The sequence below is a fragment of the Giraffa tippelskirchi genome, chromosome 14 (genome assembly GCF_054371585.1).
Source record: "Giraffa tippelskirchi isolate mGirTip1 chromosome 14, T2T-mGirTip1v1.2.pri, whole genome shotgun sequence".
Taxonomy (NCBI): Eukaryota; Metazoa; Chordata; class Mammalia; order Artiodactyla; family Giraffidae; genus Giraffa; species Giraffa tippelskirchi.
This window is the reverse complement of record NC_137288.1, coordinates 14320197-14389287: the sequence shown is the minus strand read 5'-3', so window position 1 is coordinate 14389287 and position 69091 is coordinate 14320197.

Below are 69091 nucleotides of genomic sequence, written 5' to 3'. Positions count from 1 at the left end.
GGGCGCTGTTTGCTCTCAATGATTTCACGTGCCTTTGGGGCATGGCTCACGGAGATGGACGTGAAGCAGCAGGGCAGCCACATCTGGCGTCTCGGCCTAGCTAGGGCGGCTCCACGAGTGACCTCTCGGAACCGGGGCTGAGACCGCCATCCCTCCCCGGGCCCCCCTCGGTGGCTGGGTATGGGGGGGAGGAGGGGGAGGTTTCGGAGGGGAGACGGGAGATCTGGGCTTGTGGTTGGGGGCGCGCGGGGCCACACGTGTCCTGTCATGATATTCCTGTAACGCTCCAACGAGATACGTATTATTCTCTATTCTGCAGATTGCTATCTGTATCTGAATGGAAATGTATTAGACTCTTGAAATCTGAGCCTTGACGAGGGGTGCGCCCTGTACGTCTCGGGCTACAGGCAGCATACGGAAACTGAAGATATCAGGAATCACGTATAAAGGTTCAAGTCAAAGAAACGGACCTAGTTCAGGGGCAGACTTAGTCTTCCTCGCTGCAGCCTCAAGGTAAATGCTGGGGGTACCCAGTCTATTCTTGGGAAGATACAGTGTTTATCTTAACTGTTGCCAGCAGCGCAGCTTCTCCTCTACCGGAGTTGAAATTGAGATTTAGTTCTTGCAGCTAGTAGTTCTTTTTCAGAACATCTATCGGGAAGGATCTGAATAGCTTGTCATGTCCCTGAAAATATACTAGACAACATTTGGTTCAGCTCTCGTACCCAGAGACTGGGGAAATTAAGGTGGCACTAGAAATCGCACCTTTGCGTTATATAGTATCTTTCCTGGAAAACAGGGTGCTCTTAAACTCTAATTGTATCAAACAGTAGCAGGGATAAGAAGTGCACGATCCACAAGTTTCAGTAAAGCCGGCTCTCCCGCGCCTTAACATTGTATACATTGTTAACAAAAGTTTAGAACTGGACACTCGATGGCAACAAAGAGGCATCCTGTTTGGCGTTTCTTTGGACTGCAGCCGGGAGAGGAGCAGAGCCGACTTGTTCAGTCCCCGGTCCCGCTACTCCTAGGCCTTTCCTCACACTTGACCTTGGATGCTCTGGGGCAGGTTGTGTCTGCCACAAGCACTCGATGTGTCCGGAAGCACTGAATCCTCTGTTCGTTGACTTTGTTCCCAGGACTGTCTCAGGAGGTGACGATGTTTTCCCATGGGGGAATCTGTGTCAGAGGCTTGCCAACCATACTTTCCACGTGGTTCATGAAAAGCTCACCCGTCACCGGTCACCTGTCGACTCACCATCCGTACGAGAGTCAGCACCAACACGCCCGGCAGAGCTGAGCGTCAAGAAGGGGTTGCGTGGAAAGAGATTTGTGTGCTTGGTCCTGGTCCTGGTTATAGACAGAAAGTATCAAGGGGGAATAACTCCCAGAATAAGTAGGCTTGCCTGGAATGCGAAATAGTGAGAAGAGGCCTCGCGCTTGGAGGATGGGTCAGAGCTCTAGCCACGGGAGAGTGAAAAGGAAAGGCCCGGGAAAGGGCCGTGGGGCAGGGGACGGTCTGAGCCCAGCACCAGCGGTGAAGGACGAGGAGGCACCTTGAAAGAACGTGCTGTTCGGAGGTTTGTGGTAAGAGCACACCGGTGCTGCTAAAGATGAGGCTTGTGGAACCCAGATGGTGAAGAGGAGCCAGAAACAGGCCAGGAAGGATGAGAATCCTGTGTACTGAGGACCTGCACTTCACCAAGCCCACAGCAAAGGGTGCTGTCTAGATTCAAACCCAGTCACTTGCGCAAACGCCCCTCAGCCACCTCCTCATCTACAAGGCCGACAGATACTCGGTGCGTGAGGTGCGTGTACAGTCTAGGTGGACGGCACTCACATTATCGGGCAACCACACAGCTACTACGTGCTTTGAAAGAACCAACAGTGAGCTGATAGCTTTTTCTGGATCTGCCTATAAGCAAAGATACCGCTCGCTGCATACTGTGGATCTCGACTCCTGTCTCACGTCTCCATGAAGCCGTCAGAAAAGTCCTGTTCGTGCTCCCTCTCAGGCCAGGAATGACACTTAAAGTGTAACGTGCTCACGAAGTCCTCAGAGATTCATGGATTTGAATCGAGAAATTCCACCTGGTCCTTTCGCTCCCGATCCACTCCTGCTCTCACCACTACTACCACACGGGTCAGACACGAGCGAGTTCCCCTGAATTAGCTTGCACACGTGGGGACGGAGTTAGCTTTCGGCACACGGATATTTAGAAATTCCATGGCAGTAGGCCAGGTATTCACATTATGTATCGGATATTCGCCTAATTTGATAATAAGAGAGCTCAGGCCTCAGGCGTAACTTCAGGCAGATTTCCCCTCCAACAGAAACAGCTCAGATGGGCTGGCAGCCCGAGAAAACGAGCAACTGCCACTGACAGACTGAGACACCCATGGGCTCCCTCCGCGGGGAGACCTTCTGCCAAGGCTTCTCCCTCAAGGGCCGTGACCCAGCCTGCGGGCATCAGCTGAGGAGAAGGGGAGGTGGGTGCCCCGGAAACCAGCCGCGCTCGAGTCAGTCTCCCAGGAGCTCTCATTCCAGCTCTGGACGCTCACTCCCGGGCCTGGGTTCCCACTCCCGCTTTCAGATGGATCCCAGGCCCTTCTTCAGAGAAGTTCCTCCAGATGAGTCCCCAGCCACCAGTGGGCCTCATTCGACCTTGCGGGACCTCCCTCCCCTTCTGAAGCTAGGTTCCGTCTCTCTCTTCACAAAACTTTACGTCCAAAATAGATTGTTAACAGTGACTTGCCGTTTCCTTTTGTTCTCACCATTATTCTGACTACTTGCATTTAATTCCGCTCACCTTCGGATTGCTTATGACACTCCAGGCCACCGAAAAAAAGAGAGTTTCCGTTCTGAGCTCAAAGATCCTCAGGCGGCATTTGGGCCTCACTTTACCTCTGCTGGAGACAGGAAGGTGGCAGGTGACCGGGACCTGCCAAGAGCAGAGCAGAAGCTGTGCCCCTGAGCAGTGGTGCCTGGCTCTCTCTCATCGGTCGCAGAGGGTCTGCAAGATTCGAGGGGGTTCTTGACGGCCCCACCATGCTGGCGAGCCGTGTCGTCTCATCTCATCGGGAATCTGACCCCTCATCAGCAAGCGTAGCCATGTGCCCGCACCCTGAGTCTCTAAACCCTTCCCAGACCATCGCTCGGCCCGCCTTCTCCTCTCGGGCAGAATGAACCTGGGCTTCTCTCCTGGGACAGGTCCTTCTGTGTCATGGGATGTCCTCTTTACTCCTATTGCCGGCAATAGGAGTATTGATGGGCTGCTCATAGGTCAGAGACTCCTCATTCGTATTACCCAGAGGCTTCTCTTCAGTCAGTAAATTTTGTTCCTTTGACCTTAAAGGGATTGCCTTTGAAGACTATCATTTCTGACCTAGTCGCAAACCGTCTCTTTTGAGGAACTTCCTTAGGGTTCCAGGGATTAAGACAGTTTGCTTCCATTGCAAAGGGCACAGATTCATTCCTCGATTGCAGGATCTAGATCTCCTGTGCCTCACACTCTAGCCAAAAAGGTATATTTTAAATATAAAAGGGCCAAGCATAAACCTACTACTTTCCCTTTCCATTATTATGATAATAATCTAATTCTCTTCAAGGCAACACAAATGTTTCTTACTAACTAGAAGGATCATGTCGCGGAAATTATAAAGAGAAAAACAGGGAATTACTTCATGATATCTCACTATATCCGTCTCTGATCCAGCGTACGAAACATCAAGGAAGTCCACGTGAAATATCATCTTTAAATAGAGCTCTCCGCTTTGAGAGAATAGAACTAAACTCATTAAAACTAAGTTTTCCAGCATGTGGCTGCTTTGAAATCTTGCATCCAACCAACAATTCTGGAACCTATGATAATTCGGAATTGAGTAACCGATGACACAAACACTCTATTAGTCAGGGGGACGTTTTGGATCGCCTGAGTTCTAGGTTCTCAATGTTATCAAGCCAGACACAATCCTCACGGTTTTTCATAGATCTTGTAATATCTTTTTTAAAATTTCAACTTTTTTGAGGTATAATTGACATACAACATTGCAAGAAATTGAAATATAACTGTGGTGATTTCATGTGTTTACGATGTGAAAGGATTCCTCATCCAGTTAATTCATATCACCTCACATAGTTCACCTTCTTTTTTTTTTTCTTCCCTCCATCTTTCCTACTTAGATTTTTATCTTCATATAAGATTTCATTTATACAAAACATGTCAAAAAGATTGCCGTGTTTTACGTTAGATCCTCAGACTCTATTCATCTTATAGCTGAATATTTGTTCCCTTTTACCAACCTCTCCCCATAGCCCTAGTAACCACTTTTCCACTCTCTGTATGAGTTTTACTTTTTCCGGGATGCAATATCAGAGCCAGTCCTGAAATGTCCTCCAATTACAATTCTTCTCTCAGAGTCATCAGTCCATTTTGTGTTCTCTTTCATGTTTTACAACATTACTCCTAACCAGCAATGGAGCGGGTGTGGCAGGCAATGAGCCAAGAAGATTTACAGGGTGGCATCCACTTACTGTGGGAATTAACCACGGCATTGATCAGTCTATCAACCTAGAAAGAGATCACTGGACATTGCACAAAAATTTGCTTATTTCTTTGTAGAAGTTTGGCATTAAACTAAACCCTTAGTTTGGGATGGGATGGGATGGGGTGGGATGGGATGGGATGGGATGGGGTGGGGGGTGGGGGGTGGAGGAAACGGGAGCACCCAGAACGAGGAGGAGACTGTCGGCCGTGCCGAGACACGGAAACATCGCACGGCTGGGGACCCGTTCCTATCGTCTTCCCCGGGGTGTGAAAGAGACTTGGCCTCCCGTCTCCTGAGAGTTCATCTCCCCAGCAACAACGGTCAGGCAAGCTGTCGGGTGTGTGTGTGTTGCGGGGGGTTGGGGGGCGGGGTGGGGAGAAAAAAGAAGACACCTTTCAAGTGAAAGGAGGGAGCGTAAAGGTCACTGAACCCTCTGACAGCGGCCTTCCATTTTCCAGACCAGTGACACGTTCCCCCAAGTCGCCCGGTTCCAGAAAACGCTTTTCGGAAACAGAATCCTCGGGGCCCGCGAACTCCTGAGGAATCCTCGGATGAGCTTCCGGGCCAGGCTATACCGTAGGCAGCGTGCTTCCCCTGAAGCCAAAGCCACGGGCTCCAGAGGGCCGCGTCCAAGAAGCTGATCTCGTACGGAACCCGGTGTCTTCTTCTCTAGGACACTCCTAGAAGCAGCAAGAGTGCCAGTTTGTGAGACTCGAAGGTGAAGCCGGCACGACGTAAACCCAGCGATGTGTGCGGTCAGAGGCCCATCTAGATTCGAGCTCCAGTGCTGGAGGGGAGCAGTGGGGACAGGAGGGTGGCCTGCGAGTCCGCCGTCCCGTCCCCACTCCTCCTGTGAACATCCGCCCCGTGGAAGGTGTCGAGGAACCTCATGACCTGACCTGCGGGGTGAACCGTCGCCAAAGACAAAGAATTCCTCCAGCCAGGCGTCGTCCGCAGCCACGAACCCCTTCCCTCCGTCGCCCGGCCTTTCAGAATGCCACGTGGAACCCTCTCGAGACGTGTGGGGCTTGGAGGTATGGGCCCCCGAATTCTCCTCGCCCGGCCCTGCAAGAAACCATTCCGTGCCTGCCCCACATGAAGACTTCTCGGGCTTTTCGGTGGACCGGGCCTCCCAGGGTGCCCCTGCACCCGGCACCCTGCGACACCCCGAGAGATCCCACGGAGAAACGTCTCCGGCCACTCGCGCGGCACCTGCCTCGCTGGCGGGCGCCCCTTCCAACCTCCCCAGAGATACGTGAGCACGGACGCTTCTTCCCCATCTGGGTCCCCTCACAGGCTCTGTGAGTTCCTGCGGTTCCGCACGCCCTCGACTTGGCTGTGGTTCGGGGCTCTGTTCTGTTCTGTGTTTGCTCTCCGGCCCACGTGATCTCTCTGGCTAGGGCACCCAGGAAAAGCGAAAAGAAATCGAGTCCGTGTGAGTACTATTCAGGCATCAAGTGGGGATACCTACCAACGACCTCTAACGTGGATCCACCAAGATGGCGGCCGTGTGGGGTTCAGGAGGATCATTTTGCGTTTTCTGGGGGCGCTGTTTGCTCTCAATGATTTCACGTGCCTTTGGGGCATGGCTCACGGAGATGGACGTGAAGCAGCAGGGCAGCCACATCTGGCGTCTCGGCCTAGCTAGGGCGGCTCCACGAGTGACCTCTCGGAACCGGGGCTGAGACCGCCATCCCTCCCCGGGCCCCCCTCGGTGGCTGGGTATGGGGGGGAGGAGGGGGAGGTTTCGGAGGGGAGACGGGAGATCTGGGCTTGTGGTTGGGGGCGCGCGGGGCCACACGTGTCCTGTCATGATATTCCTGTAACGCTCCAACGAGATACGTATTATTCTCTATTCTGCAGATTGCTATCTGTATCTGAATGGAAATGTATTAGACTCTTGAAATCTGAGCCTTGACGAGGGGTGCGCCCTGTACGTCTCGGGCTACAGGCAGCATACGGAAACTGAAGATATCAGGAATCACGTATAAAGGTTCAAGTCAAAGAAACGGACCTAGTTCAGGGGCAGACTTAGTCTTCCTCGCTGCAGCCTCAAGGTAAATGCTGGGGGTACCCAGTCTATTCTTGGGAAGATACAGTGTTTATCTTAACTGTTGCCAGCAGCGCAGCTTCTCCTCTACCGGAGTTGAAATTGAGATTTAGTTCTTGCAGCTAGTAGTTCTTTTTCAGAACATCTATCGGGAAGGATCTGAATAGCTTGTCATGTCCCTGAAAATATACTAGACAACATTTGGTTCAGCTCTCGTACCCAGAGACTGGGGAAATTAAGGTGGCACTAGAAATCGCACCTTTGCGTTATATAGTATCTTTCCTGGAAAACAGGGTGCTCTTAAACTCTAATTGTATCAAACAGTAGCAGGGATAAGAAGTGCACGATCCACAAGTTTCAGTAAAGCCGGCTCTCCCGCGCCTTAACATTGTATACATTGTTAACAAAAGTTTAGAACTGGACACTCGATGGCAACAAAGAGGCATCCTGTTTGGCGTTTCTTTGGACTGCAGCCGGGAGAGGAGCAGAGCCGACTTGTTCAGTCCCCGGTCCCGCTACTCCTAGGCCTTTCCTCACACTTGACCTTGGATGCTCTGGGGCAGGTTGTGTCTGCCACAAGCACTCGATGTGTCCGGAAGCACTGAATCCTCTGTTCGTTGACTTTGTTCCCAGGACTGTCTCAGGAGGTGACGATGTTTTCCCATGGGGGAATCTGTGTCAGAGGCTTGCCAACCATACTTTCCACGTGGTTCATGAAAAGCTCACCCGTCACCGGTCACCTGTCGACTCACCATCCGTACGAGAGTCAGCACCAACACGCCCGGCAGAGCTGAGCGTCAAGAAGGGGTTGCGTGGAAAGAGATTTGTGTGCTTGGTCCTGGTCCTGGTTATAGACAGAAAGTATCAAGGGGGAATAACTCCCAGAATAAGTAGGCTTGCCTGGAATGCGAAATAGTGAGAAGAGGCCTCGCGCTTGGAGGATGGGTCAGAGCTCTAGCCACGGGAGAGTGAAAAGGAAAGGCCCGGGAAAGGGCCGTGGGGCAGGGGACGGTCTGAGCCCAGCACCAGCGGTGAAGGACGAGGAGGCACCTTGAAAGAACGTGCTGTTCGGAGGTTTGTGGTAAGAGCACACCGGTGCTGCTAAAGATGAGGCTTGTGGAACCCAGATGGTGAAGAGGAGCCAGAAACAGGCCAGGAAGGATGAGAATCCTGTGTACTGAGGACCTGCACTTCACCAAGCCCACAGCAAAGGGTGCTGTCTAGATTCAAACCCAGTCACTTGCGCAAACGCCCCTCAGCCACCTCCTCATCTACAAGGCCGACAGATACTCGGTGCGTGAGGTGCGTGTACAGTCTAGGTGGACGGCACTCACATTATCGGGCAACCACACAGCTACTACGTGCTTTGAAAGAACCAACAGTGAGCTGATAGCTTTTTCTGGATCTGCCTATAAGCAAAGATACCGCTCGCTGCATACTGTGGATCTCGACTCCTGTCTCACGTCTCCATGAAGCCGTCAGAAAAGTCCTGTTCGTGCTCCCTCTCAGGCCAGGAATGACACTTAAAGTGTAACGTGCTCACGAAGTCCTCAGAGATTCATGGATTTGAATCGAGAAATTCCACCTGGTCCTTTCGCTCCCGATCCACTCCTGCTCTCACCACTACTACCACACGGGTCAGACACGAGCGAGTTCCCCTGAATTAGCTTGCACACGTGGGGACGGAGTTAGCTTTCGGCACACGGATATTTAGAAATTCCATGGCAGTAGGCCAGGTATTCACATTATGTATCGGATATTCGCCTAATTTGATAATAAGAGAGCTCAGGCCTCAGGCGTAACTTCAGGCAGATTTCCCCTCCAACAGAAACAGCTCAGATGGGCTGGCAGCCCGAGAAAACGAGCAACTGCCACTGACAGACTGAGACACCCATGGGCTCCCTCCGCGGGGAGACCTTCTGCCAAGGCTTCTCCCTCAAGGGCCGTGACCCAGCCTGCGGGCATCAGCTGAGGAGAAGGGGAGGTGGGTGCCCCGGAAACCAGCCGCGCTCGAGTCAGTCTCCCAGGAGCTCTCATTCCAGCTCTGGACGCTCACTCCCGGGCCTGGGTTCCCACTCCCGCTTTCAGATGGATCCCAGGCCCTTCTTCAGAGAAGTTCCTCCAGATGAGTCCCCAGCCACCAGTGGGCCTCATTCGACCTTGCGGGACCTCCCTCCCCTTCTGAAGCTAGGTTCCGTCTCTCTCTTCACAAAACTTTACGTCCAAAATAGATTGTTAACAGTGACTTGCCGTTTCCTTTTGTTCTCACCATTATTCTGACTACTTGCATTTAATTCCGCTCACCTTCGGATTGCTTATGACACTCCAGGCCACCGAAAAAAAGAGAGTTTCCGTTCTGAGCTCAAAGATCCTCAGGCGGCATTTGGGCCTCACTTTACCTCTGCTGGAGACAGGAAGGTGGCAGGTGACCGGGACCTGCCAAGAGCAGAGCAGAAGCTGTGCCCCTGAGCAGTGGTGCCTGGCTCTCTCTCATCGGTCGCAGAGGGTCTGCAAGATTCGAGGGGGTTCTTGACGGCCCCACCATGCTGGCGAGCCGTGTCGTCTCATCTCATCGGGAATCTGACCCCTCATCAGCAAGCGTAGCCATGTGCCCGCACCCTGAGTCTCTAAACCCTTCCCAGACCATCGCTCGGCCCGCCTTCTCCTCTCGGGCAGAATGAACCTGGGCTTCTCTCCTGGGACAGGTCCTTCTGTGTCATGGGATGTCCTCTTTACTCCTATTGCCGGCAATAGGAGTATTGATGGGCTGCTCATAGGTCAGAGACTCCTCATTCGTATTACCCAGAGGCTTCTCTTCAGTCAGTAAATTTTGTTCCTTTGACCTTAAAGGGATTGCCTTTGAAGACTATCATTTCTGACCTAGTCGCAAACCGTCTCTTTTGAGGAACTTCCTTAGGGTTCCAGGGATTAAGACAGTTTGCTTCCATTGCAAAGGGCACAGATTCATTCCTCGATTGCAGGATCTAGATCTCCTGTGCCTCACACTCTAGCCAAAAAGGTATATTTTAAATATAAAAGGGCCAAGCATAAACCTACTACTTTCCCTTTCCATTATTATGATAATAATCTAATTCTCTTCAAGGCAACACAAATGTTTCTTACTAACTAGAAGGATCATGTCGCGGAAATTATAAAGAGAAAAACAGGGAATTACTTCATGATATCTCACTATATCCGTCTCTGATCCAGCGTACGAAACATCAAGGAAGTCCACGTGAAATATCATCTTTAAATAGAGCTCTCCGCTTTGAGAGAATAGAACTAAACTCATTAAAACTAAGTTTTCCAGCATGTGGCTGCTTTGAAATCTTGCATCCAACCAACAATTCTGGAACCTATGATAATTCGGAATTGAGTAACCGATGACACAAACACTCTATTAGTCAGGGGGACGTTTTGGATCGCCTGAGTTCTAGGTTCTCAATGTTATCAAGCCAGACACAATCCTCACGGTTTTTCATAGATCTTGTAATATCTTTTTTAAAATTTCAACTTTTTTGAGGTATAATTGACATACAACATTGCAAGAAATTGAAATATAACTGTGGTGATTTCATGTGTTTACGATGTGAAAGGATTCCTCATCCAGTTAATTCATATCACCTCACATAGTTCACCTTCTTTTTTTTTTCTTCCCTCCATCTTTCCTACTTAGATTTTTATCTTCATATAAGATTTCATTTATACAAAACATGTCAAAAAGATTGCCGTGTTTTACGTTAGATCCTCAGACTCTATTCATCTTATAGCTGAATATTTGTTCCCTTTTACCAACCTCTCCCCATAGCCCTAGTAACCACTTTTCCACTCTCTGTATGAGTTTTACTTTTTCCGGGATGCAATATCAGAGCCAGTCCTGAAATGTCCTCCAATTACAATTCTTCTCTCAGAGTCATCAGTCCATTTTGTGTTCTCTTTCATGTTTTACAACATTACTCCTAACCAGCAATGGAGCGGGTGTGGCAGGCAATGAGCCAAGAAGATTTACAGGGTGGCATCCACTTACTGTGGGAATTAACCACGGCATTGATCAGTCTATCAACCTAGAAAGAGATCACTGGACATTGCACAAAAATTTGCTTATTTCTTTGTAGAAGTTTGGCATTAAACTAAACCCTTAGTTTGGGATGGGATGGGATGGGGTGGGATGGGATGGGATGGGATGGGGTGGGGGGTGGGGGGTGGAGGAAACGGGAGCACCCAGAACGAGGAGGAGACTGTCGGCCGTGCCGAGACACGGAAACATCGCACGGCTGGGGACCCGTTCCTATCGTCTTCCCCGGGGTGTGAAAGAGACTTGGCCTCCCGTCTCCTGAGAGTTCATCTCCCCAGCAACAACGGTCAGGCAAGCTGTCGGGTGTGTGTGTGTTGCGGGGGGTTGGGGGGCGGGGTGGGGAGAAAAAAGAAGACACCTTTCAAGTGAAAGGAGGGAGCGTAAAGGTCACTGAACCCTCTGACAGCGGCCTTCCATTTTCCAGACCAGTGACACGTTCCCCCAAGTCGCCCGGTTCCAGAAAACGCTTTTCGGAAACAGAATCCTCGGGGCCCGCGAACTCCTGAGGAATCCTCGGATGAGCTTCCGGGCCAGGCTATACCGTAGGCAGCGTGCTTCCCCTGAAGCCAAAGCCACGGGCTCCAGAGGGCCGCGTCCAAGAAGCTGATCTCGTACGGAACCCGGTGTCTTCTTCTCTAGGACACTCCTAGAAGCAGCAAGAGTGCCAGTTTGTGAGACTCGAAGGTGAAGCCGGCACGACGTAAACCCAGCGATGTGTGCGGTCAGAGGCCCATCTAGATTCGAGCTCCAGTGCTGGAGGGGAGCAGTGGGGACAGGAGGGTGGCCTGCGAGTCCGCCGTCCCGTCCCCACTCCTCCTGTGAACATCCGCCCCGTGGAAGGTGTCGAGGAACCTCATGACCTGACCTGCGGGGTGAACCGTCGCCAAAGACAAAGAATTCCTCCAGCCAGGCGTCGTCCGCAGCCACGAACCCCTTCCCTCCGTCGCCCGGCCTTTCAGAATGCCACGTGGAACCCTCTCGAGACGTGTGGGGCTTGGAGGTATGGGCCCCCGAATTCTCCTCGCCCGGCCCTGCAAGAAACCATTCCGTGCCTGCCCCACATGAAGACTTCTCGGGCTTTTCGGTGGACCGGGCCTCCCAGGGTGCCCCTGCACCCGGCACCCTGCGACACCCCGAGAGATCCCACGGAGAAACGTCTCCGGCCACTCGCGCGGCACCTGCCTCGCTGGCGGGCGCCCCTTCCAACCTCCCCAGAGATACGTGAGCACGGACGCTTCTTCCCCATCTGGGTCCCCTCACAGGCTCTGTGAGTTCCTGCGGTTCCGCACGCCCTCGACTTGGCTGTGGTTCGGGGCTCTGTTCTGTTCTGTGTTTGCTCTCCGGCCCACGTGATCTCTCTGGCTAGGGCACCCAGGAAAAGCGAAAAGAAATCGAGTCCGTGTGAGTACTATTCAGGCATCAAGTGGGGATACCTACCAACGACCTCTAACGTGGATCCACCAAGATGGCGGCCGTGTGGGGTTCAGGAGGATCATTTTGCATTTTCTGGGGGCGCTGTTTGCTCTCAATGATTTCACGTGCCTTTGGGGCATGGCTCACGGAGATGGACGTGAAGCAGCAGGGCAGCCACATCTGGCGTCTCGGCCTAGCTAGGGCGGCTCCACGAGTGACCTCTCGGAACCGGGGCTGAGACCGCCATCCCTCCCCGGGCCCCCCTCGGTGGCTGGGTATGGGGGGGAGGAGGGGGAGGTTTCGGAGGGGAGACGGGAGATCTGGGCTTGTGGTTGGGGGCGCGCGGGGCCACACGTGTCCTGTCATGATATTCCTGTAACGCTCCAACGAGATACGTATTATTCTCTATTCTGCAGATTGCTATCTGTATCTGAATGGAAATGTATTAGACTCTTGAAATCTGAGCCTTGACGAGGGGTGCGCCCTGTACGTCTCGGGCTACAGGCAGCATACGGAAACTGAAGATATCAGGAATCACGTATAAAGGTTCAAGTCAAAGAAACGGACCTAGTTCAGGGGCAGACTTAGTCTTCCTCGCTGCAGCCTCAAGGTAAATGCTGGGGGTACCCAGTCTATTCTTGGGAAGATACAGTGTTTATCTTAACTGTTGCCAGCAGCGCAGCTTCTCCTCTACCGGAGTTGAAATTGAGATTTAGTTCTTGCAGCTAGTAGTTCTTTTTCAGAACATCTATCGGGAAGGATCTGAATAGCTTGTCATGTCCCTGAAAATATACTAGACAACATTTGGTTCAGCTCTCGTACCCAGAGACTGGGGAAATTAAGGTGGCACTAGAAATCGCACCTTTGCGTTATATAGTATCTTTCCTGGAAAACAGGGTGCTCTTAAACTCTAATTGTATCAAACAGTAGCAGGGATAAGAAGTGCACGATCCACAAGTTTCAGTAAAGCCGGCTCTCCCGCGCCTTAACATTGTATACATTGTTAACAAAAGTTTAGAACTGGACACTCGATGGCAACAAAGAGGCATCCTGTTTGGCGTTTCTTTGGACTGCAGCCGGGAGAGGAGCAGAGCCGACTTGTTCAGTCCCCGGTCCCGCTACTCCTAGGCCTTTCCTCACACTTGACCTTGGATGCTCTGGGGCAGGTTGTGTCTGCCACAAGCACTCGATGTGTCCGGAAGCACTGAATCCTCTGTTCGTTGACTTTGTTCCCAGGACTGTCTCAGGAGGTGACGATGTTTTCCCATGGGGGAATCTGTGTCAGAGGCTTGCCAACCATACTTTCCACGTGGTTCATGAAAAGCTCACCCGTCACCGGTCACCTGTCGACTCACCATCCGTACGAGAGTCAGCACCAACACGCCCGGCAGAGCTGAGCGTCAAGAAGGGGTTGCGTGGAAAGAGATTTGTGTGCTTGGTCCTGGTCCTGGTTATAGACAGAAAGTATCAAGGGGGAATAACTCCCAGAATAAGTAGGCTTGCCTGGAATGCGAAATAGTGAGAAGAGGCCTCGCGCTTGGAGGATGGGTCAGAGCTCTAGCCACGGGAGAGTGAAAAGGAAAGGCCCGGGAAAGGGCCGTGGGGCAGGGGACGGTCTGAGCCCAGCACCAGCGGTGAAGGACGAGGAGGCACCTTGAAAGAACGTGCTGTTCGGAGGTTTGTGGTAAGAGCACACCGGTGCTGCTAAAGATGAGGCTTGTGGAACCCAGATGGTGAAGAGGAGCCAGAAACAGGCCAGGAAGGATGAGAATCCTGTGTACTGAGGACCTGCACTTCACCAAGCCCACAGCAAAGGGTGCTGTCTAGATTCAAACCCAGTCACTTGCGCAAACGCCCCTCAGCCACCTCCTCATCTACAAGGCCGACAGATACTCGGTGCGTGAGGTGCGTGTACAGTCTAGGTGGACGGCACTCACATTATCGGGCAACCACACAGCTACTACGTGCTTTGAAAGAACCAACAGTGAGCTGATAGCTTTTTCTGGATCTGCCTATAAGCAAAGATACCGCTCGCTGCATACTGTGGATCTCGACTCCTGTCTCACGTCTCCATGAAGCCGTCAGAAAAGTCCTGTTCGTGCTCCCTCTCAGGCCAGGAATGACACTTAAAGTGTAACGTGCTCACGAAGTCCTCAGAGATTCATGGATTTGAATCGAGAAATTCCACCTGGTCCTTTCGCTCCCGATCCACTCCTGCTCTCACCACTACTACCACACGGGTCAGACACGAGCGAGTTCCCCTGAATTAGCTTGCACACGTGGGGACGGAGTTAGCTTTCGGCACACGGATATTTAGAAATTCCATGGCAGTAGGCCAGGTATTCACATTATGTATCGGATATTCGCCTAATTTGATAATAAGAGAGCTCAGGCCTCAGGCGTAACTTCAGGCAGATTTCCCCTCCAACAGAAACAGCTCAGATGGGCTGGCAGCCCGAGAAAACGAGCAACTGCCACTGACAGACTGAGACACCCATGGGCTCCCTCCGCGGGGAGACCTTCTGCCAAGGCTTCTCCCTCAAGGGCCGTGACCCAGCCTGCGGGCATCAGCTGAGGAGAAGGGGAGGTGGGTGCCCCGGAAACCAGCCGCGCTCGAGTCAGTCTCCCAGGAGCTCTCATTCCAGCTCTGGACGCTCACTCCCGGGCCTGGGTTCCCACTCCCGCTTTCAGATGGATCCCAGGCCCTTCTTCAGAGAAGTTCCTCCAGATGAGTCCCCAGCCACCAGTGGGCCTCATTCGACCTTGCGGGACCTCCCTCCCCTTCTGAAGCTAGGTTCCGTCTCTCTCTTCACAAAACTTTACGTCCAAAATAGATTGTTAACAGTGACTTGCCGTTTCCTTTTGTTCTCACCATTATTCTGACTACTTGCATTTAATTCCGCTCACCTTCGGATTGCTTATGACACTCCAGGCCACCGAAAAAAAGAGAGTTTCCGTTCTGAGCTCAAAGATCCTCAGGCGGCATTTGGGCCTCACTTTACCTCTGCTGGAGACAGGAAGGTGGCAGGTGACCGGGACCTGCCAAGAGCAGAGCAGAAGCTGTGCCCCTGAGCAGTGGTGCCTGGCTCTCTCTCATCGGTCGCAGAGGGTCTGCAAGATTCGAGGGGGTTCTTGACGGCCCCACCATGCTGGCGAGCCGTGTCGTCTCATCTCATCGGGAATCTGACCCCTCATCAGCAAGCGTAGCCATGTGCCCGCACCCTGAGTCTCTAAACCCTTCCCAGACCATCGCTCGGCCCGCCTTCTCCTCTCGGGCAGAATGAACCTGGGCTTCTCTCCTGGGACAGGTCCTTCTGTGTCATGGGATGTCCTCTTTACTCCTATTGCCGGCAATAGGAGTATTGATGGGCTGCTCATAGGTCAGAGACTCCTCATTCGTATTACCCAGAGGCTTCTCTTCAGTCAGTAAATTTTGTTCCTTTGACCTTAAAGGGATTGCCTTTGAAGACTATCATTTCTGACCTAGTCGCAAACCGTCTCTTTTGAGGAACTTCCTTAGGGTTCCAGGGATTAAGACAGTTTGCTTCCATTGCAAAGGGCACAGATTCATTCCTCGATTGCAGGATCTAGATCTCCTGTGCCTCACACTCTAGCCAAAAAGGTATATTTTAAATATAAAAGGGCCAAGCATAAACCTACTACTTTCCCTTTCCATTATTATGATAATAATCTAATTCTCTTCAAGGCAACACAAATGTTTCTTACTAACTAGAAGGATCATGTCGCGGAAATTATAAAGAGAAAAACAGGGAATTACTTCATGATATCTCACTATATCCGTCTCTGATCCAGCGTACGAAACATCAAGGAAGTCCACGTGAAATATCATCTTTAAATAGAGCTCTCCGCTTTGAGAGAATAGAACTAAACTCATTAAAACTAAGTTTTCCAGCATGTGGCTGCTTTGAAATCTTGCATCCAACCAACAATTCTGGAACCTATGATAATTCGGAATTGAGTAACCGATGACACAAACACTCTATTAGTCAGGGGGACGTTTTGGATCGCCTGAGTTCTAGGTTCTCAATGTTATCAAGCCAGACACAATCCTCACGGTTTTTCATAGATCTTGTAATATCTTTTTTAAAATTTCAACTTTTTTGAGGTATAATTGACATACAACATTGCAAGAAATTGAAATATAACTGTGGTGATTTCATGTGTTTACGATGTGAAAGGATTCCTCATCCAGTTAATTCATATCACCTCACATAGTTCACCTTCTTTTTTTTTTTCTTCCCTCCATCTTTCCTACTTAGATTTTTATCTTCATATAAGATTTCATTTATACAAAACATGTCAAAAAGATTGCCGTGTTTTACGTTAGATCCTCAGACTCTATTCATCTTATAGCTGAATATTTGTTCCCTTTTACCAACCTCTCCCCATAGCCCTAGTAACCACTTTTCCACTCTCTGTATGAGTTTTACTTTTTCCGGGATGCAATATCAGAGCCAGTCCTGAAATGTCCTCCAATTACAATTCTTCTCTCAGAGTCATCAGTCCATTTTGTGTTCTCTTTCATGTTTTACAACATTACTCCTAACCAGCAATGGAGCGGGTGTGGCAGGCAATGAGCCAAGAAGATTTACAGGGTGGCATCCACTTACTGTGGGAATTAACCACGGCATTGATCAGTCTATCAACCTAGAAAGAGATCACTGGACATTGCACAAAAATTTGCTTATTTCTTTGTAGAAGTTTGGCATTAAACTAAACCCTTAGTTTGGGATGGGATGGGATGGGGTGGGATGGGATGGGATGGGATGGGGTGGGGGGTGGGGGGTGGAGGAAACGGGAGCACCCAGAACGAGGAGGAGACTGTCGGCCGTGCCGAGACACGGAAACATCGCACGGCTGGGGACCCGTTCCTATCGTCTTCCCCGGGGTGTGAAAGAGACTTGGCCTCCCGTCTCCTGAGAGTTCATCTCCCCAGCAACAACGGTCAGGCAAGCTGTCGGGTGTGTGTGTGTTGCGGGGGGTTGGGGGGCGGGGTGGGGAGAAAAAAGAAGACACCTTTCAAGTGAAAGGAGGGAGCGTAAAGGTCACTGAACCCTCTGACAGCGGCCTTCCATTTTCCAGACCAGTGACACGTTCCCCCAAGTCGCCCGGTTCCAGAAAACGCTTTTCGGAAACAGAATCCTCGGGGCCCGCGAACTCCTGAGGAATCCTCGGATGAGCTTCCGGGCCAGGCTATACCGTAGGCAGCGTGCTTCCCCTGAAGCCAAAGCCACGGGCTCCAGAGGGCCGCGTCCAAGAAGCTGATCTCGTACGGAACCCGGTGTCTTCTTCTCTAGGACACTCCTAGAAGCAGCAAGAGTGCCAGTTTGTGAGACTCGAAGGTGAAGCCGGCACGACGTAAACCCAGCGATGTGTGCGGTCAGAGGCCCATCTAGATTCGAGCTCCAGTGCTGGAGGGGAGCAGTGGGGACAGGAGGGTGGCCTGCGAGTCCGCCGTCCCGTCCCCACTCCTCCTGTGAACATCCGCCCCGTGGAAGGTGTCGAGGAACCTCATGACCTGACCTGCGGGGTGAACCGTCGCCAAAGACAAAGAATTCCTCCAGCCAGGCGTCGTCCGCAGCCACGAACCCCTTCCCTCCGTCGCCCGGCCTTTCAGAATGCCACGTGGAACCCTCTCGAGACGTGTGGGGCTTGGAGGTATGGGCCCCCGAATTCTCCTCGCCCGGCCCTGCAAGAAACCATTCCGTGCCTGCCCCACATGAAGACTTCTCGGGCTTTTCGGTGGACCGGGCCTCCCAGGGTGCCCCTGCACCCGGCACCCTGCGACACCCCGAGAGATCCCACGGAGAAACGTCTCCGGCCACTCGCGCGGCACCTGCCTCGCTGGCGGGCGCCCCTTCCAACCTCCCCAGAGATACGTGAGCACGGACGCTTCTTCCCCATCTGGGTCCCCTCACAGGCTCTGTGAGTTCCTGCGGTTCCGCACGCCCTCGACTTGGCTGTGGTTCGGGGCTCTGTTCTGTTCTGTGTTTGCTCTCCGGCCCACGTGATCTCTCTGGCTAGGGCACCCAGGAAAAGCGAAAAGAAATCGAGTCCGTGTGAGTACTATTCAGGCATCAAGTGGGGATACCTACCAACGACCTCTAACGTGGATCCACCAAGATGGCGGCCGTGTGGGGTTCAGGAGGATCATTTTGCGTTTTCTGGGGGCGCTGTTTGCTCTCAATGATTTCACGTGCCTTTGGGGCATGGCTCACGGAGATGGACGTGAAGCAGCAGGGCAGCCACATCTGGCGTCTCGGCCTAGCTAGGGCGGCTCCACGAGTGACCTCTCGGAACCGGGGCTGAGACCGCCATCCCTCCCCGGGCCCCCCTCGGTGGCTGGGTATGGGGGGGAGGAGGGGGAGGTTTCGGAGGGGAGACGGGAGATCTGGGCTTGTGGTTGGGGGCGCGCGGGGCCACACGTGTCCTGTCATGATATTCCTGTAACGCTCCAACGAGATACGTATTATTCTCTATTCTGCAGATTGCTATCTGTATCTGAATGGAAATGTATTAGACTCTTGAAATCTGAGCCTTGACGAGGGGTGCGCCCTGTACGTCTCAGGCTACAGGCAGCATACGGAAACTGAAGATATCAGGAATCACGTATAAAGGTTCAAGTCAAAGAAACGGACCTAGTTCAGGGGCAGACTTAGTCTTCCTCGCTGCAGCCTCAAGGTAAATGCTGGGGGTACCCAGTCTATTCTTGGGAAGATACAGTGTTTATCTTAACTGTTGCCAGCAGCGCAGCTTCTCCTCTACCGGAGTTGAAATTGAGATTTAGTTCTTGCAGCTAGTAGTTCTTTTTCAGAACATCTATCGGGAAGGATCTGAATAGCTTGTCATGTCCCTGAAAATATACTAGACAACATTTGGTTCAGCTCTCGTACCCAGAGACTGGGGAAATTAAGGTGGCACTAGAAATCGCACCTTTGCGTTATATAGTATCTTTCCTGGAAAACAGGGTGCTCTTAAACTCTAATTGTATCAAACAGTAGCAGGGATAAGAAGTGCACGATCCACAAGTTTCAGTAAAGCCGGCTCTCCCGCGCCTTAACATTGTATACATTGTTAACAAAAGTTTAGAACTGGACACTCGATGGCAACAAAGAGGCATCCTGTTTGGCGTTTCTTTGGACTGCAGCCGGGAGAGGAGCAGAGCCGACTTGTTCAGTCCCCGGTCCCGCTACTCCTAGGCCTTTCCTCACACTTGACCTTGGATGCTCTGGGGCAGGTTGTGTCTGCCACAAGCACTCGATGTGTCCGGAAGCACTGAATCCTCTGTTCGTTGACTTTGTTCCCAGGACTGTCTCAGGAGGTGACGATGTTTTCCCATGGGGGAATCTGTGTCAGAGGCTTGCCAACCATACTTTCCACGTGGTTCATGAAAAGCTCACCCGTCACCGGTCACCTGTCGACTCACCATCCGTACGAGAGTCAGCACCAACACGCCCGGCAGAGCTGAGCGTCAAGAAGGGGTTGCGTGGAAAGAGATTTGTGTGCTTGGTCCTGGTCCTGGTTATAGACAGAAAGTATCAAGGGGGAATAACTCCCAGAATAAGTAGGCTTGCCTGGAATGCGAAATAGTGAGAAGAGGCCTCGCGCTTGGAGGATGGGTCAGAGCTCTAGCCACGGGAGAGTGAAAAGGAAAGGCCCGGGAAAGGGCCGTGGGGCAGGGGACGGTCTGAGCCCAGCACCAGCGGTGAAGGACGAGGAGGCACCTTGAAAGAACGTGCTGTTCGGAGGTTTGTGGTAAGAGCACACCGGTGCTGCTAAAGATGAGGCTTGTGGAACCCAGATGGTGAAGAGGAGCCAGAAACAGGCCAGGAAGGATGAGAATCCTGTGTACTGAGGACCTGCACTTCACCAAGCCCACAGCAAAGGGTGCTGTCTAGATTCAAACCCAGTCACTTGCGCAAACGCCCCTCAGCCACCTCCTCATCTACAAGGCCGACAGATACTCGGTGCGTGAGGTGCGTGTACAGTCTAGGTGGACGGCACTCACATTATCGGGCAACCACACAGCTACTACGTGCTTTGAAAGAACCAACAGTGAGCTGATAGCTTTTTCTGGATCTGCCTATAAGCAAAGATACCGCTCGCTGCATACTGTGGATCTCGACTCCTGTCTCACGTCTCCATGAAGCCGTCAGAAAAGTCCTGTTCGTGCTCCCTCTCAGGCCAGGAATGACACTTAAAGTGTAACGTGCTCACGAAGTCCTCAGAGATTCATGGATTTGAATCGAGAAATTCCACCTGGTCCTTTCGCTCCCGATCCACTCCTGCTCTCACCACTACTACCACACGAGCGAGTTCACCTGAATTAGCTCGCACACGTGGGGATGGAGTTAGCTTTCGGCACACGGATATTTAGAAATTCCATGGCAGTATGCCAGGTATTCACATTATGTATCAGATATTCGCCTAATTTGATAATAAGAGAGCTCATGCCTCAGGCATAACTTCAGGCAGATTTCCCCTCCAACAGAAACAGCTCAGATGGGCTGGCAGCCCGAGAAAACGAGCAACTGCCACTGACAGACTGAGACACCTATGGGCTCCCTCCATGGGGAGACCTTCTGCCAAGGCTTCTCCCTCAAGGGCCGTGACCCAGCCTGCGGGCATCAGCTGAGGAGAAGGGGAGGTGGGTGCCCCGGAAACCAGCCGCGCTCGAGTCAGTCTCCCAGGAGCTCTCATTCCAGCTCTGGACACTCACTCCCGGGCCTGGGTTCTCACTCCCGCTTTCAGATGGATCCCAGGCCCTTCTTCAGAGAAGTTCCTCCAGATGAGTCCCCAGCCACCAGTGGGCCTCATTCGACCTTGCTGGACCTCCCTCCCCTTCTGAAGCTAGGTTCCGTCTCTCTCTTCACAAAACTTTAAGTCCAAAATAGATTGTTAACAATGACTTGCCATTTCCTTTTGTTCTCACCACTATTCTGACTACTTGCATTTAATTCTGCTCACCTTTGGATTGCTTATGACACTCCAGGCCACTGAAAAAAGAGAGTGTCCATTCTGAGCTCAAAGATTCTCAGGCGGCATTTGGGCCTCACTTTACCTCTGCTGGAGACCTAGGAAGGTGGCAGGTGACCGGGACCTGCCAAGAGCAGAGCAGAAGCTGTGCCCCTGAGCAGTGGTGCCTGGCTCTCTCTCATCGGTCGCAGAGGGTCTGCAAGATTCGAGGGGGTTCTTGACGCCCCCACCATGCTGGCGAGCCGTGTCGTCTCATCTCATCGGGAATCTGACCCCTCATCAGCAAGCGTAGCCATGTGCCCGCACCCTGAGTCTCTAAACCCTTCCCAGACCATCGCTCGGCCCGCCTTCTCCTCTCGGGCAGAATGAACCTGGGCTTCTCTCCTGGGACAGGTCCTTCTGTGTCATGGGATGTCCTCTTTACTCCTATTGCCGGCAATAGGAGTATTGATGGGCTGCTCATAGGTCAGAGACTCCTCATTCTTATTACCCAGAGGCTTTTCTTCAGTCAGTAAATTTTGTTCCTTTGACCTTAAAGGGATTGCCTTTGAAGACTATCATTTCTGACCTAGTCGCAAACCGTCTCTTTTGAGGAACTTCCTTAGGGTTCCAGGGATTAAGACAGTTTGCTTCCATTGCAAAGGGCACAGATTCATTCCTCGATTGCAGGATCTAGATCTCCTATGCCTCACACTGTAGCCAAAAAGGTATATTTTAAATATAAAAGGGCCAAGCATAAACCTACTACTTTCCCTTTCCATTATTATGATAATAATCTAATTCTCTTCAAGGCAACACAAATGTTTCTTACTAACTAGAAGGATCATGTCGCGGAAATTATAAAGAGAAAAACAGGGAATTACTTCATGATATCTCACTACATCCGTCTCTGATCCGACGTAGGAAAAATCAAGGAAGTCCACGTAAAGTATCATCTTTAAATAGAGCTCTCCGCTTTGAGAGAATAGAACTAAACTCATTAAAACTAAGTTTTCCAGTATGTGGCTGCTTTGAAATCTTGCATCCAACCAACAATTCTGGAACCTATGATAATTCAGAATTGAGTAACCGATGACACAAACACTCTATTAGTCAGGGGGACGTTTTGGATCGCCTGAGTTCTACGTTCTCAATGTTATCAAGCCAGACACAATCTTCACGGTTTTTCATAGATCTTGTAATATCTTTTTTAAAATTTCAACTTTTTTGAGGTATAATTGACATATAAAATTGCAAGAAATTGAAATATAACTGTGGTGATTTCATGTGTTTACGATGTGAAAGGATTCCTCATCCAGTTAATTCATATCACCTCACATATTTCACCTTCTTTTTTTTTTCTTCCCTCCATCTTTCCTACTTAGATTTTATCTTCATAAGATTTCATTTATACAAAACATGTCAAAAAGATTGCCGTGTTTTACATGAGATCCTCAGACTCTATTCATCTTATAGCTGAATATTTGTTCCCTTTTACCAACCTCTCCCCATAGCCCTAGTAACCACTTTTCTACTCTCTGTATGAGTTTTACTTTTTCCGGGATGCAATATCAGAGCCAGTCCTGAAATTTCCTCCAATTACAATTCTTCTCTCAGAGTCATCAGTCCATTTTGTGTTCTCTTTCATGTTTTACAATATTACTCCTAGGCGTCTCGGCCTAGCTAGGGCGGTTTCACAAGTGACCTCTCAGAACCGCGGCTGAGACCTCCATCCCTCCCCGGGCCCCCCTCGGTGGCTGGGCGCTGGGGTGGTGGGGGGTGGGGAGAGGAGTCGGGGGAGCTGGTCTAGGGGTTGGGGGCGGGTGAGGGCCAGGGGACCGTCCCCGGTGGTCCCGCTGAGACGTGAAGGCAGGTTCTGTCCCGCTGAGAACTTCCTGCCTTCGGGCGTGTGAGAGGAGCAGATTTCTCTCCAATCCAAGGCCATGCATCGTTTTTGGCCTGTTCAACAAGGCTAGACAAGCACGTATTTGTGTGTCTATCTTGGCTTGTTTTCTGACGGAGGCCAAAGACCTCTTCAGGCGTGTCCAAAGGATCTGCCAGGGTGGGAGGGTGCAGGTCAATCCATGTGTCAAGAGAGCCAGAGAATCTGTCACAGCTGTGACTCAGGCCTTTTTCAGAAACAGGCCAACTTTGATGATTCCCCTGGACAGGAATCACCGCAGAAGTTTCCTTGAAGGGATCGAGTTGCAGGAGTCGGGGGCGTGGCCCCGCCGCCGCCAGAGGGCTTCCTCAGCCAGGCAAGGCCGGCCGCTGGCCGGGGCTATTGTCTGTGGGCCCCACCCCCACCGCCACCCTCCACCCTCCCCTCCCCCTCCCCCTTCCCCTTCCCCTCCCCCTCCCCTCCCCCTCCCGCTCCCCCTGCAGGGCCCCTCGTGGGATAGCTTCATTCAAATGCAGAACGCTTTCCAGTCAAGGAAGAGCCTTTGGACTTTGCCTCGATTGAATGGTGATCCGCCCCGACCCCACCCCCATTTCTCCACCTTGAGGCTGCCCCTTCAGCACCGCGCGGAGGAATGGGCCTTGGGGGGGGGGGAGGGAGGCTGAGGGACAAACTCGCCTTGGGTCAGGCCAAAGGAGTCTCCTCCTTTTCGTAACCCAGGAAACCCCGCTAATGCATGTGAGGATCACGGACGTGCGTCGAAGCAGCCATCATCTCTTGACATCTTCCTCCGTGGGAGGCGTTTTTCCTTCCTGCCTGCCTTCAGAGAGACAGAAAAGGAGGGAGGGGCAGAGCGTTCCGCTGGCGCTGGCCGGTTCTTAAGTCACTTGAATCCAAAACACTCCATAGGGCACGGAGGGGTGCGTGCGTGGGGTGGGGTGGGGGCGGCGGCCTACTCCGGACCCCAGGCGTTCCCTCCTCTGACACTTGCCTGGAACCCATGAAAAGCTGAGCTGGTGACTGTGTGTGTGTGTGAATGCGTGCATGTGCGCGTGTCCGTGAGAGAAGGCACGTGTGCGTGAGAGAAAAAGAGAAAAAGGAAGGAGAGAAAGAAAGAGAGAGAGAGAAAGAAAGAGAAGGAAAGAAAGAGAGAGAGAGAGACAGAGAGAGAAAGAAAGAAAGGAAGACAGACAGACAGAGAGGGAGGGAGGGAGGGAGGGGGAGAGAGAGAGAGAGAGAGAAAGAAAGAATGAAAGAAAGAAAGAAAAAGAAAAGAAAATCCAGAATGAAAGGAGGAAGGAACGAGGGAAGGAGGGAGGGACCAAATAGGTTAGTTAGTACGGGCCTCCCTGTCATGGAAAAGAGTCTCTGAGCACAGATCCTCCGTTCAGTGAACCAGTTCTCATATCTCCTCTCAGGAGGCTGTGATGTCGATGGACGGGTTTGGGAAAGCAGGCCTGGGGTGCAAGCAATCAGGTATTTCCTCAGAGGCACTTGTAGGGAAACCAAGGAAACACACAGGTTCATCCCTGGAGCGGATTCGAAACCAGTCGGTGCAGGGGGAGTCAGTCAAGGAGATTTCTAGATGTCAGGGTCGGGTCCTGGAGCGGGTTGCCATGCCCTTCTCCAGGAGACCTTCCTGGCCCGGGGATGGAACCCGGGTCTCCTGCATCGCAGGCAGACTCTTGACCGTGTGAGCCACCAAGGAAGCTCTGTCGGAAATGTTCACCGAGTCCTCTTGTTGTAGCCACGCGTTCTGGGAAACAAACTCACTCAGAAGGACCATGCAGGTAGTGGAGTGCAGTTTCTTACACCAGCGGGCCCAAGGCAGAGTCTTCTCTTAGCCAAGGACCCCAACCAGCATTCGTGAAAATCTTTTATACCTCAGGGGTATGTGTCTGAACCCACCACCCCAAATTCCTTGAGACTTACCTAAACAAAGGAAGGGTAAAGACAATCCCGATAACCCCATCATTCATGTGTTATAAGACGAGATACACAGTGGACATTTATTCACAGGCCTGTGGTCATATCCTGATACACATAATGGAACTGATGGCTTTGTTCTGTGACAGAGATAATTAGCATATTCTTTTAGGCCACGGAGAGTCCAAGTACAAGCCCCAAAGGCTGTTTTATCCGGGTGTGTGTGTGTGTGTGCGCGCGCGCGCACGCGCGGGCAGGCGCCTGCGTGTGTGTGTGTGCGTGTCCGGTTTTCCATTGGTATGCCCCTTCTATAGACACCGGGCACAAAGTTCAGAGTCCATTGGGAGGGTGACCGTGCGTGTAGCCTCATGTTCGCAGCCTGGCCTAAGATGGAGTCCAGCTCTGTCTGTTTCCTCCTTCACTCTAGCTTCCATCTGCAGAGCTTCAGGCACAGGGCCTTTTGAGTTCTCCGTCAGAAGGGCAAGAGATGGTGGCAAATGTCCCCCCAGAGAGGGTTGTCCCCTCTGACAGAGCTTCCGATATCGGAGGCAACTCAGAAAACTTCAGGATCCAGTCCCACTTTCGGGGGAAGCACCACAGGCAAAGGACCAAACACACGTGGCCCAGGAATCTCCCATCCAGAAGTGGATATCCCCGTTTCACAGAAACATCCTCTGGGCCCCTAAGGAACGTATGGAAATCACTCTCTCGCCAAGGAGAGAAGAATCCTCACTGAGAGTTTCTGAAGTCTGGAAGGACCAGGTAGAGAGAAAAAGAGAAACGATTCTATTCCGCTGACAGGGGCATTATTGTTTGAAGCGACCAAGTGGATGTCCGTCTTTTCCAATTCCCATTTTAAACATTGTGTCCTTTCCGGTCCTTTGTGGTCTCTTTGGATCTGGAAAGCAACAGAGTTAACGGTAAGGTCCTTTTTTTTTTTTTTTTTTTTATGATTATGATTATTTTCCCCCCCTGCCTGTCTGCCTGTCCCTCCCCCTCTTCTCTCTGTCTCTCGCGCTTTTCACTCAGGTTAGGGAATTCACAACAACAACAACAAAAGTAGTGAGAAATCTGTATTTCTGCAGGTCAGGAAGCAACAGGTAAGAACTAGACATGGAACACAACAGGCTGGTTCCAAATAGGGTAAGGAGTCCATCAAGGCTCTCTATCATCACCCTGCTTATTTAACTTACATGCCGAGTACAGCATCACGAGACACGCTGGGCTGGATGAAGCACAAGCTGGAATCAAAATGGCTGGGAGAAATAGCAATCCCCTCAGATATGCAGATGACACCACCCTTATGGCAGAAATGAAGTATAGAGTGGGTTTACAAAGTCGTGCTCGTTTCGGGTTTTCAGATTCTTTTCCCTCAGAGGTGAATCCAAAGTAGGAAGCCTACATTTCCTGTGCTGCCTGGTAGGTGCTTGTGGATTGTATGATGTACATGTCGTATGTGTACACGTTCAACCCGACCTCCTAAGTGGACCGTCCTGCCCCTCCCCGCCCCAACGTATTTTCGTCAAGAAGTCAGGCATCCATTTGAGCATCCTACTCCTCAGGTCATCCGATCCCATGGAAGAAGTCAATCCTCCCGTTTTTCCATCGGTCCTCTACACGTCGCCTGATGATGATGGGGGGTGACCGGAAGACTGACAGTTCTGAAGAATTTTGCAAGAGATTCGGTGAAGGCTCCTAGGATTTGCTCAGTGAAGTGGGTGGCGTGTCAACCACTAGGGACCGTGGAAGGTATGCCCCAAGTGGCAAACAGCGTTACCTTCCACAGAGAAAGCTCTACCTAGCATACCAAGGATGCTTGACCACGCACCCGCCCCGCCCCCCCCCAGGTGACAGGCGTGACGGGTCAGACTGTAGAAATCTTCCTGTCAAGGGTGTATTAACAGGCAGAGGCACCTTAGAGGCACCCTGTCCTGTGAAGCTGGAGGTGGGGAGGAAGGGGCAGAGGGACGATGAAGAAGGGAAGGAGAAAGTGAGGGACAGGGACACCACACAGTGTGTGTGGGGGGCGTGTCTGTGCCGTGTGTGGGTTCCACGTGGGTGTGTGCGCCTGTGGGTGCGGGTGTGAGGGGAGGCGGGCAGAGGCAGAGGCAGGGAGACACACAGCCAGGTCAAGGATAACATAATGTGTGTGGGGGGAGGGGCGGGGGTGGGTGGGTGCGTGCGTGCGTGGTGTGTGCGTGGGGGGGGTGGCGCACAGGACCGTGTGTGAAGGAGGGCAGTGTGTGGGGGGCAAGTGTGTGTGTGGGGGGGTGTCTGTGCTGTGTGCGGGTGCCACGTGGTTGTTAAGCGGGGGGTGGGGGGGAGGGGCGGGCAGAGAGACACACCCGGGCCAAGGACAACGTACTGTGTGGCGGAGCGGGCGGGGGGTGGGTGGGAGTGTGGGTGCGGGGTGTGTGCGTGTGTGCGGTGCCCCATAGGACCGTGGGGGGGGGGCAGTGTGTGTGTGGGGGTGTGGGTCTGTGCTGTGTGCAGATCCCACGTAAGTGTGAGTGAGGGGAGGGGCAGAGGTAGAGGCAGAGGGACACAGCCAGGCCAAGGACAACATAGTTTGGGGGAGGGTCGGGGTGGGGGGTGCGAGTGTGCGTGCGGGGTGTGTGCGTGTGTGCGATGGCGCCTAGGACTGTGCGGGGGGGCGGGCAGTGTGTGGGGGGTGGTGTGTCTGTGCTGTGTGCGGGTGCCACGTGGGTGTGTGCGCCTGTGGGTGCGGGTGTGGGGGAGGGGAGCGGGCAGTGACAGCGGCAGAGAGAGACAGCCAGGCCAAGGACAACGTAGTGTGTGGGGGAGCGGGCGGGGGGTGGGAGTGTGGGTGTGGGGTGTGTGCGTGTGTGCGGTGGCCCATAGGACCGTGGGGGGGCAGTGTGTGTGTGGGGGGGTGTCTGTGCTGTGTGCAGGTCCCACGGAGGTGTGAGTGGGGGGAGGGGCAGAGGCAGAGAGACACAGCCAGGCCAAGGACAACATAGTGGGGGGGGGGCGGGGGGGTGGGAGTGTGCGTGCGGGGTGTGTGCGCGTGTGCGATGGCGCATAGGACCGTGTGTGGGGTGTTGCGTGTGTGCGACGGCACATAGGACCGTGTGTGGGGTGTTGTGTCTGTGCTGTGTGGGAATGCCACGGGGGTGTGTCCGGGTGTGTGGGGGGGCGGGCAGTGACAGAGGCAGAGAGAGACAGCCAGGCCAAGGACAACGTAGTGTGTGTGGGCGGGGTCGGGGTGCGGGGTGGGAGTGTGCGGGCAGGGTGTGTGCGGAGGCGCCTAGGACCGTGCGGGGGGGCGGGCAGTGTGTGGGGGGTGGTGTGTCTGTGCTGTGTGCGGGTGCCACGTGGGTGTGTGCGCCTGTGGGTGCGGGTGTGGGGGAGGGGAGCGGGCAGTGACAGCGGCAGAGAGAGACAGCCAGGCCAAGGACAACGTAGTGTGTGGGGGAGGGGGCGGGGGGGAGTGTGGGTGCGGGGTGTGTGCGGTGGCCCATAGGACCGTGGGGGGGGCAGTGTGTGTGTGGGGGGGGGTGTCTGTGCTGTGTGCAGGTCCCACGGAGGGGTGAGTGGGGGGAGGGGCAGAGGCAGAGGCAAAGAGACACAGCCAGGCCAAGGACAACATAGTGTGGGGGGGGCGGGGCGGGGGGTGGGAGTGTGCGTGCGGGGTGTGTGCGTGTGTGCGATGGCACCTAGGACCGTGTGTGTAGGGGGGCAGTGTGGGGGGATATTGTGTCTGTGCTGTGTGCGAATGCCACGGGGGTGTGTGCGCCTGTGGGTGCGGGTGTGGGAGGGGCGGGCAGTGACAGAGGCAGAGAGAGACAGCCAGGCCAAGGACAACGTAGTGTGGGTGGGCGGGTTCGGGGTGCGGGGTGGGGAGTGTGCGTGCGGGGTGTGTGCGTGTGTGCGGAGGCGCCTAGGACCGCGCGGGGGGGGGCAGAGGTATGTAGGGGGGGTGTGTAGGGGGGGGTGTAGGGGGGTGTGTAGGGGGGGGTGTGTAGGGGGGGGTGTCTCTGCTGTGTGCGGGTGCCACGTGGGTGTGAGGGGGGCGGCGGGCAGAGAGACACACAGCCCGGCCAAGGACAACATAGTGTGTGGAGGGGGAGGGGCGGGGGTGGGTGGGGGGTGTGTCTGTGCTGTGTGCGGGTGCCACGTGGTTGTTAAGGGGGGGGCGGGCAGAGAGACACACAGCCAGGCCAAGGACAACATAGTGTGTGGGGGAGGGGCGGGGGGGTGAGAAGCAGTGTGGGTGCCGGGTGTGTGCGTGGGTGCGGTGGCCCATAGGACCGTGTGGGGGAGGGCAGTGTGTGTGGGGGGTGTGTGTCTGTGCTGTGTGCAGGTCCCACGTAGTTGTGAGTGGGGGGAGGGGCAGAGGCAGAGGCAGAGGCAGAGAGACACACAGCCAGGCCAAGGACAACATAGTGGGGCGGGGTGGGGGGGGTGGGAGTGTGCGTGCGGGGTGTGTGCCTGTGTGCGGTGGCGCATAGGGCCGTGTGTGTAGGGGGCCAGTGTCGGGGTGGTGGTGTGTCTGTGCGCCACGTGGGTGTGTGGGGGGGCCGGCAGAGAGACAGAGCCAGTCCAAGGACAACGCTGTGTGTGTGTGTGAGTGGGTGTGCAGGGTGTGGCCGGCGTGTGTGCGGGTGCTGCGTAGGGCCGTGCGGGAGTGCGTGCGCTGTGTGTGTACGCGTTGGGGGCGTGGGCAGCGTGTGTAGGTGGTGCGGGCAGAGACAGAAAGACACAGTCAGCAAAGGACAACGTGCACGGATATTCTTCTGAATATTTGCTTGTGTTTTCTGAGCTCATCACCTCCGGGATCAAGCTCACTCCCGTGCAACGGGAGTCTGCCCCCCTCACCTCAGCCACCACCGGCCAGCACTTGTCTTGGGCAGACAAGGGAGTGTTCCGATTTGGCCGGCGCGGGGGGGGGGGGGGTGGGGTGGCGGAGGAGTGGGGTGGGTGCGCAGGGTTTCGTTGTCACGAGGCGAACTTTGACCCTTGTGTTCTGCCCCTGAACCTCACTGGAGCGACTGGACCCGCGTGACCTGTCACGTCTTGGTTTCAACATCCTTGGCGGGAGAACTAAGATTCCCCCATGCGAAGTGATCAGGCCAGAGAGAAGGAAGTCGATTCCCTTGGGATCCAATGCCCGTTTTCTCGAATCCAGTTAAGTTTCGTCAAGATTTCCCACCCAAACCGAAAAGCCGAAGTGGCTACCTATCCCCGCCCCCTTGACCTCTGTCCCAAGGTGCCCCTCCCACACCGCCTCCTTCCACAGCCTCAAGGCATTCAAGAGTTAGCCGGCCCGGGCCGGCTCCATCCGTGGTCGCCCCGCCCCAAGACCCTCTGAAAAAGCGCCCGACAGGCAGGTGGCGCCCGACCCCCAACCAGCTATCCAGTGAGCCAGCCCCAGCATAGGAGCTTAGTGGGCGACCGACGGGGACTCGTTGCCAGACGGAGCCCATCCTAGTTCGCGTTTCTCCGCTCAGTCAACGGCGCAGACAGGAGAACGGGATCCGCCCACACTTCTCGAGAACGTCCCTGGGCGAGGGATGACGGACGCACGGACGGACGGGACGGGAAGGATTCTTGACTCCCCACCCACGGAGCAGCGGAATGCACTCCCATCCGAGGGGGATCGCAGGCCCACGTCAGACGGTGTGAGCACACGCCCCAGAACAACAACTCGCCAGCATCCCCGTCCGTGTCCCCGTCACCATCTTTGGGCACGCCAGGAGAAAGCCCTTTTGTGACCCGGACGACGGCTCTTTCGGCAAAAGCAACGTTGAGCAACGGCACAAATGAAGAGACTTGGATTTGAAACGACGCGTTCATATTGCAGCGCCTCAAGAGCAAAAGCACGCACTCGTCCCTCACATAACCGCAACCAACAAACCCGACGCACCTGAAAAAGAAAAAGCAAACGGAAGAGAACGGGTCGATCTGGCGGCTCGGTCGCCGAGACCAGATCAACCCCGGAAGGCAGGGCGAGCCGAGAGCCCACTCGGGTGAGGTCGAGCGGGATCAACACGGCAGCTCGGCGGCAGAGGTCGCGAGTGGGAGAGGTCCGTCCGGGTGCTCGACCCGCGGGCGCTGGCCGCTCTGCGGCCCAGTGAGGGAAGGAGGGGGGGAGGGGCGGAGACCCTGACAACTGGGCGACGCGCGCGCGCTGGCGGCTCGGCTGGCGAGGTCGCGAGTGGGAGAGGCCCGGCCGGCAGGTGGACCCGCGGGCACCGACAGCTCGGCGGCAGAGTGAGGAAAGTGGGGGGAGGGTCGGAGTCCCTGCCAGGCGGGCGACGCGCGCGCGCTGGCGGCTCGGCGGCAGAGGTCGCGAGTGCGAGAGGCCCGGCCGACAGGTGGACACGCGGGCACCGCCAGCTCGGCGGCAGAGTGAGGGAAGGAGGGAGGAGGGGCGGAGTCCCTGCCAGGCGGGCGACGCGCGCGCGCTGGCGGCTCGGCGGCAGAGGTCGCGAGTGCGAGAGGCCCGGCCGACAGGTGGACACGCGGGCACCGCCAGCTCGGCGGCAGAGTGAGGGAAGGGGGGGAGGGGCAGACAGCCTGACAACCGGGCGACGGGCGCGCGCTGGCGCCTCGGCTGGCGAGGTCGCGAGTGGGAGAGGCCCTGCCCGCAGGTGGACACGCGGGCACCCGCAGCTCGTCGAGAGTTAGGGAAGGGGGGAAGTTAGGGAAGGGGGGGAGGGGATAGAACCCCGTCGGGCTCGTCGACCCGCGGCTCCTGGCGGCTCTGCGGCCGAGTTAGGGGAGGAGTGGGGGAGGGGCAGACAGCCTGACAGCCGGGCGACGGGCGCGCGCTTCCGTCTCGGCGGGCGAGGTCGCGAGTGGGAGGGGCCCTGCCCGCAGGTGGACCCGCGGGCACCCGCAGCTCGTCGACAAGGTTAGGGAAGGGGGGGAGTCAGGGAAGGGGGGGAGGGGCTAGAACCCCGTCGGGCTCGTCGACCCGCGGCTCCTGGCGGCTCTGCGGCCGAGTTAGGGAAGCGGGGGGAGGGGCAGACAGCCTGACAGCCGGGCGACGGGCGCGCGCTGGCGGCTCGGCGGGCGAGGTCGCGAGTGGGAGAGACCCTGCCCGCAGGTGGACCCGCGGGCACCCGCAGCTCGTCGACAGAGTTAGGGAAGGGGGGTAGTTAGGGAAGGGGGGGAGGGGATAGAACCCCTTCGGGCTCGTCGACCCGCGGCTCCAAGCGGCTCTGCGGCCGAGTTAGGGGAGGAGGGGGGGAGGGGCAGACAGCCTGACAGCCGGGCGACGGGCGCGCGCTGCCGGCTCGGCGGGCGAGGTCGCGAGTGGGAGAGGCCCTGCCCGCAGGTGGACCCGCGGGCACCCGCAGCTCGTCGACAGGGTTAGGGAAGGGGGGGAGGGGATAGAGCCCCGTCGGGCTCGTCGACCCGCGGCTCCTGGCGGCTCTGCGGCCGAGTTAGGGAAGGGGGGGGAGGGGCAGACTCCCTGCCAGGCGGGCGACGCGCGCGCGCTGGCGGCTGGGCGCCATAGTTCGCGAGTGCGAGAGGCCCGGCCGACAGGTGGACACGCGGGCACCGCCAGCTCGGCGGCAGAGTGAGGGAAGGGGGGGGAGGGGCAGACACCCTGACAACCGGGCGACGGGCGCGTGCTGGCGGCTCGGCGGGCGAGGTCGCGAGTGGGAGAGGCCCGGCCGACAGCTGGACCCGCGGGCACCGCCAGCTCGGCGGCAGAGTGAGGGAAGGAGGGAGGAGGGGCGGAGTCCCTGCCAGGCGGGCGACGCGCGCGCGCTGGCGGCTCGGCGGCAGAGGTCGCGAGTGCGAGAGGCCCGGCCGACAGGTGGACACGCGGGCACCGCCAGCTCGGCGGCAGAGTGAGGGAAGGGGGGGAGGGGCAGACAGCCTGACAGCCGGGCGACGGGCGCGCGCTGGCGGCTCGGCGGGCGAGGTCGCGATTGGGAGAGGCCCTGCCCGCAGGTGGACACGCCGGCACCCGCAGCTCGTCGAGAGTTAGGGAAGGGGGGGAGTTAGGGAAGGGGGGGAGGGGATAGAACCCCGTCGGGCTCGTCGACCCGCGGCTCCTGGCGGCTCTGCGGCCGAGTTAGGGGAGGAGGGGGGGAGGGGCAGACAGCCTGACAGCCGGGCGACGGGCGCGCGCTGCCGTCTCGGCGGGCGAGGTCGCGAGTGGGAGGGACCCTGCCCGCAGGTGGACCCGCGGGCACCCGCAGCTCGTCGACAGGGTTAGGGAAGGGGGGGAGTTAGGGAAGGGGGGGAGGGGCTAGAACCCCGTCGGGCTCGTCGACCCGCGGCTCCAAGCGGCTCTGCGGCCGAGTTAGGGGAGGAGGGGGGGAGGGGCAGACAGCCTGACAGCCGGGCGACGGGCGCGCGCTTCCGTCTCGGCGGGCGAGGTCGCGAGTGGGAGGGGCCCTGCCCGCAGGTGGACCCGCGGGCACCCGCAGTTCGTCGACAGGGTTAGGGAAGGGGGGGAGTCAGGGAAGGGGGGGAGGGGATAGAACCCCGTCGGGCTCGTCGACCCGCGGCACCTGGCGGCTCTGCGGCCGAGTTAGGGAAGCGGGGGGAGGGGCAGACAGCCTGACAGCCGGGCAACGGGCGCGCGCTGGCGGCTCGGCGGGCGAGGTCGCGAGTGGGAGAGACCCTGCCCGCAGGTGGACCCGCGGGCACCCGCAGCTCGTCGACAGAGTTAGGGAAGGGGGGGAGTTTGGGAAGGGAGGGAGGGGATAGAACCCCTTCGGGCTCGTCGACCCGCGGCTCCAAGCGGCTCTGCGGCCGAGTTAGGGGAGGGGGGGGGAGGGGCAGACAGCCTGACAGCCGTGCGACGGGCGCGCGCTGCCGGCTCGGCGGGCGAGGTCGCGAGTGGGAGAGGCCCTGCCCGCAGGTGGACCCGCGGGCACCCGCAGCTCGTCGACAGGGTTAGGGAAGGGGGGGAGGGGATAGAGCCCCGTCGGGCTCGTCGACCCGCGGCTCCTGGCGGCTCTGCGGCCGAGTTAGGGAAGGGGGGGAGGGGCAGACTCCCTGCCAGGCGGGCGACGCGCGCGCGCTGGCGGCTGGGCGCCATAGGTCGCGAGTGCGAGAGGCCCGGCCGACAGGTGGACACGCGGGCACCGCCAGCTCGGCGGCAGAGTGAGGGAAGGGGGGGAGGGGCAGACAGTCTGACAACCGGGCGACGGGCGCGTGCTGGCGGCTCGGCGGGCGAGGTCGCGAGTGGGAGAGGCCCGGCCGACAGCTGGACCCGCGGGCACCGCCAGCTCGGCGGCAGAGTGAGGGAAGGAGGGAGGAGGGGCGGAGTCCCTGCCAGGCGGGCGACGCGCGCGCGCTGGCGGCTGGGCGCCATAGGTCGCGAGTGCGAGAGGCCCGGCCGACAGGTGGACACGCGGGCACCGCCAGCTCGGCGGCAGAGTGAGGGAAGGGGGGGGAGGGGCAGACACCCTGACAACCGGGCGACGGGCGCGTGCTGGCGGCTCGGCGGGCGAGGTCGCGAGTGGGAGAGGCCCGGCCGACAGCTGGACCCGCGGGCACCGCCAGCTCGGCGGCAGAGTGAGGGAAGGAGGGAGGAGGGGCGGAGTCCCTGCCAGGCGGGCGACGCGCGCGCGCTGGCGGCTCGGCGGCAGAGGTCGCGAGTGCGAGAGGCCCGGCCGACAGGTGGACACGCGGGCACCGCCAGCTCGGCGGCAGAGTGAGGGAAGGAGGGAGGAGGGGCGGAGTCCCTGCCAGGCGGGCGACGCGCGCGCGCTGGCGGCTCGGCGGCAGAGGTCGCGAGTGCGAGAGGCCCGGCCGACAGGTGGACACGCGGGCACCGCCAGCTCGGCGGCAGAGTGAGGGAAGGGGGGGAGGGGCAGACAGCCTGACAACCGGGCGACGGGCGCGCGCTGGCGCCTCGGCTGGCGAGGTCGCGAGTGGGAGAGGCCCTGCCCGCAGGTGGACACGCGGGCACCCGCAGCTCGTCGAGAGTTAGGGAAGGGGGGAAGTTAGGGAAGGGGGGGAGGGGATAGAACCCCGTCGGGCTCGTCGACCCGCGGCTCCTGGCGGCTCTGCGGCCGAGTTAGGGGAGGAGTGGGGGAGGGGCAGACAGCCTGACAGCCGGGCGACGGGCGCGCGCTTCCGTCTCGGCGGGCGAGGTCGCGAGTGGGAGGGGCCCTGCCCGCAGGTGGACCCGCGGGCACCCGCAGCTCGTCGACAAGGTTAGGGAAGGGGGGGAGTCAGGGAAGGGGGGGAGGGGCTAGAACCCCGTCGGGCTCGTCGACCCGCGGCTCCTGGCGGCTCTGCGGCCGAGTTAGGGAAGCGGGGGGAGGGGCAGACAGCCTGACAGCCGGGCGACGGGCGCGCGCTGGCGGCTCGGCGGGCGAGGTCGCGAGTGGGAGAGACCCTGCCCGCAGGTGGACCCGCGGGCACCCGCAGCTCGTCGACAGGGTTAGGGAAGGGGGGGAGGGGATAGAGCCCCGTCGGGCTCGTCGACCCGCGGCTCCTGGCGGCTCTGCGGCCGAGTTAGGGAAGGGGGGGGAGGGGCAGACTCCCTGCCAGGCGGGCGACGCGCGCGCGCTGGCGGCTGGGCGCCATAGGTCGCGAGTGCGAGAGGCCCGGCCGACAAGTGGACACGCGGGCACCGCCAGCTCGGCGGCAGAGTGAGGGAAGGAGGGAGGAGGGGCGGAGTCCCTGCCAGGCGGGCGACGCGCGCGCGCTGGCGGCTCGGCGGCAGAGGTCGCGAGTGCGAGAGGCCCGGCCGACAGGTGGACACGCGGGCACCGCCAGCTCGGCGGCAGAGTGAGGGAAGGGGGGGAGGGGCAGACAGCCTGACAGCCGGGCGACGGGCGCGCGCTGGCGGCTCGGCGGGCGAGGTCGCGATTGGGAGAGGCCCTGCCCGCAGGTGGACACGCCGGCACCCGCAGCTCGTCGAGAGTTAGGGAAGGGGGGGAGTTAGGGAAGCGGGGGAGGGGATAGAACCCCTTCGGACTCGTCGACCCGCGGCTCCAAGCGGCTCTGCGGCCGAGTTAGGGGAGGAGGGGGGGAGGGGCAGACAGCCTGACAGCCGGGCGATGGGCGCGCGCTGCCGTCTCGGCGGGCGAGGTCGCGAGTGGGAGAGGCCCTGCCCGCAGGTGGACCCGCGGGCACCCGCAGCTCGTCGACAGGGTTTGGGAAGGGGGGGAGGGGATAGAGCCCCGTCGGGCTCGTCGACCCGCGGCTCCTGGCGGATCTGCGGCCGAGTTAGGAAAGGGGGGGGAGGGGCAGATTCCCTGCCAGGCGGGCGACGCGCGCGCGCTGGCGGCTGGGCGCCATAGGTCGCGAGTGCGAGAGGCCCGGCCGACAGGTGGACACGCGGGCACCGCCAGCTCGGAGGCAGAGTGAGGGAAGGGGGGGAGGGGCAGACACCCTGACAACCGGGCGACGGGCGCGTGCTGGCGGCTCGGCGGGCGAGGTCGCGAGTGGGAGAGGCCCGGCCGACAGCTGGACCCGCGGGCACCGCCAGCTCGGCGGCAGAGTGAGGGAAGGAGGGAGGAGGGGCGGAGTCCCTGCAAGGCGGGCGACGCGCGCGCGCTGGCGGCTGGGCGCCATAGGTCGCGAGTGCGAGAGGCCCGGCCGACAGGTGGACACGCGGGCACCGCCAGCTCGGCGGCAGAGTGAGGGAAGGGGGGGGAGGGGCAGACACCCTGACAACCGGGCGACGGGCGCGTGCTGGCGGCTCGGCGGGCGAGGTCGCGAGTGGGAGAGGCCCGGCCGACAGCTGGACCCGCGGGCACCGCCAGCTCGGCGGCAGAGTGAGGGAAGGAGGGAGGAGGGGCGGAGTCCCTGCCAGGCGGGCGACGCGCGCGCGCTGGCGGCTCGGCGGCAGAGGTCGCGAGTGCGAGAGGCCCGGCCGACAGGTGGACACGCGGGCACCGCCAGCTCGGCGGCAGAGTGAGGGAAGGAGGGAGGAGGGGCGGAGTCCCTGCCAGGCGGGCGACGCGCGCGCGCTGGCGGCTCGGCGGCAGAGGTCGCGAGTGCGAGAGGCCCGGCCGACAGGTGGACACGCGGGCACCGCCAGCTCGGCGGCAGAGTGAGGGAAGGGGGGGAGGGGCAGACAGCCTGACAACCGGGCGACGGGCGCGCGCTGGCGCCTCGGCTGGCGAGGTCGCGAGTGGGAGAGGCCCTGCCCGCAGGTGGACACGCGGGCACCCGCAGCTCGTCGAGAGTTAGGGAAGGGGGGGAGTTAGGGAAGGGGGGGAGGGGATAGAACCCCGTCGGGCTCGTCGACCCGCGGCTCCTGGCGGCTCTGCGGCCGAGTTAGGGGAGGAGGGGTGGAGGGGCAGACAGCCTGACAGCCGGGCGACGGGCGCGCGCTGCCGTCTCGGCGGGCGAGGTCGCGAGTGGGAGGGGCCCTGCCCGCAGGTGGACCCGCGGGCACCCGCAGCTCGTCGACAGGTTTAGGGAAGGGGGGGAGTTAGGGAAGGGGGGGAGGGGCTAGAACCCCGTCGGGCTCGTCGACCCGCGGCTCCAAGCGGCTCTGCGGCCGAGTTAGGGGAGGAGGGGGGGAGGGGCAGACAGCCTGACAGCCGGGCGACGGCCGCGCGCTGCCGGCTCGGGGGGCGAGGTCGCGAGTGGGAGAGGCCCTGCCCGCAGGTGGACCCGCGGGCACCCGCAGCTCGTCGACAGCGTTAGGGAAGGGGGGGAGGGGATAGAGCCCCGTCGGGCTCGTCGACCCGCGGCTCCTGGCGGCTCTGCGGCCGAGTTAGGGAAGGGGGGGGAGGGGCAGACTCCCTGCCAGGCGGGCGACGCGCGCGCGCTGGCGGCTGGGCGCCATAGTTCGCGAGTGCGAGAGGCCCGGCCGACAGGTGGACACGCGGGCACCGCCAGCTCGGCGGCAGAGTGAGGGAAGGGGGGGAGGGGCAGACACCCTGACAACCGGGCGACGGGCGCGTGCTGGCGGCTCGGCGGGCGAGGTCGCGAGTGGGAGAGGCCCGGCCGACAGCTGGACCCGCGGGCACCGCCAGCTCGGCGGCAGAGTGAGGGAAGGAGGGAGGAGGGGCGGAGTCCCTGCCAGGCGGGCGACGCGCGCGCGCTGGCGGCTCGGCGGCAGAGGTCTCGAGTGCGAGAGGCCCGGCCGACAGGTGGACACGCGGGCACCGCCAGCTCGGCGGCAGAGTGAGGGAAGGGGGGGAGGGGCAGACAGCCTGACAACCGGGCGACGGGCGCGCGCTGGCGCCTCGGCTGGCGAGGTCGCGAGTGGGAGAGGCCCTGCCCGCAGGTGGACACGCGGGCACCCGCAGCTCGTCGAGAGTTAGGGAAGGGGGGAAGTTAGGGAAGGGGGGGAGGGGATAGAACCCCGTCGGGCTCGTCGACCCGCGGCTCCTGGCGGCTCTGCGGCCGAGTTAGGGGAGGAGTGGGGGAGGGGCAGACAGCCTGACAGCCGGGCGACGGGCGCGCGCTTCCGTCTCGGCGGGCGAGGTCGCGAGTGGGAGGGGCCCTGCCCGCAGGTGGACCCGCGGGCACCCGCAGCTCGTCGACAAGGTTAGGGAAGTGGGGGAGTCAGGGAAGGGGGGGAGGGGCTAGAACCCCGTCGGGCTCGTCGACCCGCGGCTCCTGGCGGCTCTGCGGCCGAGTTAGGGAAGCGGGGGGAGGGGCAGACAGCCTGACAGCCGGGCGACGGGCGCGCGCTGGCGGCTCGGCGGGCGAGGTCGCGAGTGGGAGAGACCCTGCCCGCAGGTGGACCCGCGGGCACCCGCAGCTCGTCGACAGAGTTAGGGAAGGGGGGTAGTTAGGGAAGGGGGGGAGGGGATAGAACCCCTTCGGGCTCGTCGACCCGCGGCTCCAAGCGGCTCTGCGGCCGAGTTAGGGGAGGAGGGGGGGAGGGGCAGACAGCCTGACAGCCGGGCGACGGGCGCGCGCTGCCGGCTCGGCGGGCGAGGTCGCGAGTGGGAGAGGCCCTGCCCGCAGGTGGACCCGCGGGCACCCGCAGCTCGTCGACAGGGTTAGGGAAGGGGGGGAGGGGATAGAGCCCCGTCGGGCTCGTCGACCCGCGGCTCCTGGCGGCTCTGCGGCCGAGTTAGGGAAGGGGGGGGAGGGGCAGACTCCCTGCCAGGCGGGCGACGCGCGCGCGCTGGCGGCTGGGCGCCATAGGTCGCGAGTGCGAGAGGCCCGGCCGACAAGTGGACACGCGGGCACCGCCAGCTCGGCGGCAGAGTGAGGGAAGGAGGGAGGAGGGGCGGAGTCCCTGCCAGGCGGGCGACGCGCGCGCGCTGGCGGCTCGGCGGCAGAGGTCGCGAGTGCGAGAGGCCCGGCCGACAGGTGGACACGCGGGCACCGCCAGCTCGGCGGCAGAGTGAGGGAAGGGGGGGAGGGGCAGACAGCCTGACAGCCGGGCGACGGGCGCGCGCTGGCGGCTCGGCGGGCGAGGTCGCGATTGGGAGAGGCCCTGCCCGCAGGTGGACACGCCGGCACCCGCAGCTCGTCGAGAGTTAGGGAAGGGGGGGAGTTAGGGAAGCGGGGGAGGGGATAGAACCCCTTCGGACTCGTCGACCCGCGGCTCCAAGCGGCTCTGCGGCCGAGTTAGGGGAGGAGGGGGGGAGGGGCAGACAGCCTGACAGCCGGGCGATGGGCGCGCGCTGCCGTCTCGGCGGGCGAGGTCGCGAGTGGGAGAGGCCCTGCCCGCAGGTGGACCCGCGGGCACCCGCAGCTCGTCGACAGGGTTTGGGAAGGGGGGGAGGGGATAGAGCCCCGTCGGGCTCGTCGACCCGCGGCTCCTGGCGGATCTGCGGCCGAGTTAGGAAAGGGGGGGGAGGGGCAGATTGCCTGCCAGGCGGGCGACGCGCGCGCGCTGGCGGCTGGGCGCCATAGGTCGCGAGTGCGAGAGGCCCGGCCGACAGGTGGACACGCGGGCACCGCCAGCTCGGCGGCAGAGTGAGGGAAGGGGGGTAGGGGCAGACACCCTGACAACCGGGCGACGGGCGCGTGCTGGCGGCTCGGCGGGCGAGGTCGCGAGTGGGAGAGGCCCGGCCGACAGCTGGACCCGCGGGCACCGCCAGCTCGGCGGCAGAGTGAGGGAAGGAGGGAGGAGGGGCGGAGTCCCTGCCAGGCGGGCGACGCGCGCGCGCTGGCGGCTGGGCGCCATAGGTCGCGAGTGCGAGAGGCCCGGCCGACAGGTGGACACGCGGGCACCGCCAGCTCGGCGGCAGAGTGAGGGAAGGGGGGGGAGGGGCAGACACCCTGACAACCGGGCGACGGGCGCGTGCTGGCGGCTCGGCGGGCGAGGTCGCGAGTGGGAGAGGCCCGGCCGACAGCTGGACCCGCGGGCACCGCCAGCTCGGCGGCAGAGTGAGGGAAGGAGGGAGGAGGGGCGGAGTCCCTGCCAGGCGGGCGACGCGCGCGCGCTGGCGGCTCGGCGGCAGAGGTCGCGAGTGCGAGAGGCCCGGCCGACAGGTGGACACGCGGGCACCGCCAGCTCGGCGGCAGAGTGAGGGAAGGAGGGAGGAGGGGCGGAGTCCCTGCCAGGCGGGCGACGCGCGCGCGCTGGCGGCTCGGCGGCAGAGGTCGCGAGTGCGAGAGGCCCGGCCGACAGGTGGACACGCGGGCACCGCCAGCTCGGCGGCAGAGTGAGGGAAGGGGGGGAGGGGCAGACAGCCTGACAGCCGGGCGACGGGCGCGCGCTGGCGCCTCGGCTGGCGAGGTCGCGAGTGGGAGAGGCCCTGCCCGCAGGTGGACACGCGGGCACCCGCAGCTCGTCGAGAGTTAGGGAAGGGGGGGAGTTAGGGAAGGGGGGGAGGGGATAGAACCCCGTCGGGCTCGTCGACCCGCGGCTCCTGGCGGCTCTGCGGCCGAGTTAGGGGAGGAGGGGTGGAGGGGCAGACAGCCTGACAGCCGGGCGACGGGCGCGCGCTGCCGTCTCGGCGGGCGAGGTCGCGAGTGGGAGGGGCCCTGCCCGCAGGTGGACCCGCGGGCACCCGCAGCTCGTCGACAGGTTTAGGGAAGGGGGGGAGTTAGGGAAGGGGGGGAGGGGCTAGAACCCCGTCGGGCTCGTCGACCCGCGGCTCCTGGCGGCTCTGCGGCCGAGTTAGGGGAGGAGGGGGGGAGGGGCAGACAGCCTGACAGCCGGGCGACGGCCGCGCGCTGCCGGCTCGGGGGGCGAGGTCGCGAGTGGGAGAGGCCCTGCCCGCAGGTGGACCCGCGGGCACCCGCAGCTCGTCGACAGCGTTAGGGAAGGGGGGGAGGGGATAGAGCCCCGTCGGGCTCGTCGACCCGCGGCTCCTGGCGGCTCTGCGGCCGAGTTAGGGAAGGGGGGGGAGGGGCAGACTCCCTGCCAGGCGGGCGACGCGCGCGCGCTGGCGGCTGGGCGCCATAGTTCGCGAGTGCGAGAGGCCCGGCCGACAGGTGGACACGCGGGCACCGCCAGCTCGGCGGCAGAGTGAGGGAAGGGGGGGAGGGGCAGACACCCTGACAACCGGGCGACGGGCGCGTGCTGGCGGCTCGGCGGGCGAGGTCGCGAGTGGGAGAGGCCCGGCCGACAGCTGGACCCGCGGGCACCGCCAGCTCGGCGGCAGAGTGAGGGAAGGAGGGAGGAGGGGCGGAGTCCCTGCCAGGCGGGCGACGCGCGCGCGCTGGCGGTTGGGCGCCATAGGTCGCGAGTGCGAGAGGCCCGGCCGACAGGTGGACACGCGGGCACCGCCAGCTCGGCGGCAGAGTGAGGGAAGGGGGGGGAGGGGCAGACACCCTGACAACCGGGCGACGGGCGCGTGCTGGCGGCTCGGCGGGCGAGGTCGCGAGTGGGAGAGGCCCGGCCGACAGCTGGACCCGCGGGCACCGCCAGCTCGGCGGCAGAGTGAGGGAAGGAGGGAGGAGGGGCGGAGTCCCTGCCAGGCGGGCGACGCGCGCGCGCTGGCGGCTCGGCGGCAGAGGTCGCGAGTGCGAGAGGCCCGGCCGACAGGTGGACACGCGGGCACCGCCAGCTCGGCGGCAGAGTGAGGGAAGGAGGGAGGAGGGGCGGAGTCCCTGCCAGGCGGGCGACGCGCGCGCGCTGGCGGCTCGGCGGCAGAGGTCGCGAGTGCGAGAGGCCCGGCCGACAGGTGGACACGCGGGCACCGCCAGCTCGGCGGCAGAGTGAGGGAAGGGGGGGAGGGGCAGACAGCCTGACAACCGGGCGACGGGCGCGCGCTGGCGCCTCGGCTGGCGAGGTCGCGAGTGGGAGAGGCCCTGCCCGCAGGTGGACACGCGGGCACCCGCAGCTCGTCGAGAGTTAGGGAAGGGGGGGAGTTAGGGAAGGGGGGGAGGGGATAGAACCCCGTCGGGCTCGTCGACCCGCGGCTCCTGGCGGCTCTGCGGCCGAGTTAGGGGAGGAGTGGGGGAGGGGCAGACAGCCTGACAGCCGGGCGACGGGCGCGCGCTTCCGTCTCGGCGGGCGAGGTCGCGAGTGGGAGGGGCCCTGCCCGCAGGTGGACCCGCGGGCACCCGCAGCTCGTCGACAAGGTTAGGGAAGGGGGGGAGTCAGGGAAGGGGGGGAGGGGCTAGAACCCCGTCGGGCTCGTCGACCCGCGGCTCCTGGCGGCTCTGCGGCCGAGTTAGGGAAGCGGGGGGAGGGGCAGACAGCCTGACAGCCGGGCGACGGGCGCGCGCTGGCGGCTCGGCGGGCGAGGTCGCGAGTGGGAGAGACCCTGCCCGCAGGTGGACCCGCGGGCACCCGCAGCTCGTCGACAGAGTTAGGGAAGGGGGGTAGTTAGGGAAGGGGGGGAGGGGATAGAACCCCTTCGGGCTCGTCGACCCGCGGCTCCAAGCGGCTCTGCGGCCGAGTTAGGGGAGGAGGGGGGGAGGGGCAGACAGCCTGACAGCCGGGCGACGGGCGCGCGCTGCCGGCTCGGCGGGCGAGGTCGCGAGTGGGAGAGGCCCTGCCCGCAGGTGGACCCGCGGGCACCCGCAGCTCGTCGACAGGGTTAGGGAAGGGGGGGAGGGGATAGAGCCCCGTCGGGCTCGTCGACCCGCGGCTCCTGGCGGCTCTGCGGCCGAGTTAGGGAAGGGGGGGGAGGGGCAGACTCCCTGCCAGGCGGGCGACGCGCGCGCGCTGGCGGCTGGGCGCCATAGGTCGCGAGTGCGAGAGGCCCGGCCGACAAGTGGACACGCGGGCACCGCCAGCTCGGCGGCAGAGTGAGGGAAGGAGGGAGGAGGGGCGGAGTCCCTGCCAGGCGGGCGACGCGCGCGCGCTGGCGGCTCGGCGGCAGAGGTCGCGAGTGCGAGAGGCCCGGCCGACAGGTGGACACGCGGGCACCGCCAGCTCGGCGGCAGAGTGAGGGAAGGGGGGGAGGGGCAGACAGCCTGACAGCCGGGCGACGGGCGCGCGCTGGCGGCTCGGCGGGCGAGGTCGCGATTGGGAGAGGCCCTGCCCGCAGGTGGACACGCCGGCACCCGCAGCTCGTCGAGAGTTAGGGAAGGGGGGGAGTTAGGGAAGCGGGGGAGGGGATAGAACCCCTTCGGACTCGTCGACCCGCGGCTCCAAGCGGCTCTGCGGCCGAGTTAGGGGAGGAGGGGGGGAGGGGCAGACAGCCTGACAGCCGGGCGATGGGCGCGCGCTGCCGTCTCGGCGGGCGAGGTCGCGAGTGGGAGAGGCCCTGCCCGCAGGTGGACCCGCGGGCACCCGCAGCTCGTCGACAGGGTTTGGGAAGGGGGGGAGGGGATAGAGCCCCGTCGGGCTCGTCGACCCGCGGCTCCTGGCGGATCTGCGGCCGAGTTAGGAAAGGGGGGGGAGGGGCAGATTCCCTGCCAGGCGGGCGACGCGCGCGCGCTGGCGGCTGGGCGCCATAGGTCGCGAGTGCGAGAGGCCCGGCCGACAGGTGGACACGCGGGCACCGCCAGCTCGGCGGCAGAGTGAGGGAAGGGGGGGAGGGGCAGACACCCTGACAACCGGGCGACGGGCGCGTGCTGGCGGCTCGGCGGGCGAGGTCGCGAGTGGGAGAGGCCCGGCCGACAGCTGGACCCGCGGGCACCGCCAGCTCGGCGGCAGAGTGAGGGAAGGAGGGAGGAGGGGCGGAGTCCCTGCCAGGCGGGCGACGCGCGCGCGCTGGCGGCTGGGCGCCATAGGTCGCGAGTGCGAGAGGCCCGGCCGACAGGTGGACACGCGGGCACCGCCAGCTCGGCGGCAGAGTGAGGGAAGGGGGGGAGGGGCAGACACCCTGACAACCGGGCGACGGGCGCGTGCTGGCGGCTCGGCGGGCGAGGTCGCGAGTGGGAGAGGCCCGGCCGACAGCTGGACCCGCGGGCACCGCCAGCTCGGCGGCAGAGTGAGGGAAGGAGGGAGGAGGGGCGGAGTCCCTGCCAGGCGGGCGACGCGCGCGCGCTGGCGGCTCGGCGGCAGAGGTCGCGAGTGCGAGAGGCCCGGCCGACAGGTGGACACGCGGGCACCGCCAGCTCGGCGGCAGAGTGAGGGAAGGAGGGAGGAGGGGCGGAGTCCCTGCCAGGCGGGCGACGCGCGCGCGCTGGCGGCTCGGCGGCAGAGGTCGCGAGTGCGAGAGGCCCGGCCGACAGGTGGACACGCGGGCACCGCCAGCTCGGCGGCAGAGTGAGGGAAGGGGGGGAGGGGCAGACAGCCTGACAACCGGGCGACGGGCGCGCGCTGGCGCCTCGGCTGGCGAGGTCGCGAGTGGGAGAGGCCCTGCCCGCAGGTGGACACGCGGGCACCCGCAGCTCGTCGAGAGTTAGGGAAGGGGGGGAGTTAGGGAAGGGGGGGAGGGGATAGAACCCCGTCGGGCTCGTCGACCCGCGGCTCCTGGCGGCTCTGCGGCCGAGTTAGGGGAGGAGGGGTGGAGGGGCAGACAGCCTGACAGCCGGGCGACGGGCGCGCGCTGCCGTCTCGGCGGGCGAGGTCGCGAGTGGGAGGGGCCCTGCCCGCAGGTGGACCCGCGGGCACCCGCAGCTCGTCGACAGGTTTAGGGAAGGGGGGGAGTTAGGGAAGGGGGGGAGGGGCTAGAACCCCGTCGGGCTCGTCGACCCGCGGCTCCAAGCGGCTCTGCGGCCGAGTTAGGGGAGGAGGGGGGGAGGGGCAGACAGCCTGACAGCCGGGCGACGGGCGCGCGCTGCCGGCTCGGGGGGCGAGGTCGCGAGTGGGAGAGGCCCTGCCCGCAGGTGGACCCGCGGGCACCCGCAGCTCGTCGACAGCGTTAGGGAAGGGGGGGAGGGGATAGAGCCCCGTCGGGCTCGTCGACCCGCGGCTCCTGGCGGCTCTGCGGCCGAGTTAGGGAAGGGGGGGGAGGGGCAGACTCCCTGCCAGGCGGGCGACGCGCGCGCGCTGGCGGCTGGGCGCCATAGGTCGCGAGTGCGAGAGGCCCGGCCGACAGGTGGACACGCGGGCACCGCCAGCTCGGCGGCAGAGTGAGGGAAGGGGGGGAGGGGCAGACACCCTGACAACCGGGCGACGGGCGCGTGCTGGCGGCTCGGCGGGCGAGGTCGCGAGTGGGAGAGGCCCGGCCGACAGCTGGACCCGCGGGCACCGCCAGCTCGGCGGCAGAGTGAGGGAAGGAGGGAGGAGGGGCGGAGTCCCTGCCAGGCGGGCGACGCGCGCGCGCTGGCGGCTCGGCGGCAGAGGTCGCGAGTGCGAGAGGCCCGGCCGACAGGTGGACACGCGGGCACCGCCAGCTCGGCGGCAGAGTGAGGGAAGGAGGGAGGAGGGGCGGAGTCCCTGCCAGGCGGGCGACGCGCGCGCGCTGGCGGCTCGGCGGCAGAGGTCGCGAGTGCGAGAGGCCCGGCCGACAGGTGGACACGCGGGCACCGCCAGCTCGGCGGCAGAGTGAGGGAAGGGGGGGAGGGGCAGACAGCCTGACAACCGGGCGACGGGCGCGCGCTGGCGCCTCGGCTGGCGAGGTCGCGAGTGGGAGAGGCCCTGCCCGCAGGTGGACACGCGGGCACCCGCAGCTCGTCGAGAGTTAGGGAAGGGGGGGAGTTAGGGAAGGGGGGGAGGGGATAGAACCCCGTCGGGCTCGTCGACCCGCGGCTCCTGGCGGCTCTGCGGCCGAGTTAGGGGAGGAGGGGGGGAGGGGCAGACAGCCTGACAGCCGGGCGACGGCCGCGCGCTGCCGGCTCGGGGGGCGAGGTCGCGAGTGGGAGAGGCCCTGCCCGCAGGTGGACCCGCGGGCACCCGCAGCTCGTCGACAGCATTAGGGAAGGGGGGGAGGGGATAGAGCCCCGTCGGGCTCGTCGACCCGCGGCTCCTGGCGGCTCTGCGGCCGAGTTAGGGAAGGGGGGGGAGGGGCAGACTCCCTGCCAGGCGGGCGACGCGCGCGCGCTGGCGGCTGGGCGCCATAGTTCGCGAGTGCGAGAGGCCCGGCCGACAGGTGGACACGCGGGCACCGCCAGCTCGGCGGCAGAGTGAGGGAAGGGGGGGAGGGGCAGACACCCTGACAACCGGGCGACGGGCGCGTGCTGGCGGCTCGGCGGGCGAGGTCGCGAGTGGGAGAGGCCCGGCCGACAGCTGGACCCGCGGGCACCGCCAGCTCGGCGGCAGAGTGAGGGAAGGAGGGAGGAGGGGCGGAGTCCCTGCCAGGCGGGCGACGCGCGCGCGCTGGCGGCTCGGCGGCAGAGGTCGCGAGTGCGAGAGGCCCGGCCGACAGGTGGACACGCGGGCCCCGCCAGCTCGGCGGCAGAGTGAGGGAAGGAGGGAGGAGGGGCGGAGTCCCTGCCAGGCGGGCGACGCGCGCGCGCTGGCGGCTCGGCGGCAGAGGTCGCGAGTGCGAGAGGCCCGGCCGACAGGTGGACACGCGGGCACCGCCAGCTCGGCGGCAGAGTGAGGGAAGGGGGGGAGGGGCAGACAGCCTGACAACCGGGCGACGGGCGCGCGCTGGCGCCTCGGCTGGCGTGGTCGCGAGTGGGAGAGGCCCTGCCCGCAGGTGGACACGCGGGCACCCGCAGCTCGTCGAGAGTTAGGGAAGGGGGGAAGTTAGGGAAGGGGGGGAGGGGATAGAACCCCGTCGGGCTCGTCGACCCGCGGCTCCTGGCGGCTCTGCGGCCGAGTTAGGGGAGGAGTGGGGGAGGGGCAGACAGCCTGACAGCCGGGCGACGGGCGCGCGCTTCCGTCTCGGCGGGCGAGGTCGCGAGTGGGAGGGGCCCTGCCCGCAGGTGGACCCGCGGGCACCCGCAGCTCGTCGACAAGGTTAGGGAAGGGGGGGAGTCAGGGAAGGGGGGGAGGGGCTAGAACCCCGTCGGGCTCGTCGACCCGCGGCTCCTGGCGGCTCTGCGGCCGAGTTAGGGAAGCGGGGGGAGGGGCAGACAGCCTGACAGCCGGGCGACGGGCGCGCGCTGGCGGCTCGGCGGGCGAGGTCGCGAGTGGGAGAGACCCTGCCCGCAGGTGGACCCGCGGGCACCCGCAGCTCGTTGACAGAGTTAGGGAAGGGGGGTAGTTAGGGAAGGGGGGGAGGGGATAGAACCCCTTCGGGCTCGTCGACCCGCGGCTCCAAGCGGCTCTGCGGCCGAGTTAGGGGAGGAGGGGGGGAGGGGCAGACAGCCTGACAGCCGGGCGACGGGCGCGCGCTGCCGGCTCGGCGGGCGAGGTCGCGAGTGGGAGAGGCCCTGCCCGCAGGTGGACCCGCGGGCACCCGCAGCTCGTCGACAGGGTTAGGGAAGGGGGGGAGGGGATAGAGCCCCGTCGGGCTCGTCGACCCGCGGCTCCTGGCGGCTCTGCGGCCGAGTTAGGGAAGGGGGGGGAGGGGCAGACTCCCTGCCAGGCGGGCGACGCGCGCGCGCTGGCGGCTGGGCGCCATAGGTCGCGAGTGCGAGAGGCCCGGCCGACAAGTGGACACGCGGGCACCGCCAGCTCGGCGGCAGAGTGAGGGAAGGAGGGAGGAGGGGCGGAGTCCCTGCCAGGCGGGCGACGCGCGCGCGCTGGCGGCTCGGCGGCAGAGGTCGCGAGTGCGAGAGGCCCGGCCGACAGGTGGACACGCGGGCACCGCCAGCTCGGCGGCAGAGTGAGGGAAGGGGGGGAGGGGCAGACAGCCTGACAGCCGGGCGACGGGCGCGCGCTGGCGGCTCGGCGGGCGAGGTCGCGATTGGGAGAGGCCCTGCCCGCAGGTGGACACGCCGGCACCCGCAGCTCGTCGAGAGTTAGGGAAGGGGGGGAGTTAGGGAAGCGGGGGAGGGGATAGAACCCCTTCGGACTCGTCGACCCGCGGCTCCAAGCGGCTCTGCGGCCGAGTTAGGGGAGGAGGGGGGGAGGGGCAGACAGCCTGACAGCCGGGCGATGGGCGCGCGCTGCCGTCTCGGCGGGCGAGGTCGCGAGTGGGAGAGGCCCTGCCCGCAGGTGGACCCGCGGGCACCCGCAGCTCGTCGACAGGGTTTGGGAAGGGGGGGAGGGGATAGAGCCCCGTCGGGCTCGTCGACCCGCGGCTCCTGGCGGATCTGCGGCCGAGTTAGGAAAGGGGGGGGAGGGGCAGATTCCCTGCCAGGCGGGCGACGCGCGCGCGCTGGCGGCTGGGCGCCATAGGTCGCGAGTGCGAGAGGCCCGGCCGACAGGTGGACACGCGGGCACCGCCAGCTCGGTGGCAGAGTGAGGGAAGGGGGGGAGGGGCAGACACCCTGACAACCGGGCGACGGGCGCGTGCTGGCGGCTCGGCGGGCGAGGTCGCGATTGGGAGAGGCCCGGCCGACAGCTGGACCCGCGGGCACCGCCAGCTCGGCGGCAGAGTGAGGGAAGGAGGGAGGAGGGGCGGAGTCCCTGCCAGGCGGGCGACGCGCGCGCGCTGGCGGCTGGGCGCCATAGGTCGCGAGTGCGAGAGGCCCGGCCGACAGGTGGACACGCGGGCACCGCCAGCTCGGCGGCAGAGTGAGGGAAGGGGGGGGAGGGGCAGACACCCTGACAACCGGGCGACGGGCGCGTGCTGGCGGCTCGGCGGGCGAGGTCGCGAGTGGGAGAGGCCCGGCCGACAGCTGGACCCGCGGGCACCGCCAGCTCGGCGGCAGAGTGAGGGAAGGAGGGAGGAGGGGCGGAGTCCCTGCCAGGCGGGCGACGCGCGCGCGCTGGCGGCTCGGCGGCAGAGGTCGCGAGTGCGAGAGGCCCGGCCGACAGGTGGACACGCGGGCACCGCCAGCTCGGCGGCAGAGTGAGGGAAGGAGGGAGGAGGGGCGGAGTCCCTGCCAGGCGGGCGACGCGCGCGCGCTGGCGGCTCGGCGGCAGAGGTCGCGAGTGCGAGAGGCCCGGCCGACAGGTGGACACGCGGGCACCGCCAGCTCGGCGGCAGAGTGAGGGAAGGGGGGGAGGGGCAGACAGCCTGACAACCGGGCGACGGGCGCGCGCTGGCGCCTCGGCTGGCGAGGTCGCGAGTGGGAGAGGCCCTGCCCGCAGGTGGACACGCGGGCACCCGCAGCTCGTCGAGAGTTAGGGAAGGGGGGGAGTTAGGGAAGGGGGGGAGGGGATAGAACCCCGTCGGGCTCGTCGACCCGCGGCTCCTGGCGGCTCTGCGGCCGAGTTAGGGGAGGAGGGGTGGAGGGGCAGACAGCCTGACAGCCGGGCGACGGGCGCGCGCTGCCGTCTCGGCGGGCGAGGTCGCGAGTGGGAGGGGCCCTGCCCGCAGGTGGACCCGCGGGCACCCGCAGCTCGTCGACAGGTTTAGGGAAGGGGGGGAGTTAGGGAAGGGGGGGAGGGGCTAGAACCCCGTCGGGCTCGTCGACCCGCGGCTCCAAGCGGCTCTGCGGCCGAGTTAGGGGAGGAGGGGGGGAGGGGCAGACAGCCTGACAGCCGGGCGACGGGCGCGCGCTGCCGGCTCGGGGGGCGAGGTCGCGAGTGGGAGAGGCCCTGCCCGCAGGTGGACCCGCGGGCACCCGCAGCTCGTCGACAGCGTTAGGGAAGGGGGGGAGGGGATAGAGCCCCGTCGGGCTCGTCGACCCGCGGCTCCTGGCGGCTCTGCGGCCGAGTTAGGGAAGGGGGGGGAGGGGCAGACTCCCTGCCAGGCGGGCGACGCGCGCGCGCTGGCGGCTGGGCGCCATAGGTCGCGAGTGCGAGAGGCCCGGCCGACAGGTGGACACGCGGGCACCGCCAGCTCGGCGGCAGAGTGAGGGAAGGGGGGGAGGGGCAGACACCCTGACAACCGGGCGACGGGCGCGTGCTGGCGGCTCGGCGGGCGAGGTCGCGAGTGGGAGAGGCCCGGCCGACAGCTGGACCCGCGGGCACCGCCAGCTCGGCGACAGAGTGAGGGAAGGAGGGAGGAGGGGCGGAGTCCCTGCCAGGCGGGCGACGCGCGCGCGCTGGCGGCTCGGCGGCAGAGGTCGCGAGTGCGAGAGGCCCGGCCGACAGGTGGACACGCGGGCACCGCCAGCTCGGCGCAGAGTGAGGAAAGGGGGGAGGAGGGGCAGACACCCTGACAGCCGGGAGACGGGCTCGCGCTGGCGGCTCGGCGGGCGAGTTCGCGAGTGGGAGAGGCCCTGCCCGCAGGTGGACACGCGGGCACCCGCAGTTCGTCGACAGGGTGAGGGAAGGGGGGGAGGGGATAGAGCCCCGTCGGGCTCGTCGACCCGCGGCTCCTGGCGGCTCTGCGGCCGAGTTAGGGGAGGAGTGGGGGAGGGGCAGACAGCCTGACAGCCGGGCGACGGGCGCGCGCTTCCGTCTCGGCGGGCGAGGTCGCGAGTGGGAGGGGCCCTGCCCGCAGGTGGACCCGCGGGCACCCGCAGCTCGTCGACAAGGTTAGGGAAGGGGGGGAGTCAGGGAAGGGGGGGAGGGGCTAGAACCCCGTCGGGCTCGTCGACCCGCGGCTCCTGGCGGCTCTGCGGCCGAGTTAGGGAAGCGGGGGGAGGGGCAGACAGCCTGACAGCCGGGCGACGGGCGCGCGCTGGCGGCTCGGCGGGCGAGGTCGCGAGTGGGAGAGACCCTGCCCGCAGGTGGACCCGCGGGCACCCGCAGCTCGTCGACAGAGTTAGGGAAGGGGGGTAGTTAGGGAAGGGGGGGAGGGGATAGAACCCCTTCGGGCTCGTCGACCCGCGGCTCCAAGCGGCTCTGCGGCCGAGTTAGGGGAGGAGGGGGGGAGGGGCAGACAGCCTGACAGCCGGGCGACGGGCGCGCGCTGCCGGCTCGGCGGGCGAGGTCGCGAGTGGGAGAGGCCCTGCCCGCAGGTGGACCCGCGGGCACCCGCAGCTCGTCGACAGGGTTAGGGAAGGGGGGGAGGGGATAGAGCCCCGTCGGGCTCGTCGACCCGCGGCTCCTGGCGGCTCTGCGGCCGAGTTAGGGAAGGGGGGGGAGGGGCAGACTCCCTGCCAGGCGGGCGACGCGCGCGCGCTGGCGGCTGGGCGCCATAGGTCGCGAGTGCGAGAGGCCCGGCCGACAAGTGGACACGCGGGCACCGCCAGCTCGGCGGCAGAGTGAGGGAAGGAGGGAGGAGGGGCGGAGTCCCTGCCAGGCGGGCGACGCGCGCGCGCTGGCGGCTGGGCGCCATAGGTCGCGAGTGCGAGAGGCCCGGCCGACAGGTGGACACGCGGGCACCGCCAGCTCGGCGGCAGAGTGAGGGAAGGGGGGGGAGGGGCAGACACCCTGACAACCGGGCGACGGGCGCGTGCTGGCGGCTCGGCGGGCGAGGTCGCGAGTGGGAGAGGCCCGGCCGACAGCTGGACCCGCGGGCACCGCCAGCTCGGCGGCAGAGTGAGGGAAGGAGGGAGGAGGGGCGGAGTCCCTGCCAGGCGGGCGACGCGCGCGCGCTGGCGGCTCGGCGGCAGAGGTCGCGAGTGCGAGAGGCCCGGCCGACAGGTGGACACGCGGGCACCGCCAGCTCGGCGGCAGAGTGAGGGAAGGAGGGAGGAGGGGCGGAGTCCCTGCCAGGCGGGCGACGCGCGCGCGCTGGCGGCTCGGCGGCAGAGGTCGCGAGTGCGAGAGGCCCGGCCGACAGGTGGACACGCGGGCACCGCCAGCTCGGCGGCAGAGTGAGGGAAGGGGGGGAGGGGCAGACAGCCTGACAACCGGGCGACGGGCGCGCGCTGGCGCCTCGGCTGGCGAGGTCGCGAGTGGGAGAGGCCCTGCCCGCAGGTGGACACGCGGGCACCCGCAGCTCGTCGAGAGTTAGGGAAGGGGGGGAGTTAGGGAAGGGGGGGAGGGGATAGAACCCCGTCGGGCTCGTCGACCCGCGGCTCCTGGCGGCTCTGCGGCCGAGTTAGGGGAGGAGGGGTGGAGGGGCAGACAGCCTGACAGCCGGGCGACGGGCGCGCGCTGCCGTCTCGGCGGGCGAGGTCGCGAGTGGGAGGGGCCCTGCCCGCAGGTGGACCCGCGGGCACCCGCAGCTCGTCGACAGGTTTAGGGAAGGGGGGGAGTTAGGGAAGGGGGGGAGGGGCTAGAACCCCGTCGGGCTCGTCGACCCGCGGCTCCAAGCGGCTCTGCGGCCGAGTTAGGGGAGGAGGGGGGGAGGGGCAGACAGCCTGACAGCCGGGCGACGGCCGCGCGCTGCCGGCTCGGGGGGCGAGGTCGCGAGTGGGAGAGGCCCTGCCCGCAGGTGGACCCGCGGGCACCCGCAGCTCGTCGACAGCGTTAGGGAAGGGGGGGAGGGGATAGAGCCCCGTCGGGCTCGTCGACCCGCGGCTCCTGGCGGCTCTGCGGCCGAGTTAGGGAAGGGGGGGGAGGGGCAGACTCCCTGCCAGGCGGGCGACGCGCGCGCGCTGGCGGCTGGGCGCCATAGGTCGCGAGTGCGAGAGGCCCGGCCGACAGGTGGACACGCGGGCACCGCCAGCTCGGCGGCAGAGTGAGGGAAGGGGGGGAGGGGCAGACACCCTGACAACCGGGCGACGGGCGCGTGCTGGCGGCTCGGCGGGCGAGGTCGCGAGTGGGAGAGGCCCGGCCGACAGCTGGACCCGCGGGCACCGCCAGCTCGGCGACAGAGTGAGGGAAGGAGGGAGGAGGGGCGGAGTCCCTGCCAGGCGGGCGACGCGCGCGCGCTGGCGGCTCGGCGGCAGAGGTCGCGAGTGCGAGAGGCCCGGCCGACAGGTGGACACGCGGGCACCGCCAGCTCGGCGCAGAGTGAGGAAAGGGGGGAGGAGGGGCAGACACCCTGACAGCCGGGAGACGGGCTCGCGCTGGCGGCTCGGCGGGCGAGTTCGCGAGTGGGAGAGGCCCTGCCCGCAGGTGGACACGCGGGCACCCGCAGTTCGTCGACAGGGTGAGGGAAGGGGGGGAGGGGATAGAGCCCCGTCGGGCTCGTCGACCCGCGGCTCCTGGCGGCTCTGCGGCCGAGTTAGGGGAGGAGTGGGGGAGGGGCAGACAGCCTGACAGCCGGGCGACGGGCGCGCGCTTCCGTCTCGGCGGGCGAGGTCGCGAGTGGGAGGGGCCCTGCCCGCAGGTGGACCCGCGGGCACCCGCAGCTCGTCGACAAGGTTAGGGAAGGGGGGGAGTCAGGGAAGGGGGGGAGGGGCTAGAACCCCGTCGGGCTCGTCGACCCGCGGCTCCTGGCGGCTCTGCGGCCGAGTTAGGGAAGCGGGGGGAGGGGCAGACAGCCTGACAGCCGGGCGACGGGCGCGCGCTGGCGGCTCGGCGGGCGAGGTCGCGAGTGGGAGAGACCCTGCCCGCAGGTGGACCCGCGGGCACCCGCAGCTCGTCGACAGAGTTAGGGAAGGGGGGTAGTTAGGGAAGGGGGGGAGGGGATAGAACCCCTTCGGGCTCGTCGACCCGCGGCTCCAAGCGGCTCTGCGGCCGAGTTAGGGGAGGAGGGGGGGAGGGGCAGACAGCCTGACAGCCGGGCGACGGGCGCGCGCTGCCGGCTCGGCGGGCGAGGTCGCGAGTGGGAGAGGCCCTGCCCGCAGGTGGACCCGCGGGCACCCGCAGCTCGTCGACAGGGTTAGGGAAGGGGGGGAGGGGATAGAGCCCCGTCGGGCTCGTCGACCCGCGGCTCCTGGCGGCTCTGCGGCCGAGTTAGGGAAGGGGGGGGAGGGGCAGACTCCCTGCCAGGCGGGCGACGCGCGCGCGCTGGCGGCTGGGCGCCATAGGTCGCGAGTGCGAGAGGCCCGGCCGACAAGTGGACACGCGGGCACCGCCAGCTCGGCGGCAGAGTGAGGGAAGGAGGGAGGAGGGGCGGAGTCCCTGCCAGGCGGGCGACGCGCGCGCGCTGGCGGCTCGGCGGCAGAGGTCGCGAGTGCGAGAGGCCCGGCCGACAGGTGGACACGCGGGCACCGCCAGCTCGGCGGCAGAGTGAGGGAAGGAGGGAGGAGGGGCGGAGTCCCTGCCAGGCGGGCGACGCGCGCGCGCTGGCGGCTCGGCGGCAGAGGTCGCGAGTGCGAGAGGCCCGGCCGACAGGTGGACACGCGGGCACCGCCAGCTCGGCGGCAGAGTGAGGGAAGGGGGGGAGGGGCAGACAGCCTGACAACCGGGCGACGGGCGCGCGCTGGCGCCTCGGCTGGCGAGGTCGCGAGTGGGAGAGGCCCTGCCCGCAGGTGGACACGCGGGCACCCGCAGCTCGTCGAGAGTTAGGGAAGGGGGGGAGTTAGGGAAGGGGGGGAGGGGATAGAACCCCGTCGGGCTCGTCGACCCGCGGCTCCTGGCGGCTCTGCGGCCGAGTTAGGGGAGGAGGGGGGGAGGGGCAGACAGCCTGACAGCCGGGCGACGGGCGCGCGCTGCCGTCTCGGCGGGCGAGGTCGCGAGTGGGAGGGGCCCTGCCCGCAGGTGGACCCGCGGGCACCCGCAGCTCGTCGACAGGGTTAGGGAAGGGGGGGAGTTAGGGAAGGGGGGGAGGGGCTAGAACCCCGTCGGGCTCGTCGACCCGCGGCTCCAAGCGGCTCTGCGGCCGAGTTAGGGGAGGAGGGGGGGAGGGGCAGACAGCCTGACAGCCGGGCGATGGGCGCGCGCTGCCGTCTCGGCGGGCGAGGTCGCGAGTGGGAGAGGCCCTGCCCGCAGGTGGACCCGCGGGCACCCGCAGCTCGTCGACAGGGTTTGGGAAGGGGGGGAGGGGATAGAGCCCCGTCGGGCTCGTCGACCCGCGGCTCCTGGCGGATCTGCGGCCGAGTTAGGAAAGGGGGGGGAGGGGCAGATTCCCTGCCAGGCGGGCGACGCGCGCGCACTGGCGGCTGGGCGCCATAGGTCGCGAGTGCGAGAGGCCCGGCCGACAGGTGGACACGCGGGCACCGCCAGCTCGGCGGCAGAGTGAGGGAAGGGGGGGAGGGGCAGACACCCTGACAACCGGGCGACGGGCGCGTGCTGGCGGCTCGGCGGGCGAGGTCGCGAGTGGGAGAGGCCCGGCCGACAGCTGGACCCGCGGGCACCGCCAGCTCGGCGGCAGAGTGAGGGAAGGAGGGAGGAGGGGCGGAGTCCCTGCAAGGCGGGCGACGCGCGCGCGCTGGCGGCTGGGCGCCATAGGTCGCGAGTGCGAGAGGCCCGGCCGACAGGTGGACATGCGGGCACCGCCAGCTCGGCGGCAGAGTGAGGGAAGGGGGGGGAGGGGCAGACACCCTGACAACCGGGCGACGGGCGCGTGCTGGCGGCTCGGCGGGCGAGGTCGCGAGTGGGAGAGGCCCGGCCGACAGCTGGACCCGCGGGCACCGCCAGCTCGGCGGCAGAGTGAGGGAAGGAGGGAGGAGGGGCGGAGTCCCTGCCAGGCGGGCGACGCGCGCGCGCTGGCGGCTCGGCGGCAGAGGTCGCGAGTGCGAGAGGCCCGGCCCACAGGTGGACACGCGGGCACCGCCAGCTCGGCGGCAGAGTGAGGGAAGGAGGGAGGAGGGGCGAAGTCCCTGCCAGGCGGGCGACGCGCGCGCGCTGGCGGCTCGGCGGCAGAGGTCGCGAGTGCGAGAGGCCCGGCCGACAGGTGGACACGCGGGCACCGCCAGCTCGGCGGCAGAGTGAGGGAAGGGGGGGAGGGGCAGACAGCCTGACAACCGGGCGACGGGCGCGCGCTGGCGCCTCGGCTGGCGAGGTCGCGAGTGGGAGAGGCCCTGCCCGCAGGTGGACACGCGGGCACCCGCAGCTCGTCGAGAGTTAGGGAAGGGGGGAAGTTAGGGAAGGGGGGGAGGGGATAGAACCCCGTCGGGCTCGTCGACCCGCGGCTCCTGGCGGCTCTGCGGCCGAGTTAGGGGAGGAGTGGGGGAGGGGCAGACAGCCTGACAGCCGGGCGACGGGCGCGCGCTTCCGTCTCGGCGGGCGAGGTCGCGAGTGGGAGGGGCCCTGCCCGCAGGTGGACCCGCGGGCACCCGCAGCTCGTCGACAAGGTTAGGGAAGGGGGGGAGTCAGGGAAGGGGGGGAGGGGCTAGAACCCCGTCGGGCTCGTCGACCCGCGGCTCCTGGCGGCTCTGCGGCCGAGTTAGGGAAGCGGGGGGAGGGGCAGACAGCCTGACAGCCGGGCGACGGGCGCGCGCTGGCGGCTCGGCGGGCGAGGTCGCGAGTGGGAGAGACCCTGCCCGCAGGTGGACCCGCGGGCACCCGCAGCTCGTCGACAGAGTTAGGGAAGGGGGGTAGTTAGGGAAGGGGGGGAGGGGATAGAACCCCTTCGGGCTCGTCGACCCGCGGCTCCAAGCGGCTCTGCGGCCGAGTTAGGGGAGGAGGGGGGGAGGGGCAGACAGCCTGACAGCCGGGCGACGGGCGCGCGCTGCCGGCTCGGCGGGCGAGGTCGCGAGTGGGAGAGGCCCTGCCCGCAGGTGGACCCGCGGGCACCCGCAGCTCGTCGACAGGGTTAGGGAAGGGGGGGAGGGGATAGAGCCCCGTCGGGCTCGTCGACCCGCGGCTCCTGGCGGCTCTGCGGCCGAGTTAGGGAAGGGGGGGGAGGGGCAGACTCCCTGCCAGGCGGGCGACGCGCGCGCGCTGGCGGCTGGGCGCCATAGGTCGCGAGTGCGAGAGGCCCGGCCGACAAGTGGACACGCGGGCACCGCCAGCTCGGCGGCAGAGTGAGGGAAGGAGGGAGGAGGGGCGGAGTCCCTGCCAGGCGGGCGACGCGCGCGCGCTGGCGGCTCGGCGGCAGAGGTCGCGAGTGCGAGAGGCCCGGCCGACAGGTGGACACGCGGGCACCGCCAGCTCGGCGGCAGAGTGAGGGAAGGGGGGGAGGGGCAGACAGCCTGACAGCCGGGCGACGGGCGCGCGCTGGCGGCTCGGCGGGCGAGGTCGCGATTGGGAGAGGCCCTGCCCGCAGGTGGACACGCCGGCACCCGCAGCTCGTCGAGAGTTAGGGAAGGGGGGGAGTTAGGGAAGCGGGGGAGGGGATAGAACCCCTTCGGACTCGTCGACCCGCGGCTCCAAGCGGCTCTGCGGCCGAGTTAGGGGAGGAGGGGGGGAGGGGCAGACAGCCTGACAGCCGGGCGATGGGCGCGCGCTGCCGTCTCGGCGGGCGAGGTCGCGAGTGGGAGAGGCCCTGCCCGCAGGTGGACCCGCGGGCACCCGCAGCTCGTCGACAGGGTTTGGGAAGGGGGGGAGGGGATAGAGCCCCGTCGGGCTCGTCGACCCGCGGCTCCTGGCGGATCTGCGGCCGAGTTAGGAAAGGGGGGGGAGGGGCAGATTCCCTGCCAGGCGGGCGACGCGCGCGCGCTGGCGGCTGGGCGCCATAGGTCGCGAGTGCGAGAGGCCCGGCCGACAGGTGGACACGCGGGCACCGCCAGCTCGGTGGCAGAGTGAGGGAAGGGGGGGAGGGGCAGACACCCTGACAACCGGGCGACGGGCGCGTGCTGGCGGCTCGGCGGGCGAGGTCGCGAGTGGGAGAGGCCCGGCCGACAGCTGGACCCGCGGGCACCGCCAGCTCGGCGGCAGAGTGAGGGAAGGAGGGAGGAGGGGCGGAGTCCCTGCCAGGCGGGCGACGCGCGCGCGCTGGCGGCTGGGCGCCATAGGTCGCGAGTGCGAGAGGCCCGGCCGACAGGTGGACACGCGGGCACCGCCAGCTCGGCGGCAGAGTGAGGGAAGGGGGGGGAGGGGCAGACACCCTGACAACCGGGCGACGGGCGCGTGCTGGCGGCTCGGCGGGCGAGGTCGCGAGTGGGAGAGGCCCGGCCGACAGCTGGACCCGCGGGCACCGCCAGCTCGGCGGCAGAGTGAGGGAAGGAGGGAGGAGGGGCGGAGTCCCTGCCAGGCGGGCGACGCGCGCGCGCTGGCGGCTCGGCGGCAGAGGTCGCGAGTGCGAGAGGCCCGGCCGACAGGTGGACACGCGGGCACCGCCAGCTCGGCGGCAGAGTGAGGGAAGGAGGGAGGAGGGGCGGAGTCCCTGCCAGGCGGGCGACGCGCGCGCGCTGGCGGCTCGGCGGTAGAGGTCGCGAGTGCGAGAGGCCCGGCCGACAGGTGGACACGCGGGCACCGCCAGCTCGGCGGCAGAGTGAGGGAAGGGGGGGAGGGGCAGACAGCCTGACAACCGGGCGACGGGCGCGCGCTGGCGCCTCGGCTGGCGAGGTCGCGAGTGGGAGAGGCCCTGCCCGCAGGTGGACACGCGGGCACCCGCAGCTCGTCGAGAGTTAGGGAAGGGGGGGAGTTAGGGAAGGGGGGGAGGGGATAGAACCCCGTCGGGCTCGTCGACCCGCGGCTCCTGGCGGCTCTGCGGCCGAGTTAGGGGAGGAGGGGTGGAGGGGCAGACAGCCTGACAGCCGGGCGACGGGCGCGCGCTGCCGTCTCGGCGGGCGAGGTCGCGAGTGGGAGGGGCCCTGCCCGCAGGTGGACCCGCGGGCACCCGCAGCTCGTCGACAGGTTTAGGGAAGGGGGGGAGTTAGGGAAGGGGGGGAGGGGCTAGAACCCCGTCGGGCTCGTCGACCCGCGGCTCCAAGCGGCTCTGCGGCCGAGTTAGGGGAGGAGGGGGGGAGGGGCAGACAGCCTGACAGCCGGGCGACGGGCGCGCGCTGCCGGCTCGGGGGGCGAGGTCGCGAGTGGGAGAGGCCCTGCCCGCAGGTGGACCCGCGGGCACCCGCAGCTCGTCGACAGCGTTAGGGAAGGGGGGGAGGGGATAGAGCCCCGTCGGGCTCGTCGACCCGCGGCTCCTGGCGGCTCTGCGGCCGAGTTAGGGAAGGGGGGGGAGGGGCAGACTCCCTGCCAGGCGGGCGACGCGCGCGCGCTGGCGGCTGGGCGCCATAGGTCGCGAGTGCGAGAGGCCCGGCCGACAGGTGGACACGCGGGCACCGCCAGCTCGGCGGCAGAGTGAGGGAAGGGGGGGGAGGGGCAGACACCCTGACAACCGGGCGACGGGCGCGTGCTGGCGGCTCGGCGGGCGAGGTCGCGAGTGGGAGAGGCCCGGCCGACAGCTGGACCCGCGGGCACCGCCAGCTCGGCGGCAGAGTGAGGGAAGGAGGGAGGAGGGGCGGAGTCCCTGCCAGGCGGGCGACGCGCGCGCGCTGGCGGCTCGGCGGCAGAGGTCGCGAGTGCGAGAGGCCCGGCCGACAGGTGGACACGCGGGCACCGCCAGCTCGGCGGCAGAGTGAGGGAAGGGGGGGAGGGGCAGACAGCCTGACAACCGGGCGACGGGCGCGCGCTGGCGCCTCGGCTGGCGAGGTCGCGAGTGGGAGAGGCCCTGCCCGCAGGTGGACACGCGGGCACCCGCAGCTCGTCGAGCGTTAGGGAAGGGGGGGAGTTAGGGAAGGGGGGGAGGGGATAGAACCCCGTCGGGCTCGTCGACCCGCGGCTCCTGGCGGCTCTGCGGCCGAGTTAGGGGAGGAGGGGGGGAGGGGCAGACAGCCTGACAGCCGGGCGACGGGCGCGCGCTGCCGTCTCGGCGGGCGAGGTCGCGAGTGGGAGGGGCCCTGCCCGCAGGTGGACCCGCGGGCACCCGCAGCTCGTCGACAGGGTTAGGGAAGGGGGGGAGTTAGGGAAGGGGGGGAGGGGCTAGAACCCCGTCGGGCTCGTCGACCCGCGGCTCCAAGCGGCTCTGCGGCCGAGTTAGGGGAGGAGGGGGGGAGGGGCAGACAGCCTGACAGCCGGGCGATGGGCGCGCGCTGCCGTCTCGGCGGGCGAGGTCGCGAGTGGGAGAGGCCCTGCCCGCAGGTGGACCCGCGGGCACCCGCAGCTCGTCGACAGGGTTTGGGAAGGGGGGGAGGGGATAGAGCCCCGTCGGGCTCGTCGACCCGCGGCTCCTGGCGGATCTGCGGCCGAGTTAGGAAAGGGGGGGGAGGGGCAGGTTCCCTGCCAGGCGGGCGACGCGCGCGCGCTGGCGGCTGGGCGCCATAGGTCGCGAGTGCGAGAGGCCCGGCCGACAGGTGGACACGCGGGCACCGCCAGCTCGGCGGCAGAGTGAGGGAAGGGGGGGAGGGGCAGACACCCTGACAACCGGGCGACGGGCGCGTGCTGGCGGCTCGGCGGGCGAGGTCGCGAGTGGGAGAGGCCCGGCCGACAGCTGGACCCGCGGGCACCGCCAGCTCGGCGGCAGAGTGAGGGAAGGAGGGAGGAGGGGCGGAGTCCCTGCCAGGCGGGCGACGCGCGCGCGCTGGCGGCTGGGCGCCATAGGTCGCGAGTGCGAGAGGCCCGGCCGACAGGTGGACACGCGGGCACCGCCAGCTCGGCGGCAGAGTGAGGGAAGGGGGGGGAGGGGCAGACACCCTGACAACCGGGCGACGGGCGCGTGCTGGCGGCTCGGCGGGCGAGGTCGCGAGTGGGAGAGGCCCGGCCGACAGCTGGACCCGCGGGCACCGCCAGCTCGGCGGCAGAGTGAGGGAAGGAGGGAGGAGGGGCGGAGTCCCTGCCAGGCGGGCGACGCGCGCGCGCTGGCGGCTCGGCGGCAGAGGTCGCGAGTGCGAGAGGCCCGGCCGACAGGTGGACACGCGGGCACCGCCAGCTCGGCGGCAGAGTGAGGGAAGGAGGGAGGAGGGGCGGAGTCCCTGCCAGGCGGGCGACGCGCGCGCGCTGGCGGCTCGGCGGCAGAGGTCGCGAGTGCGAGAGGCCCGGCCGACAGGTGGACACGCGGGCACCGCCAGCTCGGCGGCAGAGTGAGGGAAGGGGGGGAGGGGCAGACAGCCTGACAACCGGGCGACGGGCGCGCGCTGGCGCCTCGGCTGGCGAGGTCGCGAGTGGGAGAGGCCCTGCCCGCAGGTGGACACGCGGGCACCCGCAGCTCGTCGAGAGTTAGGGAAGGGGGGGAGTTAGGGAAGGGGGGGAGGGGATAGAACCCCGTCGGGCTCGTCGACCCGCGGCTCCTGGCGGCTCTGCGGCCGAGTTAGGGGAGGAGGGGTGGAGGGGCAGACAGCCTGACAGCCGGGCGACGGGCGCGCGCTGCCGTCTCGGCGGGCGAGGTCGCGAGTGGGAGGGGCCCTGCCCGCAGGTGGACCCGCGGGCACCCGCAGCTCGTCGACAGGTTTAGGGAAGGGGGGGAGTTAGGGAAGGGGGGGAGGGGCTAGAACCCCGTCGGGCTCGTCGACCCGCGGCTCCAAGCGGCTCTGCGGCCGAGTTAGGGGAGGAGGGGGGGAGGGGCAGACAGCCTGACAGCCGGGCGACGGGCGCGCGCTGCCGGCTCGGGGGGCGAGGTCGCGAGTGGGAGAGGCCCTGCCCGCAGGTGGACCCGCGGGCACCCGCAGCTCGTCGACAGCGTTAGGGAAGGGGGGGAGGGGATAGAGCCCCGTCGGGCTCGTCGACCCGCGGCTCCTGGCGGCTCTGCGGCCGAGTTAGGGAAGGGGGGGGAGGGGCAGACTCCCTGCCAGGCGGGCGACGCGCGCGCGCTGGCGGCTGGGCGCCATAGGTCGCGAGTGCGAGAGGCCCGGCCGACAGGTGGACACGCGGGCACCGCCAGCTCGGCGGCAGAGTGAGGGAAGGGGGGGAGGGGCAGACACCCTGACAACCGGGCGACGGGCGCGTGCTGGCGGCTCGGCGGGCGAGGTCGCGAGTGGGAGAGGCCCGGCCGACAGCTGGACCCGCGGGCACCGCCAGCTCGGCGACAGAGTGAGGGAAGGAGGGAGGAGGGGCGGAGTCCCTGCCAGGCGGGCGACGCGCGCGCGCTGGCGGCTCGGCGGCAGAGGTCGCGAGTGCGAGAGGCCCGGCCGACAGGTGGACACGCGGGCACCGCCAGCTCGGCGCAGAGTGAGGAAAGGGGGGAGGAGGGGCAGACACCCTGACAGCCGGGAGACGGGCTCGCGCTGGCGGCTCGGCGGGCGAGTTCGCGAGTGGGAGAGGCCCTGCCCGCAGGTGGACACGCGGGCACCCGCAGTTCGTCGACAGGGTGAGGGAAGGGGGGGAGGGGATAGAGCCCCGTCGGGCTCGTCGACCCGCGGCTCCTGGCGGCTCTGCGGCCGAGTTAGGGGAGGAGTGGGGGAGGGGCAGACAGCCTGACAGCCGGGCGACGGGCGCGCGCTTCCGTCTCGGCGGGCGAGGTCGCGAGTGGGAGGGGCCCTGCCCGCAGGTGGACCCGCGGGCACCCGCAGCTCGTCGACAAGGTTAGGGAAGGGGGGGAGTCAGGGAAGGGGGGGAGGGGCTAGAACCCCGTCGGGCTCGTCGACCCGCGGCTCCTGGCGGCTCTGCGGCCGAGTTAGGGAAGCGGGGGGAGGGGCAGACAGCCTGACAGCCGGGCGACGGGCGCGCGCTGGCGGCTCGGCGGGCGAGGTCGCGAGTGGGAGAGACCCTGCCCGCAGGTGGACCCGCGGGCACCCGCAGCTCGTCGACAGAGTTAGGGAAGGGGGGTAGTTAGGGAAGGGGGGGAGGGGATAGAACCCCTTCGGGCTCGTCGACCCGCGGCTCCAAGCGGCTCTGCGGCCGAGTTAGGGGAGGAGGGGGGGAGGGGCAGACAGCCTGACAGCCGGGCGACGGGCGCGCGCTGCCGGCTCGGCGGGCGAGGTCGCGAGTGGGAGAGGCCCTGCCCGCAGGTGGACCCGCGGGCACCCGCAGCTCGTCGACAGGGTTAGGGAAGGGGGGGAGGGGATAGAGCCCCGTCGGGCTCGTCGACCCGCGGCTCCTGGCGGCTCTGCGGCCGAGTTAGGGAAGGGGGGGGAGGGGCAGACTCCCTGCCAGGCGGGCGACGCGCGCGCGCTGGCGGCTGGGCGCCATAGGTCGCGAGTGCGAGAGGCCCGGCCGACAAGTGGACACGCGGGCACCGCCAGCTCGGCGGCAGAGTGAGGGAAGGAGGGAGGAGGGGCGGAGTCCCTGCCAGGCGGGCGACGCGCGCGCGCTGGCGGCTCGGCGGCAGAGGTCGCGAGTGCGAGAGGCCCGGCCGACAGGTGGACACGCGGGCACCGCCAGCTCGGCGGCAGAGTGAGGGAAGGGGGGGAGGGGCAGACAGCCTGACAGCCGGGCGACGGGCGCGCGCTGGCGGCTCGGCGGGCGAGGTCGCGATTGGGAGAGGCCCTGCCCGCAGGTGGACACGCCGGCACCCGCAGCTCGTCGAGAGTTAGGGAAGGGGGGGAGTTAGGGAAGCGGGGGAGGGGATAGAACCCCTTCGGACTCGTCGACCCGCGGCTCCAAGCGGCTCTGCGGCCGAGTTAGGGGAGGAGGGGGGGAGGGGCAGACAGCCTGACAGCCGGGCGATGGGCGCGCGCTGCCGTCTCGGCGGGCGAGGTCGCGAGTGGGAGAGGCCCTGCCCGCAGGTGGACCCGCGGGCACCCGCAGCTCGTCGACAGGGTTTGGGAAGGGGGGGAGGGGATAGAGCCCCGTCGGGCTCGTCGACCCGCGGCTCCTGGCGGATCTGCGGCCGAGTTAGGAAAGGGGGGGGAGGGGCAGATTCCCTGCCAGGCGGGCGACGCGCGCGCGCTGGCGGCTGGGCGCCATAGGTCGCGAGTGCGAGAGGCCCGGCCGACAGGTGGACACGCGGGCACCGCCAGCTCGGCGGCAGAGTGAGGGAAGGGGGGGAGGGGCAGACACCCTGACAACCGGGCGACGGGCGCGTGCTGGCGGCTCGGCGGGCGAGGTCGCGAGTGGGAGAGGCCCGGCCGACAGCTGGACCCGCGGGCACCGCCAGCTCGGCGGCAGAGTGAGGGAAGGAGGGAGGAGGGGCGGAGTCCCTGCCAGGCGGGCGACGCGCGCGCGCTGGCGGCTGGGCGCCATAGGTCGCGAGTGCGAGAGGCCCGGCCGACAGGTGGACACGCGGGCACCGCCAGCTCGGCGGCAGAGTGAGGGAAGGGGGGGGAGGGGCAGACACCCTGACAACCGGGCGACGGGCGCGTGCTGGCGGCTCGGCGGGCGAGGTCGCGAGTGGGAGAGGCCCGGCCGACAGCTGGACCCGCGGGCACCGCCAGCTCGGCGGCAGAGTGAGGGAAGGAGGGAGGAGGGGCGGAGTCCCTGCCAGGCGGGCGACGCGCGCGCGCTGGCGGCTCGGCGGCAGAGGTCGCGAGTGCGAGAGGCCCGGCCGACAGGTGGACACGCGGGCACCGCCAGCTCGGCGGCAGAGTGAGGGAAGGAGGGAGGAGGGGCGGAGTCCCTGCCAGGCGGGCGACGCGCGCGCGCTGGCGGCTCGGCGGCAGAGGTCGCGAGTGCGAGAGGCCCGGCCGACAGGTGGACACGCGGGCACCGCCAGCTCGGCGGCAGAGTGAGGGAAGGGGGGGAGGGGCAGACAGCCTGACAACCGGGCGACGGGCGCGCGCTGGCGCCTCGGCTGGCGAGGTCGCGAGTGGGAGAGGCCCTGCCCGCAGGTGGACACGCGGGCACCCGCAGCTCGTCGAGAGTTAGGGAAGGGGGGGAGTTAGGGAAGGGGGGGAGGGGATAGAACCCCGTCGGGCTCGTCGACCCGCGGCTCCTGGCGGCTCTGCGGCCGAGTTAGGGGAGGAGGGGTGGAGGGGCAGACAGCCTGACAGCCGGGCGACGGGCGCGCGCTGCCGTCTCGGCGGGCGAGGTCGCGAGTGGGAGGGGCCCTGCCCGCAGGTGGACCCGCGGGCACCCGCAGCTCGTCGACAGGTTTAGGGAAGGGGGGGAGTTAGGGAAGGGGGGGAGGGGCTAGAACCCCGTCGGGCTCGTCGACCCGCGGCTCCAAGCGGCTCTGCGGCCGAGTTAGGGGAGGAGGGGGGGAGGGGCAGACAGCCTGACAGCCGGGCGACGGGCGCGCGCTGCCGGCTCGGGGGGCGAGGTCGCGAGTGGGAGAGGCCCTGCCCGCAGGTGGACCCGCGGGCACCCGCAGCTCGTCGACAGCGTTAGGGAAGGGGGGGAGGGGATAGAGCCCCGTCGGGCTCGTCGACCCGCGGCTCCTGGCGGCTCTGCGGCCGAGTTAGGGAAGGGGGGGGAGGGGCAGACTCCCTGCCAGGCGGGCGACGCGCGCGCGCTGGCGGCTGGGCGCCATAGGTCGCGAGTGCGAGAGGCCCGGCCGACAGGTGGACACGCGGGCACCGCCAGCTCGGCGGCAGAGTGAGGGAAGGGGGGGAGGGGCAGACACCCTGACAACCGGGCGACGGGCGCGTGCTGGCGGCTCGGCGGGCGAGGTCGCGAGTGGGAGAGGCCCGGCCGACAGCTGGACCCGCGGGCACCGCCAGCTCGGCGACAGAGTGAGGGAAGGAGGGAGGAGGGGCGGAGTCCCTGCCAGGCGGGCGACGCGCGCGCGCTGGCGGCTCGGCGGCAGAGGTCGCGAGTGCGAGAGGCCCGGCCGACAGGTGGACACGCGGGCACCGCCAGCTCGGCGCAGAGTGAGGAAAGGGGGGAGGAGGGGCAGACACCCTGACAGCCGGGAGACGGGCTCGCGCTGGCGGCTCGGCGGGCGAGTTCGCGAGTGGGAGAGGCCCTGCCCGCAGGTGGACACGCGGGCACCCGCAGTTCGTCGACAGGGTGAGGGAAGGGGGGGAGGGGATAGAGCCCCGTCCGGCTCGTCGACCCGCGGCTCCTGGCGGCTCTGCGGCCGAGTTAGGGGAGGAGTGGGGGAGGGGCAGACAGCCTGACAGCCGGGCGACGGGCGCGCGCTTCCGTCTCGGCGGGCGAGGTCGCGAGTGGGAGGGGCCCTGCCCGCAGGTGGACCCGCGGGCACCCGCAGCTCGTCGACAAGGTTAGGGAAGGGGGGGAGTCAGGGAAGGGGGGGAGGGGCTAGAACCCCGTCGGGCTCGTCGACCCGCGGCTCCTGGCGGCTCTGCGGCCGAGTTAGGGAAGCGGGGGGAGGGGCAGACAGCCTGACAGCCGGGCGACGGGCGCGCGCTGGCGGCTCGGCGGGCGAGGTCGCGAGTGGGAGAGACCCTGCCCGCAGGTGGACCCGCGGGCACCCGCAGCTCGTCGACAGAGTTAGGGAAGGGGGGTAGTTAGGGAAGGGGGGGAGGGGATAGAACCCCTTCGGGCTCGTCGACCCGCGGCTCCAAGCGGCTCTGCGGCCGAGTTAGGGGAGGAGGGGGGGAGGGGCAGACAGCCTGACAGCCGGGCGACGGGCGCGCGCTGCCGGCTCGGCGGGCGAGGTCGCGAGTGGGAGAGGCCCTGCCCGCAGGTGGACCCGCGGGCACCCGCAGCTCGTCGACAGGGTTAGGGAAGGGGGGGAGGGGATAGAGCCCCGTCGGGCTCGTCGACCCGCGGCTCCTGGCGGCTCTGCGGCCGAGTTAGGGAAGGGGGGGGAGGGGCAGACTCCCTGCCAGGCGGGCGACGCGCGCGCGCTGGCGGCTGGGCGCCATAGGTCGCGAGTGCGAGAGGCCCGGCCGACAAGTGGACACGCGGGCACCGCCAGCTCGGCGGCAGAGTGAGGGAAGGAGGGAGGAGGGGCGGAGTCCCTGCCAGGCGGGCGACGCGCGCGCGCTGGCGGCTCGGCGGCAGAGGTCGCGAGTGCGAGAGGCCCGGCCGACAGGTGGACACGCGGGCACCGCCAGCTCGGCGGCAGAGTGAGGGAAGGGGGGGAGGGGCAGACAGCCTGACAGCCGGGCGACGGGCGCGCGCTGGCGGCTCGGCGGGCGAGGTCGCGATTGGGAGAGGCCCTGCCCGCAGGTGGACACGCCGGCACCCGCAGCTCGTCGAGAGTTAGGGAAGGGGGGGAGTTAGGGAAGCGGGGGAGGGGATAGAACCCCTTCGGACTCGTCGACCCGCGGCTCCAAGCGGCTCTGCGGCCGAGTTAGGGGAGGAGGGGGGGAGGGGCAGACAGCCTGACAGCCGGGCGATGGGCGCGCGCTGCCGTCTCGGCGGGCGAGGTCGCGAGTGGGAGAGGCCCTGCCCGCAGGTGGACCCGCGGGCACCCGCAGCTCGTCGACAGGGTTTGGGAAGGGGGGGAGGGGATAGAGCCCCGTCGGGCTCGTCGACCCGCGGCTCCTGGCGGATCTGCGGCCGAGTTAGGAAAGGGGGGGGAGGGGCAGATTCCCTGCCAGGCGGGCGACGCGCGCGCGCTGGCGGCTGGGCGCCATAGGTCGCGAGTGCGAGAGGCCCGGCCGACAGGTGGACACGCGGGCACCGCCAGCTCGGCGGCAGAGTGAGGGAAGGGGGGGAGGGGCAGACACCCTGACAACCGGGCGACGGGCGCGTGCTGGCGGCTCGGCGGGCGAGGTCGCGAGTGGGAGAGGCCCGGCCGACAGCTGGACCCGCGGGCACCGCCAGCTCGGCGGCAGAGTGAGGGAAGGAGGGAGGAGGGGCGGAGTCCCTGCCAGGCGGGCGACGCGCGCGCGCTGGCGGCTGGGCGCCATAGGTCGCGAGTGCGAGAGGCCCGGCCGACAGGTGGACACGCGGGCACCGCCAGCTCGGCGGCAGAGTGAGGGAAGGGGGGGGAGGGGCAGACACCCTGACAACCGGGCGACGGGCGCGTGCTGGCGGCTCGGCGGGCGAGGTCGCGAGTGGGAGAGGCCCGGCCGACAGCTGGACCCGCGGGCACCGCCAGCTCGGCGGCAGAGTGAGGGAAGGAGGGAGGAGGGGCGGAGTCCCTGCCAGGCGGGCGACGCGCGCGCGCTGGCGGCTCGGCGGCAGAGGTCGCGAGTGCGAGAGGCCCGGCCGACAGGTGGACACGCGGGCACCGCCAGCTCGGCGGCAGAGTGAGGGAAGGAGGGAGGAGGGGCGGAGTCCCTGCCAGGCGGGCGACGCGCGCGCGCTGGCGGCTCGGCGGCAGAGGTCGCGAGTGCGAGAGGCCCGGCCGACAGGTGGACACGCGGGCACCGCCAGCTCGGCGGCAGAGTGAGGGAAGGGGGGGAGGGGCAGACAGCCTGACAACCGGGCGACGGGCGCGCGCTGGCGCCTCGGCTGGCGAGGTCGCGAGTGGGAGAGGCCCTGCCCGCAGGTGGACACGCGGGCACCCGCAGCTCGTCGAGAGTTAGGGAAGGGGGGGAGTTAGGGAAGGGGGGGAGGGGATAGAACCCCGTCGGGCTCGTCGACCCGCGGCTCCTGGCGGCTCTGCGGCCGAGTTAGGGGAGGAGGGGTGGAGGGGCAGACAGCCTGACAGCCGGGCGACGGGCGCGCGCTGCCGTCTCGGCGGGCGAGGTCGCGAGTGGGAGGGGCCCTGCCCGCAGGTGGACCCGCGGGCACCCGCAGCTCGTCGACAGGTTTAGGGAAGGGGGGGAGTTAGGGAAGGGGGGGAGGGGCTAGAACCCCGTCGGGCTCGTCGACCCGCGGCTCCAAGCGGCTCTGCGGCCGAGTTAGGGGAGGAGGGGGGGAGGGGCAGACAGCCTGACAGCCGGGCGACGGGCGCGCGCTGCCGGCTCGGGGGGCGAGGTCGCGAGTGGGAGAGGCCCTGCCCGCAGGTGGACCCGCGGGCACCCGCAGCTCGTCGACAGCGTTAGGGAAGGGGGGGAGGGGATAGAGCCCCGTCGGGCTCGTCGACCCGCGGCTCCTGGCGGCTCTGCGGCCGAGTTAGGGAAGGGGGGGGAGGGGCAGACTCCCTGCCAGGCGGGCGACGCGCGCGCGCTGGCGGCTGGGCGCCATAGGTCGCGAGTGCGAGAGGCCCGGCCGACAAGTGGACACGCGGGCACCGCCAGCTCGGCGGCAGAGTGAGGGAAGGAGGGAGGAGGGGCGGAGTCCCTGCCAGGCGGGCGACGCGCGCGCGCTGGCGGCTCGGCGGCAGAGGTCGCGAGTGCGAGAGGCCCGGCCGACAGGTGGACACGCGGGCACCGCCAGCTCGGCGGCAGAGTGAGGGAAGGGGGGGAGGGGCAGACAGCCTGACAGCCGGGCGACGGGCGCGCGCTGGCGGCTCGGCGGGCGAGGTCGCGATTGGGAGAGGCCCTGCCCGCAGGTGGACACGCCGGCACCCGCAGCTCGTCGAGAGTTAGGGAAGGGGGGGAGTTAGGGAAGCGGGGGAGGGGATAGAACCCCTTCGGACTCGTCGACCCGCGGCTCCAAGCGGCTCTGCGGCCGAGTTAGGGGAGGAGGGGGGGAGGGGCAGACAGCCTGACAGCCGGGCGATGGGCGCGCGCTGCCGTCTCGGCGGGCGAGGTCGCGAGTGGGAGAGGCCCTGCCCGCAGGTGGACCCGCGGGCACCCGCAGCTCGTCGACAGGGTTTGGGAAGGGGGGGAGGGGATAGAGCCCCGTCGGGCTCGTCGACCCGCGGCTCCTGGTGGATCTGCGGCCGAGTTAGGAAAGGGGGGGGAGGGGCAGATTCCCTGCCAGGCGGGCGACGCG